The sequence below is a fragment of the Sinohyriopsis cumingii genome, chromosome 2, assembly GCF_028554795.1.
Source record: "Sinohyriopsis cumingii isolate HCF-2022 chromosome 2, ASM2855479v2, whole genome shotgun sequence".
In the NCBI taxonomy this organism is placed as follows: Eukaryota; Metazoa; Mollusca; class Bivalvia; order Unionida; family Unionidae; genus Sinohyriopsis; species Sinohyriopsis cumingii.
The window spans coordinates 107829006-107901094 of NC_142962.1; the positions used below are offsets into that span (position 1 = coordinate 107829006).

At 35.2% G+C, this 72089-nt stretch overlaps 1 protein-coding gene across 1 annotated transcript; it reads left to right on the plus strand.

Moving 5' to 3' along the window:
* Positions 1 to 6934: 6934 nt before the first annotated feature.
* LOC149805586 (putative ATP-dependent RNA helicase DDX52) lies at positions 6935 to 55362 on the plus strand. The gene is made up of 16 exons (XM_089950220.1): positions 6935 to 7033; positions 12105 to 12234; positions 13427 to 13674; positions 15395 to 15580; positions 18519 to 18662; positions 19253 to 19364; positions 26719 to 26791; positions 28270 to 28339; positions 32181 to 32314; positions 39263 to 39353; positions 44749 to 44871; positions 45919 to 46069; positions 47120 to 47195; positions 50386 to 50457; positions 51903 to 51995; positions 54503 to 55362. The coding sequence occupies exons 1-16, from the start codon at positions 6947 to 6949 to the stop codon at positions 54636 to 54638; spliced, it is 1926 nt and encodes a 641-aa protein (XP_089806346.1). The 5' UTR covers positions 6935 to 6946; the 3' UTR covers positions 54639 to 55362.
* The last annotated feature ends 16727 nt before the right edge of the window (positions 55363 to 72089 follow it).

The following is a 72089-nucleotide window of genomic DNA, read 5'->3' on the forward strand; positions in this document are numbered from 1 at the left end:
AATTCCTCTCTCATTGTACGGATGAGGTCTGAGACTTCCCAGGACACTTCAATAGATGCAAAACGTCTCCTTCCTATGTCCAATTTTGATTTACATGATTCTGATAAACAATTAAAAAGTCAAAAACTTCAGAGGTGTTATAATGCGTGATCAATTACCAAAAACAACCAAACAATGTTGAAAACGGTATCATTAATCTCGATGGAAGACTTGGAAAACGTACTCATTGGGTTGCAACCGCGATTGATCCATGTGGAATTGTTTATTTTGATTTGTATGGGTTGGCTCAACCAAAAGAATTTTTAAAATATGTAAGCACAGTACGAAGTAATGAAGTACGAAGTACCAGGGATGGTCCTGGCTTTTAAAAAGCTGTCGCCAAAAAAATCGCCAACCTCAATATTTTGTCGCCAATTTTCAAAAAGTGTCGCCAAAAAAAGTAGTGTACATTTTTCCAAGTGTTAATTTAGTCTATTAATGTAACACGCAATGAAAATTACAAAAGATGGATTAGTTAATACTTTAATTACAAGAAGCATTAACAAAATGTTACAAAGTCTTACATGAAGATCCGTCGCGATTTTAGGGCTGCCCACTTGTTGAATGCAGTTTCAAAGTCTAATTTTTCACATCTGTACATGTTGATTCTCATTAAATTCTCGAGAGATGAGATGCAGAGCTTATTTCTGATGTCAGTTTTTATGAAGTTCATCTTACTGAATCCACGTTCACAGTATACAGTGCTGACAGGTGACACCAGTACTCTCTCAGCAGCCCCCCCCCCCTTTATGGCTAGCTTCACAAAGCTTGTAGCGAATTGCTTCCTAAATCCCAAGAATGATCACTGAATGCTGTATAAATTTTCTCGACAAGAAAAATAGGATCTCCATTCCCACGAATGAAACTTACACGAGTCAACACCTGGCAATATTGGACCGTATATATAAGCATAAATTCACACCCAACTTAGGGATTCTTTCACTCCTGTATTTTGAGAAATAAATAATTATTATTAATTATGCAAAACTGTTCTCTTTTTTTTGCTATTTCTTGTTGCGGAGTTTAAGTCTCTGCAGCCGTAACACAGGACTGATGGCAAAAGGAAAAGATCAATGAGTAAAATGCTGCACTGGCGACAGATGTAATTGTGATTTAGATTGTTTCCATTTGCTTTGTAGTTATACACAGTTGTCGGTACTTCAAAGCTTATCAGTTTTCTGTGAAGGTTCAGCAAAACTATTGTATTCGTATATGTATAAAAAAACAGAAGGATTAGCCATTCAATTAATTGTATCTGTTCTATTCGCGTCTTCAGAAGTCGGTCAGTTGTAGGTATAGTGCGGTAGCATGATTGACTGTATCGCAGCATACAGTACTCAGCCCAGATGTCAGCATAAGCAGATTATGATGTAACAATGCACTGTAAAGATGGGGTTGTCAATAAGAACAAAGGATTGTTTGTGTAACAGATTGATACCAATGCATTGCTTAGTCAAGTTTGTGGCTTCCTTTCGTTCTGCCTTTTAATTTATCCAGTCCAAATCCGTGATTGTATGTACAAATTAAATAACTAAAAAGTATGTCGCCAAAAAAATCACCAGATGGGATATTTTTGTCGCCAATAAGGAAAAAAAATCGCAATTTGCGACATTGGCGAAGCCCAGGACGATCCCTGAAGTACTCTGCTCTGGTATTCAACATTACCAATACAGACAATAACTGATCCGCCAATATGTGGCCGTTAAGTAATTGTTGTGCTTGACACTCTATCAAAATCTTCCTTCGCGCCTCATAAAGTTCTTCATGAGTACACAAGTTATGTTTTAAATAATTACTAATCATACAATGGTTGATATTTATGGAATATCATCTATCAAAGACATGAAAAAAGAAGATTAAATTGACTTATCGAATTACGCGACTAAAGATGATCTTGCTGATCTTATGAACCTCTCTGGAGTTGACTGGGATGAGTTGTTATTTTTCAGGATAATTACGGTGTTTTCAAGACAAGTAACATTAACTGGCTCGACATAGTTCGACGAGTTCTCGGTGCTAAAAAGAATAAGATTCCAGTATTTACTGACGGCGGTAGAATCAGAGACTCAAATGTATCAATCGCAACTATAAGAAATGAAATTATAAAAAGTGCTGCTGATCGTTTACGATCCACCGGTGATACAATGACAGTGTAACTCAACATGAATGGAAACAAAATAGTTGTTTTAAGAGAAACAACATCCAATGAAGATGCCATAACAAAAGGTGTGTAGATGATAACTATACTACAGTAGATAACAAATTAACCATTCTGTGATTTCAGTATGACGTTCACGTAAACATGTTGTCAAATCTTCATAGAAATTTTCAAAAACTGAGTAAAATCACAGATGCATTCTTTGGAAGTCCGTTGTTTGTTGATATGAAACTCTCTGAAATTAACACAAAACTCGATGATATTAAAACAGCTGTGACAGACATTAAAACAATTAATCAACGATTAGGTGTTATCAGAGATCCTAAATCATTTTCGTATCTAATCACAATAGCGTAGAGTAATATCAATGATATTAGAAGAAAAAAAACTAGAAGCTATTATCAGTGGAATTCCTGGTATCGTTAAAAAATTAATCTCATTAAAATTCCTCACAAGCAGATCATCAACGTGGTATACACATTATCATAAGGAACATCAACATAGTCACAGCAATATAACACTATCAAACATACCGCGGAAGTCACTGGCATGTATAGGCTGTCCGTGTTCAGTGGTGCAAAATTTAGTACATTTGCCACGTATCTATGGCATCATACAACTGATATTTTTTTCTGGAACCGTGTCTATTGTGTTAAATAAAGCAGACGAAGAAACGTTTATGCTGGAACCATCTGATAAAAAAATTAACCACAGCGTCTTAGTGGTGGTGTCTGGAATTTGTCGCTGAAACACCTCAATATGTGTAGTTGTCGTTGACATAATTGTGTATTTGTCATCTGCTGTTATCACTGGAACCGGTGTATTGTTATCAACAATAATAATGACATCATATCAGTTACAACAATTTGTGTGTTCAGCTGCAACAACAATTGCTGGTATTCTTAATATATCGCTAAAAGAAATATCTACATGTACAAATACAAACCTGCATGAGTATATAATAAAATTGTATACAGCGTTGCTAGCATACTCAAAATTATCTTGGTTAATATCATTAGGCCTTACCGATGGCATAACATCAGCTAGCTAGTTCACAGCAATGATTAAGATTTACAACAAAGTTATAAATGTACCTTTGGAGACTGTATCAGAATCTACGTCCGATTTAGAAAATAATAATAATAATAATAATGTCAGCGTCAAATGAATTACTACAACAGATCGTCGCTAATACAACTCGGTTGAAAACCACAATGATATCAGAAGCTTAGCCAATCCTGAATTTAGCATTAACTTTCCAAATGCAATTCCAGTGAAAGAAATGCCATTAGCACAATTACGAGTACATCACAGCTGTCCAAATATTAGATCAAATGCATTCAGTGGGTTGCAAGCAAATAATTTTTTGGTATTTTCATATAAACATATACCAGATGGAACACAAGGTTAGCAAGTTGTTCATAATTCCACAGGTTGATATCAAATCCAAGAAATCAACAATGAATTCCAATGCAGAATCAAATCTATTACAGGAAAAGAATATAAAATTGATATCACTGTTCACAAACCATCATTATCAGCCGTGACGGAAATAAACTCTCTAGATTATATATATACCGTCAATCCAGACAGCATTTGGATGACCAGAAGTACCACCTGTATCTCAAGGACCATTAGACCCTAAACGCGTTGACTTTGTCACAGATAAAAAAACAATATTTATAATAACTCCAAAATATCAAAAAGAATATTCATGGGATGATACATATTATTTCGTTGATAATGGTAAAGAAATTCATAGCCCACCAGAAAACTTATTTACTGTTGAAGATTTAATTGAAATTCCTAATGAAGAGTTTATTATTTAATGTGTGAATAAAATTAAAAATGAATATCGAACTATATTTGCAACTCTACAAAATTTATTTTCTAGTGTCACACAATACTACAATTACGACATAAAACAATAGATCATTAAAAACGATACAATATCTAAATCAAGTTGCATCAAACTTTGCACATGTCAATTTAGTTATTGTTGAATCTGTAATCTTAGGACAATTATATATGTATAGAAAAGTACACCTTAAACAATTGTTTCTCGAATACTATAAAATAACCCAGGCAGATCTATCAAAATTTGCACTGCCAGGATTTAATGTCGACGAACTAAAAAAATCAGTCAACGATTTATTTTATCGACGAATATTTTCTGAAAGTTGTGGATGCATGGAGAAAAACAGCCCCACCCACAGCTATTCTCAAATATAACAATGATCAATACGGTCTAGGTCGTCATATTTCACCAGGAATTGTAAATATAACATCAACAATAGCAGTTAATCTTGTATGTGATGCAATTATCAAATACATCTTGAAAAATCCAGTCAGGCTCAACATGCATATATTTTATATACATTTACACTTCAAGAACCCCTTGGATATTTGATCTTACAAAAACCCATTAGCCCGGTTTATCTGCGATGTCATAACCCGCTATTATCAGGGATACATTTTAAGCTTACTGACCAGAATGGGCGCCTTCTTGACTTGCGTACAAACTGTTGAAAGAAAATATGTATTCAAGACCATAGATCTTTTTGTAGATCTTCCCGCTCATGACAGAGTCAAGGAAAGTAAAAGAATATTTTTTCTGAGTCGAAGTTGTCGTTTTACAAAATAATTATTTCTTGATTTAATCAAAGGATATTATATAACGTACCAACACGTGAGAGTTTTTGTATACAGCAAAGAGATATTTGAAAGTGCAGTCAGAACAATATTGACACTATCCACCTCTGACAAAGTCAAGGCGGAAAAATTTAGTGTCAATATAATTATTGGTGAGTACGGCGATGAAGATTTTTTTGTAAATGCAGGAACAATTAAATAAACTGTGTCAAGAACATATTATTACTATATTATGCGATAGAGATCAGATTCTGAATTATGCACATTCGTGTATTGAATTTAATCAGCTTAAAAAATATTACCTGATTCTGAATAAATATTATCCTTGATAAAGTCAAAGCAGAATAAAAATAAAAATCATTGATAAAATCATTGAATCTGATACAGAATAAAAATCAATTTTTAATCAAATTGATGGGTATATTACTCATAGTTGTTCAGTTTCTGAAGCAATTTCATCAAATTGATGGGTATATTACCCATAATTTTTCAGATTATCAAACAATTTCATCAAATTGATGGGTATATTACCCAAATTGTATCAGATTATTAGTCAAAATCATTAACAATTTTATATTCAAAGATGTTATCATTGATTCTAGAATGATTTTATCGTTATTAATGTTTCAGATTAATCGTTTATTTCACAGATTTGACGGATATATTACCCAAATTAAATCAGATTATCAAACAATTTCAGGCTGCTATGCATAGTGTACTTTAGACTAATTCAGGCCGATTTTTTAGCACAAGGGAGCAGTCATTTTAGTTAGTAGTGTGCTTAGAGCATGTACAATTTCCAAAAGTACAATAACCAAAGAAATATCATCCACCTTACATTAATGTAACATAGAGGTATGCCAACATTCTCTCCATTGTGCATGCTTTAAATGCAAACAATTTCACCTTACATACGTCACTCTCTCAAAAGTACATAATAACTGGTGAGCGTTCTAGTCTGTTCTTAGAACATTTTTTCCACTCTCATTTTGATTAAGATAGAAGAGTTATATTTACATTTCTTTTAGGGATTTAAAGGTAATTGTTTATTCTTGAGAATATGAGCTCAGGGTCTTGTTTTCCATGTGTATTTCGGCGAGAGTGCACATTGAGTAATTAGGCCTTGGTGATGATCCGGAAGTGAAAACTTTGTTCTGTTTACATGCTGCTCTGTTGACAGTCCAGCCTCTCTAAAAAAATGCAGGTCAACCTTTGACAAGAACTTCACCGTGAAGTCATCTATGAAGGTATTTTTGATTAACATATGATTTGTATTGATTGTCACACAGTGGAAAGGTCAGTATTGAGAAACAAATGTAGAGAACATGTAGTAAAATGAATTGTGTTCTATGTCCTATTAGGTCTCACTGGATAGTTTCGTATTTAGACAACCCTAATTTTTAAGGTAGAAGGCATGAACCTAATTATCACAAGCCTAGCAATTTATAAATTCACACATAAGCTAAATCTATAATGTGGTTTAAATTTACTTTGAGTTAGGCTTGGAAATAGGTTGGTTTGTTGGTGACTGCCTGTCACAGATGAGCACTGGAGATCAAATGCGTAACTGGGGCTGAAAATGACCTGCCGACTTGGCTTACGTATTTATGTGTCTGCTACAGTGGTAAATATCTAAAAATCTAGATGGTTGAGGGGTGATGAAAAGTATGCTAATTTGTTATAGTAATAGTGAACTTTATTCATGCATAAGGCACATACTGATTCTTTTAGCTGCCTTGTCACCGAAAAATATTCAAAATAGCTATTTCTTGTCAAAAATGAATGTAAAATTTAGGGGTTGGTGGCAGTGTTGGTTCAGTATAAAAACCACCAGTTGCATCAGGAATTAACCTGATTACTGCAGTCAATATCTCACATGTATGCTTTCTACAAAAATCATTAGTTTGTTTTTACTGGTATCTTCAGTGTAAAATTATTCTCATTTTTCTGTAACTGGTCATTGTCGGATGAAAATTCACCAGATAAACTGTACAGTGTGACCTTATACCTGCAGGTATATTTCTCGACGTTCCGGAAATGACTGAACGATGATCCGAATAGCTTTACTCGCTTCAAATACTACTGTACGGAACAAGCATGGACGGTTATGATTTCTTTCGCATGTTGGGTGCAGGAGCAAGATTTGATTTTAAACGTTTCCAAAGGGATGCAGAAGTTCTTAAGGTGGCACATATTCACATATAAGTACAGAAATCGTTCAACACGATATAAAGATCCGTTGTACGACAGAAAGCAAGAAATATGTTTCAAGTGACCGAGATCGAGAGAGAGTAACCTTTTTCAGTCATAGAGTAGTCAGTCCTACATGTAAGACCTTGACGCTGATATTTATGTTTTGGGCGTCAGGGTCTTACTGCCTAACTAACAGCGCTGTGTAGGTATAACAGGCCAAATTAAAAATTTCATCTCGGGTTAATATGGTAGTTTTGAGAAGGTCAAAGCATCAGAAATAACAAATTAGCAAATATAATATATGGTTTTTGCTTATAGCAAGTGCAAACAACTTATATTTTTGCATGCAAAAAAAGAATTCTTCAAAAAGTAAGCATTTTTTGTACAGTGTATATATTAAAAACAAATCCAGTAATGGAAAATTTTTGGGGGTTAATGAAGCAGTCACTTGAGAATATAACCAGACTGTCTTGAGGCATAGTTTACAAATTAAGTGGTATATAAAAGGAAATTTTGGGGAAATATGCCTCAGCCAATCCAGAATTTGCAGCTTTAAGTACTCAGAATTTACAGTTATGAGTGTATGTCGAATCCAAAAGCCTTATTATGTTAAAGCTTGTTTTGTTTTTTTCATGTGAAAGTGAAAAAAGGGGATTGTTAACATCTGCCTCCTTACTTTTCAAAAGAAATCTATATGGACAATGTGACAAGAAAATTCAGTTATTTATTCCTTTTAAATATCTACTTATATTATAATTTGTTTAGACTTATTCATCTAAAACTATTGTTTTTATGACTGAAAGTTTACATAAAATATTTATTTTTCTCTAATATTTCCTGTGGAAAGTTAAATACAGCACCGTATATACTTTTTATTTATATTTATTTTTTTATTTTGCATTTGCTTTATTGCATAGTTGGATTTTTCTGGCATTTTTTGTCATAATAATATTAACTTATATTTTAAACAATGTAAAATTACAATAACTCACAGACAACAGCCTGAACTGTGAATAACTTTAAAAACTTAAAACGTTTCTTTTAAATCTCTGCAGGAGGGTGGGGTCTTATTCTTCAAACAGAAAACAATCACATATCATCTGTGAAGATACAAGTATAAATTTGTATTAATCTTTTTTACTACTATATTCATTTCATATCCAAAGGTATCAAACAGGTTTTATACTATTTTGTAGCAGTAATAATAAAAACAAACTGCTGGTTACCGATAGCGGTAGCAACGATATTTATATTCATAGAGTATATAGTTGCTACCGAAGGAGTCTGACTTTTTGTCAGTAAAGTACCTTACAATAAATCACCTGAATGTACTACAAATATATTTATATTTATTATACTGATAAGGTGATTTTATTGATTAAACGTCAGACTGGTTGAGACCTCTACCAGGTGCTCAAGGGAGATGAGCTGGAGGGTATGTTATAATACAACCCTATTCCCACGAAACAAAGATAAGTACCACTTTATATTTAGATGCATAAACAAATCTCTCCTGTGTGAAACCCTCCATGATCCACACGTTTTGTGGATTTGTCATGAAAATATTCTTTGAGCCATATCAAATTCTTACCAATAACGTGCAGTTTTTAAAAAAAGCCCTAAAAATTGGTTTCCGCTGCGCAGGTTATCACGTAAAATTTTCCCGCTATTCATGAAATTATCCAATGAAAATTAAAAGAATAGTAAAATGGTGGCACTTGGTCTGACTGAAGCGCCCTCTAGTTGTGTTGTTATCGCTACACTGTGTAGTGTGTTTTGATGTCGACTAACATCATAACGAAAGTAAAATTTTCAGGAATATCTCACACAGCTGACAATAAAATAATGCCGCTTTTCTACAAAGTAAAGTCATAATGTTTTAGCCAGACTTTGCTTGCTCTGATGTCTTTTCTCTAATAAATTCAAATTCTCACATAAGAAATGGACCAATTTTCAAGTTTTGTTGGCCTACATTAAAATTGACTGGAAAGCGAGGAATACATCCATTTGCTAATGTCATATTTTCATTCTGCCAGGATAAAGACAGCACAGTAAGTATATTAATTACACATAAATTAGTGGAAGAGTGTCGATATATGCTGCCAAATGCGAGATATTCCTGAAATGTTGACTACTTATTCCAATGTCAATGACACTGGAACACGCTATACAAGGTCATTATTTGGATTGTAATACATAGCACTTAAACAAAACCAACATGTGCTATGTCTTACATTGTAGGACTAGGAGAATATGAAATCAATTTTAACAATTTGTTTGGACCCACAGCTGTGTTCCATAAGGAACAGGTATGGGGAAATGAACAAAGTAGCTTCAGTAATTATAATATATCAGGAGAATGAAAATGTGCTTTTAATATATTTTGCATGAACCAGCACATTTGCCCACAGGGGCTCATATCGCTGCTTACAATTTACGTGTCATACATGTACTATGCAATAACTACAAGGGAGGACACTTCTCTCCTTTCTCATGCGACCTGTTTAAGAACAAATGCTGATATTTCAAGCTACATTTCGTGTAGTGTAATACATTTGGTACTAATGTTTAGCTCAGAAAGTCACCTTTTAATACGTATCTGAAGTTTGGCATACTATGATACTTTTAAATAATGCCAGACCATTTTTCCAAGCTACTGCTCGACATGGCCATGATCATGCCTGCTTAATATGCAAGAACAAAGTGATGAATACTGCCTTCTCATTGGCCAACTGAAATAAGTTATAAATATATGTAGGACATCATTTTCTTTTAACCAATGAGAGGACAATATTACATTCAGCATGATTACTTGCATATTAAGCAGGTGCAATCAGGGCCATGTGGAGCAGTGGCATGGGGAAATGGTCTAGCATTCCTTAAAGGTGTGATAATAAGTCAAACCTTATATAGGGATACACATTCAAATGCCTGAGCTAAGTATGGGTACCAATTTTATTAAGCTTTGCAAAGCATAGCTTGAAATATCAGCGTTTATTCTTAAATAGGTCACACAAGAAGGGAAAGAAGTGTCCTCCCTTGTAGTTATTATATAGTAGATATATGACAGGTAAATTGTAAGCAATGATACAAGCTCCTGTGCATTTGCCTTCATTAGTATAAAACACAGGTGCTCAATGCGAATCTGAATGAAAAAAATCATAGAGAGTGACAAAAATACCTTAGATGACGCCCGTGACCCATTTTGACATAGAACCCTCTCTTTCATACTATATAAGAGAAAAGGTATGTAACTTCCAAATACTTGGTTTTACCCATGACCCTCAATTTCCTTCTGCTATTTCTCTCTTTGAAGGCACATGATCATATTCTAATGCTTGTTTTACTTCTGAGATATTTTGCTATTCATCAAGCCATCATTGACTTTTCTCAGTTGTACCAAACTGAAAGGGGCCCCCAGTGGTCTAAAGCGCTCTCTTACGAATCACTGCCATTACACCTCTGTCTGCATGGGTTCAAGTCTCAGATTCAGCCAATGTGGGTATGTGAGAAAGCTTGCCAGTAGCTTCTCATGGGTCGGTGGTTCTTTCCAGGGTTTTTCTGGATTCTTCCTCCAACATTAATACTGGCCTCCATGTATAGCCTATTGTGTGCTGAAAATTGGCGTTAAACCCTACAGCAACAACATCATTTCAATTATCTTGTAAAATGGACAGCCCTTCAGAATGCTACTCTGACATACTTCAAAGAAACAGTGTTCCATTGAGTATTATTTAAGCACCTGCAATGAATTGGACAAGTAATGATGCCCTATTTTGTTGTAATGGTGTTTATATTAAATTGGTGACAGCATGAATATAAATTATTATTGTAATCAGCGTTTTCTCAAATTGATTCACTTTCTTGAGTCAGAATGATCCTATGCAATTTGATATATAAATTTGTGGTTTCTTTAAAATATCACTTTTTGTTTAAAAGAAATTATTGACTTGACTAGAGATATTTATTCTCTCTCTCTCTCATATCACTTTCTGTTTAAAAGAAGTTATTGACTTGACTAGAGATGTTTATTCTCTCTCTCTCTCTCTCTCATATATTAATTTCTGTTTAAAAGAAATTATTAACTTGACTAGAGATGTTTATTCTCTCTCTCTCTCATATCTTTAACTGCAAGCACTCTTCTACATGCTTGGGGCCCCATGTACCTGTAGGGTTCACCTTTATCGATCACTTCCATTTCATCCCTCTTCACCTGGGTTTGAGTCATGGGATTTGCTAGGATGGGTAAGTGAGAATCTTGCCCGTGGCTCAGTGGTTCTTGCTGGGACTTTCCCAAGTTCTTCACCAGTTATACTAACTATATTGTTCTTAAAAATGGCCTAAAACCCACAATGACAATTACTACATGCTTCAACCAGCACCACTGAAATCATAAATGAATATTCTCCTTGGTGATATCCATCTGCGGAATATCATTTACTGTTACCCCTCAGATGATAAAGCTACAGTCATACCTTAAGTGGTCAAAGTTATCATTTTTGCCTGTCAATGCAACATATCACTACACAAACATGCTTTATTTCAGAACTGCATATTGCCAGTCAGAAGAACAGGAGCATCATGAAATGGTTGACATTTTGAAGACCATGTTACAGAAACTATACTTTCAGTAGCTGTAGCCAAAGAAATTTGAAAGGCAAACATTTTTTGTGCAAATATGCACAGTATGTTTATTAACTGAAATAATATCATACAATATTAGACTGACTGTTATGACCCAAAACTTTAATGAGGAAGATGATTATTCAAAGCATTGACTTATTCTGCAAACATCAGCAGCATAATAGAAGTAATCATATATCTATCTTTCCAGATAAATGAAGATTGAATAAGAGGATCATCAGATGTTCAAAATAATAAGAATTTTTGTTCATTTATTGTGCAACATATATATATATATATATATATATATATATATATATATATATATATATATATATATATATATATATATATATATACGTTTTTCAGATCAGAAGACCAACACCAGTTGTTGTAAATGTGTAAATGGTGCAATAACGTATATATATTCATTTTTCAGATCAAAAGACCAACACCAGTTGTTGTAAATGACACTAAAGAAAATCAAGAGAAGCCAACACCGTTATTTCAGCCATCTAGAAAGAGAAAAGGTGAACATCATCAAATAGATAAGCCAAAGAAAAACAGAGGTAATTATATTTCTTTAAATGAACAAAATAATCGCTTTATCATCGCAGATTTTTATAATAATTTTCGTTTCTACAAAGTTTCTTGATTTTCTCAAAATGATAAGAACTATCTCTCTTGAAGAAATATGATTATTTTCAAGATTGTTCAAGTCCACATCTCTTTAAAATACATCTTACCTAACATTTTGGATGCATTGCTTGGTTGAAAACTGTTTGGTTTGCAAATAAGTGACATTTTTGTTGATGCATACATTTTTAAATTCGGATGGTATCCTGATGTTTATACAGGTGTCAATGACTTTTTGAAGGCTTATCACCTAAAGGTCATCTTTAAATTGTGGTTTTGTGACAGGTTCCAACTTGCTCTTTATAAGTCTGTTAGTCTTTTTAAAAGTTTCAAGACAAAAAAAGATAATTATATGTTCCATTACAGTGGCCCCATTTTCTTAGGTCACCTTAACTGAAGTTGGAAAGTGGCTTTATTAGAGACTTGGCCTTTCTAGATGGGGATCACACAGATGTGAATAACAATTGTTGATAAAGATCGAAAGGCATAACCAATTTTTATATTGAAAATTCTTGAGACCTTATTTCTGATGAAAGTATGATTAAATTTGGTATATAAACTTATATCAGTACAAATATCAGTTATTAACAACAGCCATCCATATTAGTTAACTATCTTGCATCAGATTGGCTGAGCTTGTTAAGATTTTGATCATATTTGGTATGTAAGTTATTTCATTAATAATAATTTCTTGTGAGTTCAGTTATGAGTTAGTTCCACGCATATTAGTGAGGTGATCTTGCTAAGATTTGGCTGACCTTGTAAACATGGAATTTCACAAAATAAACTTTATAAAAAAACATTCAGCATCAAGGCTGACTTGTTATTCCATCCCTGTCAAGGAACAAATTGACAAATTGCCAAAAATTCCATGTGCCTGATTTATGCAGCTTAATTAAATTTCCAACCATCTTTCTGTGTAACAATGCCATTATAAAACTGTTTGATTTTGACACTGATCTTTTGAATGGGCACAGTATGTGTCAGGTTAAATGAGACAAGGCTGTAAATATTCACTATTTACATTGAAATCTCATTGGTGTAATCATTTTAATCGAATTCATGCATTTTTTCGGTATAGAAAATCTCTGCCAATGTGACCAATAACTGTGCTCATACTTCCAGTGTCTGATGATGAATCCAGTGATTCAGACAATGACTATGGTGATGAGTCAGAAGAATCAAGTCATGAATCTGGCTCCAGGCAATCAGATATGGAAAATGGATTGAATCAAGACTCGGATAATGAGCTACAAATCCTAGGCAATATATGTGACAAGGGAGATGACTCTGTGCAGACAGCTACCAGAGTCGAAAAGAAAAAAAACAAGAAAATGACTGCTGAAAAACTAGCAACAATAAAACAAGAAGAGGTAAAGTGACCCAGTCTGCTTTTATAATTTCACATTGTCAGTAACTAGGTTCAGAATTTTTTTCTGAATCACTCATACTTTTCATTTTGTAGCACTTCTGGTAATAGACCAGAAGATCTTATGGAATAGTCTGTTCTCTGAATTTTTCTGTTTGGGTGTTAATATTAATTTACATAAATGCAAGATGTAAGTCAAATAGGTGTAAATCGAGTGTTTACTGTACAAAAATTTGCTTCATAAGTGGACATTCTATGCTATTATTTATAGAGAAATGCAAACTATATTTAGTAAACATAATGCATAAACAGTTCCTGCACCTCAGAAGAGTGAACTTAGTTTGATGAAGAATGATGAACCAACTTTTTTATAACTATAAAGTCTTTGAAATAAGAGATATGCCTGCTAAATGGAATATTGCAAATAAAAGAAAGAATATTTTATTATTTATTGTATTTTCATTCCTATGTGTATGGTTGTGTTTACCAAAAGTAATGTAAGACTTTTTACACAAAGCATCATACTCACTTATAACTGCAAACTGCACAGACCCAGATCTGCCATTGCATAATGCATTAGAAGATATAGGTCTCAGCAGTTTGTTAGGAGTAGTGTGTAGAACAAACGACATAGACCCTGATCTGTTAGGGTATTATGTGATGGCCGTGATTGGTCTATGTTGCTTGCAGTTGGAATTGACTTATAAGTGAGTATATATGGTAATTTTAATGTATTCAGTTTTCTCTTCAATATTTGACTGGCTTTCACTGACAAAAACTTATTCACAAACAGTGGTGTAGGTAAGCTATGGTGTCTTTTCTGCCTGTTGTTGTTGTACACATGGACTAGTTTTGTTGGCCATAAATATGGGCAGACAGGTCTCCAAAGTCTGACTTTATTAACATTTAAAATTTATTTTCATTATTTTCAGTGGCATACTTAAGGAAATAAATTCTGCACTAATGGTACTAATGAGCACTTACAGTTATTTGAGAAATTTCCTCTGATCTTAAAATCTCACACAAGTTCCCATTTTTAGGAAATCATTACATTAAATTTTGATATTTTGTAATTATGGCCATTATTTATTCTTTCTTTAGTTTTTACTTTTCACCATTTGTTCACAGGTTTAAGAATTTTTTTTAAAGTCTTGGCAAAATGTGAGTGAGGCTAGAATGCACTATCAAATCTCTGCTAAATACATTCTGTATGATTTGACCATCTGACTTAAAAGACTTCCCAAAATTGATAGAATATACTTGATAGATCCTTTTAGAAATGAAAACCTGTGAGTAAATTTGAGAAGCATTCAAATTCAATTCAATTCAATTCAGTTCAGATGGCTTCTTCATCAGAATGTGACCTTTATGCTTCACAAATACAACCATACCTAACTTTGGTTTTTTGTGCTGCTAATGTTTATTTAATTTTATGCATCTGTTCCTTTGTATTAAAAAAAGAATCATGCAAGTATTAAAATTCATTATCGTTCAACACTGTTATTTATTTAACTTTATAAATTTAAAATGCATTCAGTTTGATTGTACATTTTTTTTGCGTAATTCAATCAAAAAGTTAAAAAAAAATTAAAATTGTTGATTTTACTGTATCATGTCGTTTGATCTCTACCTGTAATTAAGAACCATTTGTCTTTATAGTCAGTATATTTCACTTCTCAGATAGTGTTGTGGGTTCTATGATATATAGTTGTTTTTTTCTTCAGATTAACCACATCAGGAATCAGCATCGGATCCATGTTCATGGAACAGACATCCCCGCTCCAATAGTAACTTTTGAAGAGTTAACCTCACAGTACAAGCTCCACCCACAAATCATCAAGAATATAAAGGCTGTGGGCTATCAGATACCCACACCAATACAGATGCAAGCCATACCAGCCATGTTACATGTATGTGAAAATATAATTTATCAACATTCTTAACATTTACCCACACCCCTCCCCCCAACCTATTCACTACCTCACCCACCTATTTTGACCTAAAAGTGACATTTACCTTGTTTATCGAGACTCCTGTTATATGAATGTCACAATATCTGAATTACATTTTACATTATTGTTTGAAACTATTTATATTGATATCTCAAGAATTTAAATTAAATTGATGTAACAAAAGTGCCTGGATGAAAGATTTTTCACTCCCATCTTGAGAAGGAAGTATTCTCCAACTGCAAATCATTTTGTTCATAGTTTAGAATAATACTTTCATGTTACTTTGATTTGAAAAAGTTATAACTTCCATTTGTTGCATTTGTATTTCTCTGACAGAACTGTAATTTGCTCTCTACCATTATAACATGATTCCAGATACAATGTGGTAACACTATGGACCCAAAAACCCACATTATGAAAATTATGTAATAAAAAAAAATTTAAAATCTATGAACTGAAAACTTTAATTAAAAACTACTGCACATGATTTGCATATCACAAATGCATGTTTTTGCAGTCACTGTTTGACTCTAATTAGCCACTATTTAGGCAGTGTTGAATATTAAATTCCTAACAGGCTATTGCACACACAAAATTGCCCATCTCAAATAAGCCGCAGATGTAATTGGTCCTTGTCAACTATTGTATTTGGTTACAGTACACAGGATTGTTTAATTTGTCTTAAGCACTAAAGCACACCAGCAAATCAGTGACTTAATCACCATAAACACAGGTAACCAATCATTCAAAGGACCAGGGTATCGTTGATCATTGTTTGTTGACACCAGGACAGAAACATCACAGACAAAATTAGTGGAGGCATGCTATAGGCTGCCACTTTCTTTGATCTGTTGCACTGTGGTCCAGAATTTATTATCCAGTGATCATTGAAATAGTGATATTCAATAATAGATGCTCATCTGCACTATATGTAGCTTATGTCACTTTCAGTTAGATTCAAAAGGAATTCTATATTATCATTATTTGTTAGTGAATTAAGACAGAGCACTGTTCACTTAAATCATTTGGATAAGCAGTTAATTGAGACATTTAATCTTTCAATGGAGACATTCAGTAAAAAAGAAAGGTTTATTCTGTGACTGGTATGTTGGGTATCATCAAGAAAGTTCATTCTGGCAAATTTGCAGTTACATTTATTTATGGTCTAATCTATCGTGTATGACAATATGGGTTGAAATAAAACATCGTGAATCTCGGTATTAAATTTTTATTTCCTTTTTAAATAATATTACTGGACAAAATTAAATATATAAATACCATGAAGTGAAAAAGCTTCACTAATTTACATAAACTAATGGTATTGCTATACATTTTACTAGCATTTTTTTTAACACACCACTCACCACCACCCCATACAAATACACTCATTCTTATAATTTTTGATCGTTTTTCACATGATCTGCATTTATAGACCACATCTACTGTTGTATAACAGGGGCTAGCTGTATTTTCTTCTACTGGAATGTCATCATTTACTATATATGGGTAATTATTATATACTCATTTTCGTTAACTTTACATTGTCAGAATCATGTAATATTTTATGATATTGAACACCTTCATATTGTATGCATGTGTGCCCAATATTAGTATAGTGTATTATGAACTACTTTGTAAACAAATCATGTACACCCATGTAGTAGATGCTTTAGGTTTTGGTTGATTATATTTGTTTCTGAATGAACTAAAGCAGCTGTTTTGTGGACTGCCATTTGCAATATTCTGCATTCATATTTTATACAATGTTTTGGATTTAGGCTAGCGATAGAAGCAGTAATAAAATTGCAAAGAGCATGCATGTGACAAGGCATGAACATGTCTTCTTTAGCTGGTAATAAGAATGGCAAAAATATACTTACACTTTTACATCCTGAATTTCTTCAGAATGTGCTTTCTTAGTTCTGCAAGTTCAAATCACATGAGTTATGTCATGGGTTCAAAAGCTTGATTACACATTTCAAAATTGAACGTCTATTTTGGCTACATTCCAAGTGTAATAACATCCTGCTTACTGCACTCAAAATGAAACAAACATTCTATTCCATAACAACTTTTGAATAATGACAATTGAAAGACTTCATATTTTCCCCACATTATGATTCCAAACATTCAATGACAGAACAGAGACACACATGCTGATGAGTGAAGACACATCCTCACTGCTTAAATCAGTTGTATTTCATGTAGGCTTGACACAGAAAAATTTAGGTCAATCAACAAAAATACCAAAGTCCATTCATTCCAGACCAAATGGAAAAATTATTGTATTTGCATTCATTCACAATATGACTCTAAATTTCAATTTTAAGTACACTAAAACGACAATTTCTTTTCAAAATGATGTCAAGCGCATGACTAATTTCAAATTTTTATGGGCAGAGTTATGTGTGCATTAATATTGCTGTTATGTACTGATGAATCTATGCTTGTATATTTCATTTGGAATACAGAATAAATTCATTTACTTTGTTTCTTGTAGTGTATTTTTGTTTATATAACTATGCCTTAAGTAGAATAAGAGAATGATTATATACTAAAAAGGTTACTGCATTTGTAAGGGAAAATATGAATTAATTTTGTCAGATGGATATAATGCACTCCCAAGGTCGTGCAGTATCCATCCAAGAAAACTCATTTAGATTTTCCCATACAAATGCAGTAACCTATAAGTATGGTCTTTATTGTTTTCTACAAGAGCACCTACACCCAAATGCATTGATATGATGCAAAGATAGTTTATTTTTCCTTTATAAAACATTTCAGGGTGAACAGTGAAGTTTTAAAATACTGGAAGAACTAGGTTTACTATGCAACATATTTCACACTGCTTTCTTTGGGAATTGATTTATTATATTTTTTTCTGGTAAAATTTTAGAGGCATGAAGTGATGGCATGTGCCCCAACAGGTTCAGGAAAGACAGCAGCTTTCATACTACCTATACTTCATCACCTCCAAGAACCCAGGAAGGAAGGGTTGAGGGCCCTTGTTCTGGCACCAACAAGGGAACTGGCCAAACAGGTACAGTAGACATATTGTTACAGACACTGATAATTATTTTCACAAGGATTTCCAAAATGTACTCATGTTTACCTGTATATACTTTATCAAGGTCTAATTTATTGAGTGCATGTTTAGGATGTAATTTTGACGTCAGTTGATTGACTTTGTCAGAAAGATAACTGAATATCATGAGTCCGATTGCTGTAGGACAGTATATATCATCTGTGAATACTTAAATGAATCAAGATTTTCTTTGTTGTGTGTTCATGCAAGGGAAAGGAAAAACTACAACATGTAACTGGAGAGAAATAAATTTCTGAATACTGTAATGTGAACAATTTCTTCAGTATGTGCTAATTCTTTCATGAAAACAATATTACTTTGCTCTCATTATTCAGATCAGATATTGCATGAATGTACATCCGTTGCGCATGCATTAAACAATTATAACAAACAAAATAATTGTGAGAGTTGAAAAACCCTCAGCAACCTGGAAGAGATTCAGTTTTTAATCAAATAATGACATAAAAAGAAGTTTGAGGATTGGCCTGCCTGTTTGACATCTTTTAACATGAATGATTGATATTGTAGCGTACTTTTCATTCCAGACCTATCTCGAATTTCAAAGACTATCAGATGGATTGGGTTTTAGGATCCTGTACATTAACAAGACCTCCAGCTTTGTAAACAAGTTGGGTGCTAAGGCATCGAAAAAGTTTGGTGAGAATGTGATGATATAATTTATGTTCTCCGTCAAGTTAGTGTCATTAATAAGTGAAAACATTACCTGACCAAAAAAAATAGATTGCTTTTAAGCATAGTATTTGACACAGTTTCATTGGTTTATGGAATAGTTTTGGTGAAATGTGGTGATTTTGTTTTATCTTTAATGTCTACTAAATCACGTCCTCAACACGATTAATTGTACTCTATATAACAGCACATTTTAATCTGGCCTTGTTATGGTAATGTATGGGTGATGTCACAGGAATTATACAAAAATAGAGAACATGAGAAGAATTCCTAAGGTTCTGAGTCACTTACCATAAAATTAAAAAATTAAGAATGCTGTCAGATATTAAGAACATTTTTATAAAAACTGCAGACCTCAAACAATGTGATAATGGAACTGGAAGAGGTGTAATCTTCACATTTCCATAAAATCTTCACATTCTTTTCATAATTTCACCAATAAATTTGAAATGATGCACACAAAAAGAATATATGTTTAAAAAAATAAATAGTTTAATTTTTTCAGGACAATTTTTATATACATCTGTTCAATCAAATCATGACAAAGCCTAAGGGAGCAAAAGCAGTTATTTGCATTCTTTAATTCACCTCAAAAACAAATATGATTAAGGTATTAAGTAAGTTGGGTGTTTTAACATTATTTAGAAAATTACTTGGTTAAAACTAAGAAACATAGTTTTATAAGAAATTCTTGGGTTAAAGATTACTTTGATGTTATTTTCTTTAAAAATTCAAATCATTATTTATATATACACACAGTTAACAATTATTTAAAAAATGGTTTACCTTGAAAACATTCCAGTTTACAACCAAATTGTGCACTGGTGGTATGTTTTCCTTAAGTTTATTACCACGTGTTATTCTGCTGATGAGTTCATCAGGCCCAAAGGCTAAAATGCAGTATATGCTGAATTTTGATAGTGAGGAAATTGAGTCTTTAAAAGGTCCCTTTCATTAGCAGCCACTACCTAATCATTACCAGTTTGCATGACAGCAAAGGACCCTTTCAATTGCAGCCACTGCCTAATCAATACTAATTAGCATGACAACAAAGGACCCTTTCAATAGCAGCCACTACCTAATCATTACCAATTTGCATGACAACAAAGGACCCTTTCAATTGCAGCCACTACCTAATCAATACCAATTAGCATGACAACAAAGGACCCTTTCAACAGCAGCCACTACCTAATCATTACCAATTTGCATGACAACAAAGGACCCTTTCAATAGCAGCCACTACCTAATCATTACCAATTAGCATGACAACAAAGGACCCTTTCAATAGCAGCCACTACCTAATCAAAACCAATTAGCATGACAACAAAAGACCGTTTCAATTGCAGCCACTACCTAATCAATACCAGTTAGCATGACAACAAAGGACCCTTTCAATTGCAGCCACTACCTAATCAATACCAATTAGCATGACAACAAAGGACCCTTTCAATTGCAGCCACTATCTAATTAATACCAATTAACATGACAACAAAGTTATGTGATTAAGAGAATCATTCCTGCAACAATGAAAGTACATGTCTTTGAGAGGCCACTTTCAAAAGAGGTCACCACCAGTTCAGGGCTGATTTACATGAAAACCAAAGTTATATATTTTAACTATATTAGCCCACTCATGATTGTCTAATACTTCCATTAGACCACCTTTTCATGCAGAATGGGGTGGCATCATAAGAGGAAGACCACCATAGTTCAAAGCCAATTATTAATTATAGAACAAACATTTGATAAAAACCACTAGTATCTAGAGCTGGGGCAACAGTGAAAATTGTACTGTTAGAACACCTGAGGCATTAGCCAAAAGTGTTTATTAGTTATGGCTTCCCAGTTTATAGAAATTTGATAAATGATTTTCATAGTAGTTTCTAGAGATTTTACTCATTTTCCAAATTTCTCCTTAACCATTTTTCAAAATGTTTAGTTTTAAACAACAATGATATAGAATCCGATAAAATAATATGCGCCAAAATAATTGTCTTGGTAAGGAAATAAATTATTATTAAGACATAGCCTTGCAACTATAGATGACTCCTGAGTACCATATCAGTTGGTGTGAAATGTATCCTACACTCTCAAATATACTATATTACAGGGTACTTTAGGGTAACCATTAGTGATTTAGCATTTTCAGATTTGGATCACAATAATGAATCCTGTCAACTTTTTTTATCTTCTAAAGTAATTGTAGCCAAAAGTTTTATCACTTAATACAGGGGCCCCGACTGGCCAAGTGGTCTAAAGTGCTCTCCGTTTTGGATCACTGCCATCTCACCTCTGTCTGCATGGGTTTGAGTCTCGGATTCGGCCAATGTGGGTATGTGAGAAAGCTTGCCAGTAGCTTCTTGTGGGTCAGTGGTTCTTTCCGGGGTTTTCCCTGGTTCTTCCTCCACCATTAATACTGGCCGCCATGTATAGCCTATCATGTGCTGAAAAATGGCGTTAAACCCTACAACAACAACAACAACACTTAATACAATTTTGGGAAAACACTCAACAAAATAGCTCCCATTTCATGCCACGAGGATGCTTTAGATGTCTCTGTTCTAAACCACTATGGTAATATCACTTTTGGAACTAATTTATTCCATTTTGGAAATATATGTGTGCATATGTATGCCCGTATGTGTTTTCTTTAAACCTGTATTTCCACATTTAGACTTGCTACCTCTCTCTTAGGATGAATAGATCTTAAAATGTGAAAGACTGGTAACCCTGTAGCACAGATTTATGAAATCAGTGAAAGTTACCTTCAAGAATGCCTAAAAATGAACCCCCAACAACAAATGCAGGCTTCGAGTATTATTTTTTGTATAATTATATTTCCATGTGCAAATTGTCAGTGACTGAACTTATAAGATCGGTTCTATTTAATATCACTGGACAACAAATTTTTACAAAAGTCATGTTACTGAAATAAAATTAGTCAATTCTTATCAATTTTTATGTGCTGAACACGAATATGACAGTCAAATTGCAAAATTGGCTCTAGTTTTTTTGTAATCTGCAAGAAATTAATGTTTACATAACGAAATGCATTCCAATAGTAAAAGGTCAACTGTAATAGCCTACCTATAAAAAATCAAGTCATTGACTACATCTTAGATTTCTTTGCCTGTCTCTTGTATAGCTGTTCGGGAGCATCTCTGAGGAGTGTCCAGCAGTAGTCAGCCAGCATTGTAGTGGACCATTTTCCCTGGTATCTTTGTTCCATTGTTGCGATATCTTGATGAAAACGTTCGCCGTGTTCATCACTAACAATACCACAGTTGCTAGGAAAGAAATCCAAATGGGAATGAAGGAAGTGAATCTTTAGAGACATATTGCAGCCAAGTTTCTTATACTTCATCAACATGTCTTCTACTGGTTCCTTATAGTTTTCTGCCCTAACATTTCCGAGGAAGTTTGTAGAAACTAGGCGAAAAGCATTCCATGCTTGTTTCGCGTCACCTTCCAGCAAGTTGTTGAACCGGTCATCTTTGAAAAGCTCTCGAATCTGAGGACCCACAAAAACTCCCTCTTTAATCTTTGCTTCGCTGAGTCGAGGGAATTTTTCATGCAGGTATCGGAATGCTGGCAAAGTCCGGTCAATGGCTTTCACGAAGTTCTTCATCAAACCTAGTTTGATGTGAAGGGGTGGTAGCAAGATTTTCTGAGCCTCAACCAGAGCTGGGTGTTGGATATTCTTCTCTCCAATGGCTACATTCTGCCTGTGAGTCCATTCCTTCCTCATGTAGTGCATTTCCCTTGCTCGGCTATCCCACTCGCATAAGAAACACATGTATTTTGTATATCCTTGCTGCAGTCCCATTAAAAGGGCAACTACCTTCAAATCACCACAGAGGTGCCAGCTGTACTTGTTATACTCAATGGAATTCAGTAGCTGCCTTAAGTTATCGTATGTCTCTTTCATGTGGACAGCATATGCTACTGGAATAGATGGAAGAATGTTTCCATTGTGCAAAAGCACAGCCTTGAGACTCAGTTTCGAAGAGTCCACAAATAGTCTCCATTCTTGTGGGTCATGAGTGATTTTTAAAGCATTCATGAGGTCCTCAATATCGGAACAGAATATCAGATTACTTTCCTTTCTGAAGAAAGGCTCCAATTGCTGGTGGCGCTTTCGATATGCAGTAATTGTGACATCTTCTTCTAGAAGATTCCATTGTTGGAGTCTTGATCCTAGCAATTCTGCCTTGTTCTTTGATAAGTCCAAATCACGAATCAGGTCATTTAGTTCTTCCTGTGTTATTCTGTGTGGGGTTGATGATGCACCACAGTGAAAATCTGGATCACTGCATGCTGATGGACCAGGAGAAGAACAGGTCGACTCACCTTTGTCTTCGTCAGATGAATCAAGAGAATATTCTGCTGGAGGTTCTGGAATAGGAAGTCCCTCACCATGTGGAACTGGTCTCAATGCAGACGGAATGTTTGGGTAGACTATTCTCGACTTCTTTCGCTTTGTTATTCCGCCGGAAAGAGGAGGAACCAAGCAGAAGTAACAGTCATTTAGGTGGTTGCTTGGCTCTCTCCACACCATTGGGACTGCAAACGGCATTGATGACCTTTTGCAATTCAACCACTGTGAAAGCTGTGTTGTACATGTAGCACAGCATATATGCGGAGCCCAAGGCTTGTCTTGGTCACCAACCTTGCATCCGAAGTAAAGATGATATGCCTTCTTCACTTGAGAATTGATACTTTTCTTCTGGTTGGCAAATGTCACTTCCCCACAAATATAGCAAAAATTGTCCGCGGTATTAACACACTTTCGAGGCATTACTGTTCTTTATTGTACGTAAATGGATAAAATAATAAGTTTTATGTAACAGTAGCTTGAACTGTCTCGCACAACGTCTAAAATATTTTAAATGCTGAACCTATCTGATTGGGCTTTATATAGTACACTGCTTACGTCAGCTTCAGCAGCCGCCTGGCATTAGTATAATAGGCCTACACATGTATAGTACACTGCTGACGTCAACTTACTTCAGCAGCCGCATGGCATTAGTATTGCATTGCATCAGAAAATGATGCAATCAACTGTGGATGATGTGAGCATGATGGTATTATGCAATGTTACATCATTATTCCGGATGTTGCTGCAGTCCTACTGGAGAAATTTACACAGTGAAACATAGAAAATGAGGTATATGAATATCTTCAAAACGAGAGCCAATACAAATTTTTCACGGTTATATTCGTGTTCGGCACACCAAAATACTACAGATTAGGGCCTTTTCAAGTCAGTAATGATTTCACTGTTGACCAGTGTATTCATTGTCACCCATGAAGTGCCATATACCTGTTACATGCAACAATAAACAGTACACATTTGCAAAAATACTCATGATTTCATATAGCAATACAATTGTTTCAGCAGTGATTTTAAATTTCATTGCAATTAATCATGTCTGAAAACAATAGAAAGATGCAGGCATTGGTTAGTGTCCATTGCAGAACAAAATTAAGTGACAAGTGAAATTTGGGTGCTGCATCTGTTACTGAATTCAAGCTTAACATAACACAAAAATTCACATCTAAATGCATAAATAAACAAAAATTGAGGACAAAATCCTTACAAGAAAATACACAATCATTAAAATTTGTTGTTTAATGATTTTACACTCTGAAGTCTGTTGGACTGTTCACATTTGTACAGTATTGTTCACTGTATCAAACTCTGCAAGAAATTTGTTAACACAAATAAATGTACCTTAAGGTCCATTGAAAACATTTATTAATTTGACAAAATACAGAAACTGTAACATTTTGTATGTAGAATCTAAATTTGTCAAAGATTGCTGTGCAAAAATTATTGTAAAATTTCTGAACCTTTTTAATGGTGTATATTTGTAGCTGTTAATCAGAATGACACAGAACAGAGAAACAAATCCATGTAAATTGAAGGTTTTGCCTTTAAAATATATAATAAAAAAGAATAAACTTTTTTCAGTAGATGAAAGGAAATACTTCACTCATGAAATAAAACCATTTTTTATTGTCGCTTGTGGCTTTGCCACTCTTGAAATTACAATCTTTTCACTTCACTAATGAAATATTTCCTTAAATCTGCTCAGGAAACAGAGATGTGTTATTGTTGATTAAGAACAAAACTAGATTCTTGTTTTCAGTGTCCATTTATTTAAACATAAATAGTTTACATTTTTATTCTTCAATCAGTAAAATTTTGCAGCTGTGATTACATTGCAGGTAATCATGATATTGCTTCAAATCCTTGAGCAAACCTTGTGATGCCAATTCAGGATTTTTTTATTCACTAAAAACTTTGGAACTTGCTTCTCCATAGTGAACATTATCTGTGAAACCATGCTTTTATTGCACCTAGTAATCCTTTCACTTTCATCCCTTACTACCTCAGATCACAGTTACAAATGAGTATGATAATGTTAGATACATTCGTTATGTTACATAATAATATTTAAAATGTTTTTGTTTGATTGGTCACTTGATACAAGTTGAAATGTGACTCAACTATGGCTGCTAGTATATTTGCAGGTAGGATTGATATGCTTTTTTAAATTTCCACCTCCGTGATTTGAAACAAAAGATGTAATTAATGTGAAAGTACAAAAACAGGCTGCTTTTCATTGATTTTAACAATACAAAAAACACTCCTACAAGTTGGAGATAAAAAGACAATCGGCACTTAATCGGATTAAGACTTGAAAATTTCATGATGCTATTTAAAATTTCTGGGCACTTTCTGCTGTTTTCAGTGTTCTTTGTGATTTTTCCCAGTCCGAACAGTATTTACATCATTTTAAACTGTACTCGGTCTTGTGTTGTAAAGTAAGATGAAATATAGGCTACACTAAAGTGACAACTTTGCTATGGGGAACAAATATTACTAGTTCTCTCAGCTAAAATAACCCCCTCAATATCAGCAATTGCTGAAATCTCACCCAAAACATAAAGCCCCTCTTTTTTAGAGAAAATTACAAAATTATACATCCACAAAAATAATCTACTATGAATTTTATAGCTGATAATTTTTCAGTAGAGATTTTCTTTGTGTGAAGAATGTATTTGTGATATATAAAGTAATTGTTTGTGAAGTAAACATTGTTTGATAAAATATAGTTCAGTTAGGAATAAATCATTACATTTTTCATTAAATCCCTCAGAACTCTGTGTACACAAAAGAATATGGTGATTAGATCATAGTGAAAATATTTATATGAGTATGTGACAAATTATCTCATCATCTTGAAAGGCAAATACATGTCACGTATAGTTTGGAAAGAGACTGATGCTTATCTTTGAACTTTTTTATTTTCAGATATACTAGTGTCCACACCAAATAGACTTGTTTACTTGTTGAAACCGAATCCTCCTTTGATCAAACTCAGCAGGTAAGTTACATGGATGAAAAATTAATGCCTACTGACATGATTATATTATAATGTTATATGTATGCCGTCTTATTGTGTATTGTCAGGATGACTGGCTCTAGGGGGGATATTAGGTCCTTAACTCTGAACTCTCACAGGATCAAGTCTGGCTTATGAAGATTCAGGTTCACAAAATGTAAGCGATTTCCACGAGCCTAGCCTTTGAACATAATGTCTCAGTTTAAGATATAGTGGAGTCCATTGACTGGTATGCACAGTCTGCTTTCTTCTGCTTTTATTTGCATGATGGGACCATGCAAAGAGAAAGCTGAATCTTGTTGAGCCACTGGTAGATGCCAGTCATATCTCAAGTAATGGTCAGGAAAGCACAACCTCAGCCTTGCAACTTTTGCTAGCTTGTTTGGGAAACTTCAAATGTAAAGCCGTGGCAAGTGGTGAGATCCCACAGGGATCACCTTTGCATATGTATAAAGACATATTTGGTTCAGCTAAACTCATGTTAGGAGAAGTTAACCCTTTCAATAGAGCAATCATTGTGCTTCTGCAGGGTGACATGGGTAGAGGTTGAATGATCAAGTATTTCCTCTTTCCTATTCACCTGATGTTAATGTGGTTGTGTAATGTATTTGACAGAGAAAAGGATTTTCTTAAAGGAAATTTTGCTTCTCTGAAAATACTTTTTGATCATATTATTATCAGTGACTCACACCCTTCCCCACCAGTGCAAGTGTCCAGTTGCAAGTTTCACTCAAACTTAAGCTAGTAAACAGCCAGAACATGGGAGACCACTTAGCAGGTACAAGGGAAATTAATCTCAAAGAGTTACTTCCTTTCACCTAGAAACTATACTGCCAGAAAGCATTTTTTCATTTTATCTTTCAGATTCAAAGATGGTGGAGAGTAATTTCCTAAAATTAATGTGATTGGATAAGTATTTTTGGAGAAACATAGTTTACAAAAAAAATATTACTTTCTTTTTCAAATTACTTTTCACATTTGTATTTTACACCTGCTTTATCCATAATGGTCTGTTTTCCAGAATAAAAATCTTTAAATATTAGTTTGTGTCTGACTTTAGCAAAATCATTTTTTTTAAGTATAATTTTGAATCTTCCATTAAATAACTGGCATTTTTCCTGCCAACAGGACCATAGTGGCTTAGTCATTAGCTTGCCTGACGGTTCAAATTCCCGTCCTGTTCGGCGGACAAGGCCAGGTCAACTGTCATTTTTATATCCCTGTGGAAAATACTTAACTCCAATTGTCTCGATATGATAAAACCTTTAACATGTTGATGTGCAGTTAAACACTTTAAACAAGCAAAACCTATTCCATTCTTTGGGTAGCTTGTACAGACCATGACAAATTTTGGTCCTATTAGTCCTGGACCAGTGAGTCGAGAACATAATTTTCAGGCCCTGATATTGTAAGATTATGTTGATACATTATATTTATTTGTTTGTGGCTTTTCTTTGCAGTGTGCAGTGGTTAGTTGTAGATGAATCTGACAAGCTTTTTGAGGAGGGAAAGACAGGATTCCGTGATCAGGTTAGTACAGTATGTAGGTCTAAATGATTTCAGTTTTCAGGCTTTATTCACAAATTAATAAATCTTTAAGACCCTATCTCAAATGTGGGACTTCATTAGGTACAGACTGGAAAAATTCAACCTATAATTTCAAGTCATATGGTTTGAAATTGTAAGATAGTGGCCAGCAGTAATGCAAACAATTATAGTTACCGGATGAATTCATGTAAATACTATGTTAACTTCTTGCAAGAGATATCCAGTATTTTAGTTTGGTACAGTTATTTACAGTTATGAATGCAGATGCAATGCAGACTTTAAATAGAATATATGTACAATATTTTGATACTTAGAGTAGAAAGTCATCTATTCATGTGCTAAAAATAAAGTCATTTAGATAATATATACCAAAACATGACTGTACAGACAAGCAGTTCATTGGTATAATGACATATTTTATTTACAGGGATACATGTGTCTGTTTGATAGGATAGTGTAATATTTATGTCCACGATTTATTTACAGGGATACATATGTCTCTTTGATAGGATAGTGTAATATTTATGTCCACGATTTATTTACAGGGATACATGTGTCTCTTTGATAGAATAGTGTAATGTTAATGTCCACGATTTATTTACAGGGATACATGTGTCTGTTTGATAGGATAGTGTAATATTTATGTCCACGATTTATTTACAGGGATACATGTGTCTGTTTGATAGGATAGTGTAATATTTATGTCCACGATTTATTTACAGGGATACATATGTCTCTTTGATAGGATAGTGTAATATTTATGTCCACGATTTATTTACAGGGATACATATGTCTCTTTGATAGGATAGTGTAATATTTATGTCCATGATTTATTTCCAGGGATACATGTGTCTCTTTGATAGAATAGTGTAATGTTAATGTCCACGATTTATTTACAGGGATACATGTGTCTGTTTGATAGGATAGTGTAATATTTATGTCCATGATTTATTTACAGGGATACATGTGTCTCTTTGATAGAGTAGTGTAATATTAATGTCCACGATTTATTTACAGGGATACATGTGTCTCTTTGATAGAATAGTGTAATATTAATGTCCACGATTTATTTACAGGGATACATGTGTCTCTTTGATAGAGTAGTGTAATATTAATGTCCACGATTTATTTACAGGGTTACATGTGTCTCTTTGATAGAATAGTGTAATATTAATGTCCACAATTTATTTACAGGGATACATGTGTCCCTTTGATAGGATAGTGTAATATTTATGTCCACGATTTATTTACAGGGTTACATGTGTCTCTTTGATAGAATAGTGTAATATTAATGTCCACGATTTATTTACAGGGATACATGTGTCTCTTTGATAGGATAGTGTAGTATTAATGCTTATGATTTATATACAGGAATACATGTGTCTGTTTCATAGGACATTGTAAAGTTAACAACCATGATGAAGTGCAGAGGAGTACGTGTGTTTTCATAGGATAATGTAAAGTTATGGTTTATATACAGGAGTTCATGTGTCTTTTTCACAGGATAACGTAATGTTAATTACCATGATGAAGAGATATATATATATATATATATATATATATATATCTTGCGCAAGGCTAAACTGATGTATATAATAAGTATTAAAGATTGGTTTCAGTTTTAAGACACTGATAGAATAGATTTGAGTCAGAACATTGATTATCTTGAATGTGATGAAGTTGTGAGAGCAAAATGAGGTAACTATTTCTCAGACATTTGATGCCATAAACTTTCTTGCATAATCTAAGTCCCATGCTCAGACTAAAATGCTTGGTTACATTAACAGTACCAACATACCAGTAGTAAGTAATGCTAGTATTACTGATTAGTATCTAAATTTCTTACTGTTTTAAAATAAATAGGATTTACTAATGAAAACTACAATTCTGTGTCTGTAAAACACATATCCCCACTCTTCCCTATAGTTTTGATCCCTTGAGAAGGTCCCTGATGATAATTGTCGTGGGGGTAAGTAGGTCAGTTGAGTATATGCATTTGTCTTTTCATGCACAGTAAGATACATGGTTATTGAGTGAGAATCTGCAAGGTATAACTCTAGGGCTAAGTCCCATGGAGGGTAAAGATAAACCCTGAGGCAAATGACTTGTATAAATTTATCTTTCATACCCAGTAACATTCAGATTGATTATAGAGCTGTTATAGATTTAACAGCTGGATGGACACTGGAGCTGATGTCATTTGCCCTGCAAATGTATATATTGGTTATAAGGTCGGGATCTCAGTAGCTTCTAAGCTATAAACCTTGGGCTAAGTATTTCATGTTAGTTACTTGCAATAAAATTGTCTTTTCATGACCTGTGTGTGTGTGAGTGTTCGCATGCATGCACATGTATGTGTATCCATGCTAGATTACTGGGAGGTTGACTTATGGAAAGATATTCAATCATGTCCTAAAGGTCCGGATCTGACTTGTCCGGGCATTTGAGTCTTTGATCATATATACCAGTTCTCTAACATACTACTCTTTAGGTATTGAAATTTATGTAAAGTCACCCCACCCAGCCCCACCTCAAGGGAGTATATCTAAATTCCAAATGTTTTGGCACAATCCACAACCATAAAACTCTTATAGGTCATGTTATATTTGTCTAGCTTTAGGAGGGATTTAGAAATATAGATACATAGTCCCTTAAATTATATTCAGCCTTGTAAATTCATTACACAACTGGGTAGCAGACATGAGCGACTTAAGGGCAAAAATTGCAGACAGCAGCACAACCTCCTAAAGTTCCAGTCACCAAATATATTTTGTTTTTCTCAAATGAATCACCTCAGAACATTATTGATTGCCACCAGCAAATTTGGGAATCGAAAGCTCCAGCATAGATTATATTAGATTCTGGTTGAAGTAGTGCAGGTGATTTAGGAAAATGACTGTCACTTGGTGAGAATAAAAGGAGTGGGGGGTCAAGAGAAGCAACTGGGAACATCATGACATTGGTGAAGTCACAGACAGATGAAGACCCTTGCATTAAAAACATTCAAATTTGTCCAGATTTGGATCATTGATATGGAGTAGCCTGTAGAGTCTTGAAGGAGGAAATTTAGTAGAGTTCTTAGAGTAATCTAAAGACAGTTTAACAATTTCATGGCATGACTAATTGCTAATTAACTAATAATTACTAATTAATTAGTCAAGTTTCCTTACCAGATCAAAAGCAGTTTTAATCCTGGTTTATTATTTAGTGGTAGTATTCTTATAAAATTTTGCATATATGTTCAGTAATGGTGTGCATAAAATATGCAGAAGTTTTACTTCTGTAGGGTGGTTTAATTTATTCCTATATTGCAGTCCATGAACCTTTGAATCAAGTCACGTATATCTATCATTCAAACTGAGATCATAATGTTTTTCATGTTGATATCATTCAGGGCTTGACAATTTTACTTGTTCCTTCATATTTACGAGTGGTAGCTGGGAAAGGACAAATCACTTTTTCCAGCATGCGTATCTAATTGTACAAGAGTCATTCTAAGCAGACACTATTATGTACAGTGTAGGATGAGTGAAGTTTATGCTGAACAAGTTAAAAGTCCAAATCACTTGCTCAGCAAGATAAGTTACCAACTGAAAATTGTTCCAGCCCTGATCTTCGATAGCACAGTAACTCCAAACAATATCAATAAATATTTGTAACCTTTGCTTTAGATTACAGTATTGTTGTTTACATACAGTACTATGTCCATTTACATACTATTTTGTATTGATCTTGATAAGCTTGTAATACTTCAAAGTAAATATTGAATCAGAATCTAAATGGTGAGGTCAGACTTTTAAATATATCCATCTTGTATGCCCAGCTTGCAGTGATCTACAAGGCATGTGATGGCCCCAGTGTAAGGAGAGCTGTGTTCAGTGCCACATTTGCCTATGATGTGGAGGAATGGTGTAAGCTCCACCTGGACAATGTACTTCAGGTTTACATTGGGGCAAGGTAAGGGTACAGATAACTATTCCATGTTTTCATACTATGCTAAATATGTCGTATTTTAACACTTTTTTCTGCTCCCCTGGCTGATGGCCAAGTGCATGAGCATATGGCATGACCTTGCATACTCCATGTGTTGTTTGCTAATTGTAAATGCTGCCTAAAGCCAGTTTGGATCAGGGCCCCAAGTGGCCGAGTGGTCTAAAATGCTCTCCATTACGGATCACTGCCATCTCACCTCTGTCTGCGTGGGTTCTAGTCTAGGATTCAGCCAATGTGAGAAAGCTTGCCATTAACTTCTCGTGGGTTGGTGGTTCTTCCCTGGGTATTCCCTGGTTCTTCCTCCACCATTAATACTGTCCACCATGTTAAGCCTATCATGCTGAAAAATAGCATTAAACCCCACAACAACAACCAATTTGGATCAAACTTGGCAGAAATGTTCCTTAGGAGTGTTGTGACTTCCACAGCATCCATATGGAAAACCTATTTTCAGCTTTTCTCAAATGGCAGCACCAGTCTTGATACTTAATAGGTTTTGTTTAGGATATGCTGTATCAAAATTATGTTGGGGATGTCTCACCAGTTAGTGGCGTGTAACTAGGTGGAAAAGCTGTTTTCAAATTTTTTAGAATGGATACGATGTTTTGCCAGATGTCTTGCATGTCTTCTTTGCTAACTAGAAGGAAAACTTTATTTCAACTTATTTTCTTAAACAGCTGAGCGATCTAATGGGGTGGCAATGTTTCACAGGACATGCTATCTTGGGATTGGTTTAGGGATGGTTCTTCTGTTGGTGCAGCTTCCATAACAATTACATGGAAAACTTATCTGTAATGTTTACTACAGAATGGCTGACACAAATTTGATCAAACCTGATAGACATGTTTCTTGTTTTATGCTCTGTTTGGATTTATGTGGAAAGAAGGTACATAGCAGCCATGTTGAAAACTTCTTTTCACCATATTCTCTACATTGACTGATTCAATGTTAATTCAGCTTGCTATTTTCTTGTGACATTTGTTTCCAAGGTGGCTTCCTAGAAATGGTGTTGTTTACATAGCGACTAAGTGGAAACCTATTTTGATCAAACTTGGCAGAATTGTTTCATTGGATGTGTTCTGACAGAATTATTTTTTAGATGATTCCCCTATCAGTGATGCAGCTTCTGTAATTTTATCTTGAGAATGGCTGAGCCAGTTGTGTTCATTTCTTAGGATATGCTGTGCTAGAATTTGTCACTTCTAGAGCTACCAGGTAGAAATCTTATTTTTTTATTTCTTTAGATAAGTTCAGCCACTTGATTAAACTTGTAGGAATGTTCCTTGGGATAAGTTGCTAGTATTTGTTTGGTTTGGCTCCAAGTAACAATATGGTTTCCACAGCAACCAGGCTAAAATACATAAAAAATTATACTTATCTTCCATCAGTTAGTAATATATTTAGTTCAGCTGAAGTTATTCAAAACAGAACCACAGTTAAACTTTATATCAAATATTAGATGTGTGCTGTATTACTGGTGTACCATTTAGCTGGTACTTTGTTCCTGTGGTACATACTATTTTACTTTTTACAGTACAGCTGCTTCAGTAATTTCCATCAGTATTGAAGATACAGAAATGCTAGAGTAATTTTGTTAGGAATTTAATTTTCGTTAAATATAACTCCTTTTTCTTTGCAAAACAGTTAAACTAATTTTGAATATTCCAAATATACCATCATGTTGGGCAATTCTATGCGTTGAGTAATTCTGCGCAACAATATATCATTTCTGTAAACATTGGATCACGTGTTACTTTGGGTCAGAAATCCATTTTATATCAAGAAAGATCGTACTTTAATTCAGAAAAGTGATATTCATAAAGTGTACAAAAAATATCTCACATTTCGACTCGAAAGGCATATGAAAATATGATTTCTATAACATGAAGACCCACTCCATGACCTTCTTAAACCTGTAACCCAGAAAATCCTATTTACTATGTATCTTTTAGAATCATACAAATAAATACATTCTATAAAAGATGGAAATGTATACCTTACAAAATTTCTGCACCTTAATCCGAGTTTCCAAGTTTGCAAGAAGTTGTCCCACCCGTACAGTATCATCTGCTACCCAATGTGTGAACTTGCCACTAGAATGGCATTCTCAAGAAATTCACCAGTGTATAGTCTGTTTATAAAATCTTTAGTAATTCTTCTCCATTAACAAGACTTTGTTAACACATTACATCCTATTCATTGTTGTTTCTCTGAAATATAATAGCTTAGTTTTTGTAAAACATTGAACTTTACTAATTTTTTTACAAGATCTGTTTAGTTTGCTTAATATCTCTTGCCATTTATTGGCATTGTTACGTTAAATTTTGTAAAACTAGCTATAAACCTGACCAAATTACTCGACTGAACTGTTGACAGAAACAATCCTAAGTAATGTATTTCATTTCTATAGACCAATGGACAAACATTACATCTTTTCAAAGCTGTGTGCAGAATATGCCGACATATCGCAAGACATGAAAACATGGGGGTGGTATCCTGTGTGTCAAAAAATATATTATTATTTTGATGACTACCTATTTTCAAACGGGAAGCATTGCAGTATTATATTTTCATCATTTGGTCGAATTCGGTATGCATTTTGCTTTAATATTGGAGACGGAAACCTTAGGTGCACAGAAATGCCCAACAGCTTGTAATTATATTTATGAATATGTAATCACATGTTTGATCCTTGTCACATATGCCGATGTGGTGGCTAAATCAAATGTAGTGAAAGATATTCAGGTGAAATCCATCTGTTGGCAAAATTTCACATTAAACAAAGAGTCATTTTTTTATTTAATTATTTACTAGCATATATTAACATGTTGAGTACAAATATTCCTTTGTAAGATGGAGAATAGTCCCACACTTTACAGTTGTTTTCTGAGTCAGATTTACATAATTTCACATGTCCACTAAATATTTTCACATTTGTTTAGTGTTTTATGTTTACTGGCCCTCTCTGATAAATATCTTGCCCAGGTGTTGGCATCCGACCCAGTTTTCTCCTGATTATATTGGTAATGTAGCTAATGAATTGTAGGCTTCATTGTCATCCGTTTCTATTTTTATCAACAACCTCTTTAATGTCAGCATCATGTCTTTCACATGGTGTCAAATGTAGTGTAAGCAAAATAATCATCCCACTTTAGTTACAGTGTTAGATTAGAATGTACACTACAATTAACATGCTCATAGCAAATTCATCTACTATAAGGTACTGACTATTTAATTTTTTGGTGGGGGCTCAGACTTTTTTTGGAGATATTTTATGTTATTTTATCAAGATAATCAAACAATACAATGGATATATTATGTTATTTTTGTATAAATCATATCAAGATATATTTTTAGCTATTTACAGATGGAAATTTTAAAAAACCTTGTCAGGCATTGCTTTAAAATGTTAAATTAGTGTTTGTCCCAAATATAATCATGGTGTACCATGGTATGTAGTGCAAAATATTTTGGGTTTTTTATCAGATACCATTAATTTCATCCAGATACCTGGAAATTATCCTGGCATGGGTGTCGTTCACCCCAGGTTATATGCCTTATTACAGTAGTCCCCCTCTTATAAGGCCACCCCTAATGCAGCAGGGAAGTGGCCTTATAATGCAGTGGCCTTTCTAGAGGGGGATGACAAATGCGAATAGTAAATACATATGAAGAAAGTCACAAGTACATTTAATTTTAAATATTTAATATTTTCATTAAAAAATCACATGCATGATGTGAAATAAATGTAAAACAAACTGTGTCATAATTTTCAAAAGAATGCTATAAATAACCATTGATATAGTTTTAAAACTGTCTTTATAATTATGTTACAGATCACATCATCTGTCACTTTGTTGGTAACAGTCTAAAAAACAAACCAGTCTCGTCACATTGAAAATATCCTTGCTGTCATATCCCCTGCATATATCGTTTAGTCTTTTGTTCCAATCTTCGACAACTTCATTATTAACATCAGCTGATTCTCCACTAAGGACAGAAGACTTAATATTGTGTCGCACTTGAAATCTTTGCAACCATCCGTTACTTGCGGTAAAGTCATCATATCCCATTTCAACTGACAAAATTGTTGCTTTTTCTTGTCATTCAAATCAGGATTCAAACGTCTCCTGGCTCAAACAATCTTCCTTTCTCTGTCCATTTCACTTTCCCACTTCTGCAGAATTGTTTCGTTATCTTTCACGATATTGTTTATGATTCTTCCCGACATTAGTTTTCTGCAAGGATCCTCTACGACACACACACACACACACACACACACACACACACACAGTCAGTTGAATTACTTTCACTTTCTCTTCTAAACTGAGAATTTTTCTTTTCCTCGATGACATGTTGATCTTTTTGCAGTAAGTTATTCATGTTGCCAACTACAATACTGATAAAACAATTTTGTATGCATCTAAACAAATTGACGTGTTTTTAATGGAAGTGATCTTGTCACGTGATTCGCTAGTCGCAGTCTGGTACCCTATTGTTTTTATACATTTCTTTACACTAAGTGAGAGAAGCCAAAACGGCTTCGATATGTACCATTAACATCACGCAGATTTGACCTCGCGGCCGTTAGGATTCATAATTTTGACAATTATTGTCATTAGTAATAGCCACTGATTATCAAAGTGAACAAGCTCAACATCTTACTAAGGGAAGCCATAAAGGCTATCAAACCATTTTCCTGCTGACTTGGGTATTGTACATCGATACTGCCACTTATCAGCTGTTACTACTGTTCAATAATTGTAATCTTAACAATTATCAGCGACTAGACTGGACATATTATGATAACACAGCAGTAAGGCTAATTGGATTACATGTACGTACCCTTTTGTATGGATTAAAATTTGAGTCTTTCTCGGTTTTTATGGAATAAATTTGGCTTCCCATGAGGCGTAAATGATATAATGTAAACCTTAGTGGTAAATGTACTTTACTCAACACTTCTTTCAGTAACAAAAACCTGACATCGGGGAAACAGAAACCGGATTACTTAACACATGTTATGAATAAAATACTGGTTCTGGATACATATTCAAATAAAATGTGGCCGCTTGTGAGGGGTAAATTTTATATTATTGCACTGATATGCTGGCCGCTAGTCCAATTAGCCGGGTTTCCTTTCGCAAGGGGTACTTTTGAACACAAACTCGTCGGTGTCAACAGATTCTGGCCATAAGGAGCAGGTGGCCGCTGGTCAAAGGGGCCGTTCAAGAGGGGGACTACTGAACTGCTATGTTGGCCTTTTAGATCAACCTTGTTTAAGGTAATCTATGTCAGGGCTGAGCACATTTTTTTAACCACTAGTCCAGGACAAGTTGTTTCCGAAAATTCACTAGTCCCACCTTACTCTTCACTAGTCCCACCTTACTCTTCACTAGTCCCACCTTACTTTTCACTGGTCTTAAAATGGTTATCACTTGCCGAGATTTGATGAGACGTATATACTTAATCCATAGAAGAAGAAAAAAACGAAATAATGTACAACACATTTATTTCTTAAAAGAATTTAATTTGTCAAAACATAGGTTGTTATACATTTGGCTTCTTCAGGTTCATGTATATATGTTTTAGCTGATGGATTTGAAAATATGTCCATGTATATGTCTGCCACCTTCACCATCACTAAGCCAGCAGTTGATAGCTGTCTCTGGGTTAAAGTCCTCAAGCTGTGGTCCATTTGCAGAAATGTTCATTAGCATTTGTAAACTCTTTTGGTTTAAGGAATTCCTTAAAGAAGTCTTGATTAAGTTCATTGAACTAAATCCTCGTTCACACTCAGAAATAGGTACCGCACACTCCGTCTTTCATTTTATCCTTCCATTTTCTAACATATTTACCTTCTCCAAATCGCCGTTAATACCTTCCTTGCGAAAATAATTTAGCAAACTCATTTTATCCACATAGTAACTATCAGCATGCTTGACAACTACTTCAAATGTGATCATAACATCAATTTTCTCTTTTAAATATGAACTGAAACAGCTCATTAATTAGTGTAATTGTTTCGCTTTAAATACAATATCGCACGTGCAAGTTAATCATCTGTATAATCAATTATAAATTAAAGAATCATTACTGTCATTAATCAGTTCATAAAGGAAACCAACACTGGTGTCGGTAAAGTACCTTTCATTAATTTAATTACACTGACTCGCTGGATTAAAATGATAGTGAGCTGCTCGTTATGATGTAGATTGAGTAAACTCATTGCAACAAAACCACTTACAACACTGCTAATTGATCATACTGGCTTTCTTTTGTTTGACATGTTTTGATTTGCCTATAATTTGGTCGCTTAGCCCAATATAGCAGTCAAGCGGTAACAGGATGTAAATGTATACACAAGGGTAGAATCAAGTATTCAGTATGCCCAGAGGGCATGATTGGCCAAATAAAGGTAGATATAGTGATTAAAGCATGAAAATAAGGACTAGCCCGACTTTTTTTAAAAGCACTTGTCCCGGACTAGCGACTTGGAAAATTTTACTTGATCGACTTCAAAAATGACTAGTCCGGGATGTCATGCTATGGGATTTGCTCAGCCCTGTATGTGAAAGTAAGACAAGCTAGCTAAACTTCAAACAGTATAACCATCATTACATCCTGAAATCCTCTCCATTACAGATTTTTTAGATTCTAATTTTAGTAGACTTTTTTCTAGATTTATGTTAGAAATAGAGATTGACAGTTGGGGAAAAAGAAAGACTATTTTTTTTATATTGATAGTACATATTTACAACATTTAATCAGAGTCGTGCAATTTAAGATTTTTTAGATTCACACAAAATAGAATGTTATTTACAATCTTTTTTTGTCTGTGAACTTTGTATCCATGTGTATTTAAAATAGCTGATGTTCTAATATATAATCATTTTATTTCATGTCTTACAGGAACACGGCCACATCAACAATAGAACAGAAACTTTTATTTGTTGGGTCAGAATCAGGAAAGTTGTTAGCCATAAGGGACATCATTAGACAGGTATTGTTGCCTTTATAAAGGACATCATTAGACAGGTATTATTGCCTTTATAAGGGACATCAATAGACAGGTGATTTTGCCTTAATAAGGGACATCATTAGACAGGTGATTTTGCCTTAATAAGGGACATCATTAGACAGGTATTATTGCCTTTATAAGGGACATCATTAGACAGGTATTATTGCCTTAATAAGGGACATCATTAGACAGGTATTATTGCCTTTATAAGGGACATCATTAGACAGGTGATTTTGCCTTAATAAGGGACATCATTAGACAGGTATTATTGCCTTTATAAGGGACATCGTTAGACAGGTATTATTGCCTTTGTAAGGGACATCGTTAGACAGGTATTATTGCCTTTATAAGAGACATCGTTAGGCAGGTATTATTGCCTTTATAAGGGACATCGTTAGACAGGTATTATTGCCTTTATAAGGGACATCGTTAGGCAGGTATTATTGTCTCATTAGACAGGTAGTATTGCCATTATAAAGGACATCATTAGACAGGTATTGCTGTTTTTAAAAGGGACATCATTAGACATGTGATTTTGCCTTAATAAGGGATATCATTAGACCGGTATTGCCTTTATAAGGGACTGCATTAGACAGGTGTTATTGCCTTTATAAGGGACATCAGTAGACAGGTATTATTGCCTTTATAAGAGACATCAGTAGACAGGTATTATTGCCTTTATAAGGGACATCATTAGACAGGTATTACTGTCTTTAAAAGAGACATTGTTAGACTGGTATTATTGCCTTTATAAGGGACTGCATTAGACAGGTGTTATTGCCTTTATAAGGGACATCATTAGACAGGTGATTTTGCCTTTAAAGGGGATATCATTAAATAGGTGTAATTGCCTCTAACCACCACTTCTCCTTTTTACTAAATATTGATATAATACTTTATTTTCAAAAATATTTAGATTTCCATTTCCACACCTATAAAACAATGCAAATTAAGTGTTTTCTAAATTCATATACAATTGAAACTTTATCAAATACACAAGGTACCAGCTTTTAACCTGAAATTATGGATGATCTGTTTATATATGTAAACATAATTTATGAATAAATAGGTCTTTGTGCATCTCTCAATAATACATGGATGCTTGTTATATGCAGTTTGTTGCTGTGGTAACTTTGTTTTTTCAGTCCTATATTTTATTCACTTTTTGCCACAATGTTAGGATTCTTTCAAATGTTTTCATACACATCAAGATAAGATTTCAGGATTGCAACTGGGATGCGCAATCATGCAAATCCCCCCCCCCCACCTCAAATTTAAGATCTCCAGCAAGATTTTTAATCCTGTGTGGGCAAAATCACACCAAAAACAAAAAGAATTGTGCACAATTTTTGTTTGTTAAGAATGCATTATTTTATTATTTTTTGGCTGTAAAATTCCCAGTTGTCACTCTCGGCGAATATGTTGTGCTTGTATAGTTGTAAATATGTCATGTATTTCTCTGTGTCATGTGCTCAATTCTGATTGGTTAACAACAACGGTCAGAAGAGAATGTTAGATACAGAGGCTGGGCTGACTTGGCGGGACATGTTAAATGGCTAAATCAGTTAAAACTCTTGACACTTTTTCATTATTTTAGCAGTAATACCTCTAATAGCATCATGATCGGCCAATGAAATCGCATGCGGTAGCTAGTTGTCATAACTTCCTGTCAACGTTTAATGGTGGATAATGTTTTTCTTTTTTAATCAATCTGGATTATTGGTACCTGTTTCTTTTGTCATGAAATTCTTTCTTGCCAGACAGGTCACATTTTAGTATCACTGTAGTGAGTTTTTGTGTTTGAAATGATGATACAGTCGCTGTTGTTTGAATAGTTTCCTGAGCATGCAAGGAGTTGCTGTTGACATCATGATACAGTACAGTAGTCAAACAAATCTCACCGCCTGAAACTTATATAATGCTTTTAGTAAATAAGTTATTATTATTATTTGTTCTGATAATCACTGCAGCAAATGACATTGATCCTGATCTGCTTATATCACAATTGTGCATATGTAGGGACCCATCAAAGATGTATATAAAACCAACGTGTTTTGTTTTTAAAATTGTGGTATACAGACAGGCATAATCTAAGGATGGAGACAAAACTAAAATCACTTACAATGGTGTTACACAAGAGCACACTGAAAAAAGTTTCAGATGAGGTGTCTAACCTTCGCCATAAGTTTGTTACAGATTTGCAGGTGGAGATGGCTGCAATATTTCCAAAGAGCAGCACACAGGTGGCAACAGCATATGAGGTTCTTGGTCTATGTAACCTCACATTCCTATCTTCTGAAGAACAAGAAATGTATGGTTATGACCAGATACAAATTCTCTGTGATCATTTTGGTCAGGAGAAGAAATCAAAAGAAGCTATCAGTCCCCCTTTGTGACCCAAAGCATGTTTTGACAGAGTGGTCTCTTGCTAAGACTATCATTAAAAGAGAAATGTACCATAGAGACACAATGTGCGGACTCATGGCAGATTGTACATCAACATCATGCAGACACATTTTCAAATCTTCTTCATTTGTCATCAGTGGTCATGGTTATGCCATACCAAACTGCTGACTGTAAGAGAGGATTCAGCAATCAAAATCAAACCAGAAAAGTCATCTAGAAGAAAGGGTTCTCAACAGACTCATGATGATTTCAATTGAAGGACCTTCTCAGAGAGACTTCAATTTTAACAAGGCATTGTTAGAGTGGAGGATGAGGAAGAACAGGAGGCTGCAGAATAATGCAGTCACAATTACCACCTGTCTGGATGCAGTTGTATATATGTTCCAGTAAAGAGCTAACTGTTCCAGAAACTTTCCTAATTCATTTTGAGCTTTGGACTTTTCTTTAAAAATTATTTTTTGTCATCCATGAAAGGAAATTATGTGCTCTTCTGATTTTTTCTTAGCATGGATTTGTAACCAATCAGAATTGAGCGTGTGACATGCAGGAAGTACATGACACTTTTTTAAGATTGGCCAGAGGAGTGACACTATTTGCAGTCGATGGTTTGATTCTTTGATAGTTAGTGTGTGGATAGAATGTTAGTAGACAACATAAGACTTTGATTTCAGTTTTAAGTGTTATACTATAATATACAGAAGATATGAGATGCATGTAAGGCACTTATTATACTTGCTATTGATCTTTTTGAATACATTGAGGTTTCTTTACACTGTGTTGGAAGGCCCGCTGCCCTTACCTTATGGCTAAGTTGTCTCCCCTTTTTTTCAGATTCAGTGGTTGCAAGTGTCTACATTTATCAGATGCAAACCTGAGATGTATACTATGATGTCATATATCAAATTCAGTTTCCAAAGATCTAGTGCTTTATTTCAAACCTGTGTAAAGCATAGAAATGTTTTAAGATTCCACAGTGTATCCCCTAGGGGTGCAAGATTGGGAGTCAAAATTCCCCTCAGTGTCAGAACTGGGGGTCAGACTACATAAATAACAAATTTTGGTATTAAAACTGGGGGTCAAATTAAAAATTAGCAGGTCTCTGAAACACAAACGAGGGTAAAGGGGAAAATGTTCCATATGACATACATAGTTCAGTAGACAAACTTGACCTTTACTTCATACCTCATGCAATATTCAGTTGGTCATCAAAACTTTCGATCAGTTGGATAGCTTGAAAATACATATATTTTATTTTTAATTCCATTGATTCTTAAAAGTCATCGCATTTAAATTCCACTTGTAAGTCAAGCTGCAGTAATAGATAGCATGTTGGACTAGCAACCAGAACAGGGGAGGGTAAAATTATGGTATGAGATTAGCCCATGCAAGCTGCCATGGCAAGTCCCTGGACAAGACTGTTTACCTCAGTCAAACATATGCATAGATGAAAATTGTAATCTTCTTTGTCCTATGCAAATATTTGGATTATTAATAAATTTTAATATTAATGGATGCAAGATGTTTAGAAGTTAATGAATCAGTGACAGACATTTCCATTAAACATTGTTGATATGTTCTTGGACACTACATTTTGTGTTAGAGCCAAAATTCCTAATTACTTTGCATTCCAAGGGCTTTGCTCTACATTCCTCTGTTAACAACATATAATTGGTTCTAGAATTTGATTTGTGTGGTCTGCCTAAGTAAGTTTTGTCACCTGACACACTGTTGCCAGATAAACATTGGAAGTCATTTAAATAAGAAAGGTGAAATAACATAGGCGCTGGATAACAGAAGCTTGATAATTATACATCATTTATAATCTGTAAATAACAAAGACCTAACAAGGGTGCCAGGTAACAAAAGTATGATAATCACACTTCATTCATAATCGTTACTTTAGAATTATGTATTTCTGGTGCAGTGCAGTTAAAACTTGAAAAGAAATTGTGGTTTTTTGTATAAAAAGATTGACTTAATAATTTAGAAATATCCTTTAGCCATCATTCTCTTCCTGTCTGTTGACTAATTGAAGACAACTTGAAGTAAATCTTTCAAATGTCCATTTTGGATTATGACTTGACAATACTTCTTTCATTTGTATTTTGTTTCATACAGTATTACCACCATTAAACAATTACCAAAATTTAATTGTTCTGTATTTTGTCATTATTCTTGTTATTTTATGTGAACATTTTTGTTAAAGAAAGCATTAAAAATCTATGATTTCGTATTAAAAGTTTGACAATTTTATGATGACATTGTGAATTTTTGCACACTACTGCTGTTTTGATGATAAACAATACATGAAGTTTTAAGTGAACCATTTTTGAATTTTTAATAGAAGAATATTTTTGACCTTTTCTATAAGAAATTATCAGGATCCACATTTGTTTGATTTGACCAGCCTTGCTAAAATGAAGGCACAATTATTTTAGGTTATGCTACTTCATATTAAAACAAAACTTTTATTGCTGAGTATTTATGGTGTGTCTCACTTAATTTGATATCATGTCTCTATCCCCCAAAAATTAGAAATTTTCAGATTTGATGTAGATTAAATTATTTTTCAGATGCTCCCACTACTTGTTGTCAACATGTGTCTGTCATGAAAATCTTGTTAGCAGAAGATTGGGTAAAGAAAAAAACACCCAGTGTAAACAATGCTATATTTGTATCTAAATGTAGATGCTATGATTAGATTGTCAGGTCATTTCAGCAGTTACTTTGTGGACTTTTGACAAAAACCTTGTTAGCACAATTATGCCAAAACAATTTTATATAGACAAATGAAAATTGGTATTTGATTGTCATGCTATTATGTTATTCTATTATACCAGTTGTTCCAATTTTTTATAATGTAATGGGATGTGCATGGTTTGGTCTGCACTTGGGGTATGTGTGTTTTGCAAACACAAACCTAGTGTTGAAATTAATTTGACATTTACTTTAAATTATCCATTTTTTGCAGGGTATCCAACCACCGGTTTTGGTGTTTGTGCAATCCAAAGAACGAGCCAAAGAGCTATTTCATGAACTGATTTATGATGGAATCAATGTGGATGTAATCCACTCAGACAGGACTCAGTTGCAGGTTTGATATGTTCACTTAATTTCCTCTTAATCATGTCATGTACAGCAGCAGGAGTGATTTGAATGTGGACAGAGACCTTAAGATGTACATGATTCTAAGATTTTTGCAGCTCTACTAGTCATAGACCAGAAGAGCTTATTGGATGGCCTTTCCATTAGCAAAACTTTGTTATCGCTTCTCCCCCTAAGTTATTTGGAGCAGTGCCATGTATCTTAACACACACCTTTATCCCATGGGAAAGAAACGAAATGATTGCACATTGAGTCAAAAAAGTCAGTCAAAAAAGAAGGCTGAAGAAATCTTTGCCAAAGCCACAAAAAGAACTCAACTGGCTTATCAACAGGTTGTGTCCATTGGAGAAAAAGACAAGTGAATAGATGGGATTGTTTGTATATAGTTTGTATGTACTTGGGTGTTTATTTTAGAGATTTGTTATGAAAAGAGAGAAGTATAATATATTTACTGCAAAAATTGAGAAATTATTGTGACTTAATTACGATGTGAACACTGACATGCACATGAAATAACTTAAGCACTAATAGTATTGGAGAACAAATTCATGTGACAATAAATATTGAAAATTTTTGGTAAGTTTGTTTCTTTTTCAAATGATTATTTTATTATATATTATGATCATAAGTTGCACGAGGAGAAGTTTTTTATGATTGTAAAATGCAAGAGAATCCACGACTATGTTTTGCACAGTTTTCTGTTGCAGATAGAAATTTGGTAAGACATGGTTCCCTTTTGAAAGGAGAGACCTGACATGAAAATGTTTTGCATCATTCTCAGGCACAACAAGAGTTTGGTTTTGTGGGGTTTAATGCCATTTTTTTCAGAACCTGATATACATGGCAGCCAGTGTATTTGGCAGAGGAACAGTGTTCAGTGTTTTTCCTGGTTGACTGTTGCGAGCAAGGACCTGGTTTTTTGTCAAAAGAAGAATTGAGGCATAACTTTTTGCTTCTTTACCGATACTGATTTTGACATTTTGGCTAATTGTTTGCTAGAGTATAGTTTTCTTATTTTAATCTTTATAATTGACAGAGAGACAATGTCGTGAAGAGCTTTAGGGCTGGCAAGATCTGGATCTTGATATGTACGGATATGATGGGAAGAGGAATTGATTTCAAGGGAGTTAATCTCGTCATCAACTATGACTTCCCAAACAGTGCCATCAGTTACATTCACAGAATAGGTAAGTAGAGGTATCTGAACTGGCTGCAGAAGGGGAATAAAAATTAAAGTTTGTTTACTTGGTGACATTTGATCAACAAGGCCTGTCACCTAATATTGAGAACTTATAACTGATCAAGGGACAGTATTATGTTACCCTTAGGCGGAGGAAACCTGAGAACCCAGAAGAAAACCATCAACACTAGATGGGCAGCTGTTTCCCTTGCTATTAATGGCAGTGAAGATCAAACCTAGGACTGCAGAAGTGCAAAACAAATATGCTACCAGTTTGTTATCTATGCCCTGGAAGTTTTAAGAATAATGGTACGCATTCATTGTAAAGCAATTTAAAGAGTAATGGTTATGCTCATACCAAGTGCTTTGATCTACATAGAAAATAAAATGACAGAAACGAGAATATAAAAGCCAATGTTTCAGGTGGCTAATAGGTCAGATACAAACCCAGAAATGGGTAATTTTACCAGTGAAATGAAAATGGAATGCAAACAAAATACATAATGAATGCAGATAGAATGCAGAAAGATAACACAAATACAAATTGACAAATGCAGAACAATGAATTTATAAGTAAAGCTTATCCAGACATGAATGCATTTCATGAATGCATATGAAAATAAGTTATTTCCTAGCTGCTGCTAAATTTCCTTGGTCACGATGCCTTTAGCATGATTGAAAATCATTTGTCTTACTGATAGTTTTTCACCCATTTTAGTCAAGACATTGTTCTTATCCAGGCAAACATAAAAATGAAACTGCCATTGATTTAATGGCTTCAGCATCAGAAATTGCATCTGTACAATATTTATTTTTACCCTTTTTTCAGTTGTGATGCCATTTAAATTTTTGTCATAAAATTTCTTTTTGCTCGTTATTCATTGATATTTCATTAAAGGAGTACTAAATTTTTTGCCCAGATTGTTTTTACAAACTGTAATGCATAAACATTTGCAGCAGTAAAAACCACCCATTATCTGATGGTTAAATATCTTTTTAATCAGATTTAACACATTGTGTACATTGTCCTTTATTTGTAGTTCACTCTGCCTTTCAGGTAGAACTGGACGAGCAGGAAGACCAGGACAGGCAACAACGTTCTTCACAGAAAATGATGTCACAAATCTAAGAAGGTACATTATTTCTTTAATCAGATTTTCATTATTAACTCTCTTTTGTTCTGACCAAGATTTTTATGTAGATAAGGTGGTCAGTTTCTAGATGGTGCATGTAGGTGTCAGTTTGTGACTTTGAACAATTTAAATCTGGATAAGATTTATGTAATGTTCTATGACTGTATATCATGTTGGACCGAATTGGGTTCCCTCAAGTATCTTAGGCACCAATTTTGTTTGCAGATACAAAATGCAATTAAAAGTTGTAATTCTCTTGTTTTTTAGTCATTATTGACACTTTCACATCATGATGTATGCCCATTTATATCATATATAAATATATTTTTTGTTATCGTGGAAATATTGTCATTCAGGTTAAATCAGGGGCCCCGGGATAGGATGTGTAGGAATCACCCTTGAATGTTTCAGGTTCTCATAATGTAAATGTTCGGTATCCAAAAAGCGCAGCCAGAGGTTGGTGTGACCCTTGAGAGGTTGTTGGCCTTAACAACCACATGCTACAGTCATATCAATTGTTTTTGGCAATCATTATTTCTTTTTCCAAAATAAAATTCATGGTATAAAAGTTTTAAAATTATCTAAGACAAATTGCTGAAAGAGTCAGTGACCACAAGTAACTTTAAAGTTGGAGCCTGCGCAAGAAGAAACCATGGGATAAACCTGGTGGCAGTTTTAACATTAAAAGCACCTTGGTCATTAGAGAATGAGTTGAATCCATATTGTCAGCAACAACAGTGGAAATAATTGCATGGAAGTATTTAGCCTATACAAATAAATGTATTTATCCATTTTTCAGGCAGTTTGCATTAACACATTTTTAGATGTAGTACCTGATAGCATCTGCTATGCCAATTTAAAACCAAGTACAATTCCTGCTATGTAGTTTGTTCGCTTTCACCAATATTTTTATTAGTGCCATTATTCAGTTAATGTCAATAATTATACCACCTTCATATACCAAAATATATCATGTAAAATTGGAATATTTTATTACTTTCACCTTTATTTTTTCTCAGGTAAACAGCTGTAATTTTACAAAAATGAGCTGTCACTGTACTTATAATACGGTGTGTTACATTTGTTTTGGTGGTTCGTGTCAGTTAATTTTTCATATTACATAATGGTAACTTTCTTTGCTAGCCCTGAATCCAGCTCTCCAGGAAAGAGAAATAAGTCTTTCTATAGTAGCTAGACAAAGGGAAACAACTCTCCCCATCTTCCCACTGAGGTTATCCGATTTAAACCAGATTTTTCATATTTACTGCTATGTGCATGGATAACTATCCAGTTAAATTCTACAAATTATGTTATTTAAATTTAATCATCCACTTTTTCAGTGGTACATGAAGTTAAAATGTTTTATGTGATGTGGCATTTTTTATAAATCCTATGAATTTATTCATATTTTTTAAATTATCATACTGTTGCTCCAGTGATAGATCTTTCCATCAAGAGATGGAGCAACAAATTCCACCTTTGTCTCCCCTTTTCTGGACCCAGAAGAATAGGCCATGGATGCTCTGTCAGTCACCGTTGAGGGAATGTGGGACTATGCCTTCCCTCCATTGGTTTTGATAAGTAGTTCAGAAAGTGAGGAACATGAACTGCCAGATAGTTCTGTTCACCAGTCCAAGATGTCACAAATCCTGGATCAACTATCTGATCTCCTGGTGACAGATGTACCCAGGAAAGTTACGGCAATTTCTACCCAGCTCAAGCAGCTCAGACTGCTACTGTTCCATCCGTGTCCAGAGAAACTCCTCCTTCATATCTGGCTTTTGTCAGGAATGCCTTGCCTGACAAGGAATTTGGAACTTCACTTGTAGAGATCTCTGACAACTTGTATTGACACAACAATGACTTTTCAGACTTAATGTCCATTTTTGTTCTATCCAGACCATGCTTACTCAAGCCTTCCCAATATGGAGTCTCCCCAGGATGTTGACATAGCTTAACTCATCCAAGTTCGAGCCCCTTTAAGCCACATCAGTCAGTCAGCGATCATATAAGACTTGCTTTCTGATGGCGCTTGCCTTGGCATGCAGTCAGTAAGCTACCTTACCTCTCCTTGTCTCCCAAATACATGCAGTTCCATCTGGACAGATCAGTTGCCCTAATGACACAACTTGGTTTCATTACCCAAAACTGGTTGCCCTCACTATTCAATCAACAAATAACTATGTGCCCCCTCTTCTCGGTTGATACATTGAAAGAGGGAAAGCTCCAAACTGCACTCTAAGCTCTAAGATGTTATCTGAAGCATACGAAGAATAATTGCCTAAACAGACTTTTTCTGCCTCTCATATTCAGAAAGTAAGACAATACCACAAGCACAAGAAGCCTCTTGGTTAAAGGGAGTTGTAAAATCGATGTACACTGACCTCTCTCAGGAACAGGTATGCCTCATGAAAACTTTGCTCTTGAAATGCATGCACTTTTCATGGGCCAGGCATTTGAGATACAGCTGAAGTAAGTTGGATGGCAAGCCTAGACTACTTTCTCCAAATTCTGTCGGCAGGACATGGCTTCACAGAGGAGAGGACTGAACCTCATTTGGCTAGTGTTTCTGCACAGACAATAAAACCCAACCCCCATTTATGACATCACAACCTCGTAACCAGGTGTTTTTTTTGCCTAGAAAAACTTTAAAGGTGAGACCAGATAAGAACAGAATCTCATTGGGATCCATTGTATTTGTATAACTAGGAGAATTTCATGCATTAGTTGAGGAAGCATGCTCCTTTTGGGTGACACATGTAGAGGTAGAATGGATGGTCATCATTTCTTTCTGCCCTACCTGTTCTCTTAATGTAATGTGTTCAGGTAATATATTTGCCAGAGAGAGCAAATTTTGGGGGTAAATTGTTTCTTCTATAATACTTACCTGATTACATTACAAATAATCCCACCTTTCCCCAAAATGTGGCATCCTTTAAGGTGAAGTTCAAGTAAAACACTGGTTTAAACTTGATATATCATTAGCCACCTAGTGGGTAGAAAGGGAGGGAATAGCCTATTTCTTTCCTTTGTCTATATGAGACATAGACAAAGAGACATATTTCTGTCTTTCCAGGAGGGCTGGATTCATCTGTAGCAAAGAAAGATATCATAATGTAAAGTTGTTTATAAGTATTATAGGAGAAACATAATTTACTAAAACATTTTCTTTTTCATGAATCTTTTTCAGCATTGCCAATGTGATGAAGGAAGCTGGATGTCCAGTACCAGAATACATGCTAGCCATCAAGAAACCAACCAAGTATGTCAAACAGACTAGTTTATTTATCAGTTATGTCATTTTCATTTTGATGAAAAGATTCTCAGCTCCAAGTTAAGTTAATGATCATGCCTTCAGAAGGTGCTTGGAGAATATCGCCATTTTTTTGTATTCACTGATAACTATAATGCATGTAAGATCATTGCTGATTCTTGTAGAAATTATAAGAGACCCTTGATGGATTACTTTTCAGTCATGGATGTTCTTATGACAATTATCAGTCATTATCTTCCATGTTAAAATATTATATCATTCCAGAAATATTTTTTGTATTGCTTTTTGTAACTTAATTTCAACTGTCTCTGTCAGTTTCAGACAAGTCAAGTTTTCTTGCTTCATTTTTCTTTGCCTGTCTCATGGCATATCATTATATGACATCCATCCATCCATCAGTCCATTTGTTCCTTAGTTTGTTTCTGCACAATAACTCCAGTCCAGTTTCCCCATTTTTGTCAAACTTTGTAAATATATTGCATTTATAGTATGGTAGAAGCCAACTGAGTTTAGAATCAGAAGACCAGTGGTCAAGGTCACTATGACTGCAGGAAGATAAATTGATTTTGGCAGAATAATATTGGTTCTACATCACATTGGTACCTGGAGAAGGCAGATTTTAACAGTATACATGGTACCTAGAGAAGGCAGATTTTAACAGCATACATGCTACATAGTAAAGACAGATTTTTAAAATACATGGTACCTAGAGAAGACAGATTTTAACAATACACATGGTACCTAGAGAAGGCAGATTTTAACGGCATACATGCTACATAGTAAAGGCAGATTTTAAAAATACATGTTACCCAAAGAAGGCAGATTTTAACATCATATGTGCTTCCTGGAGAAGGCCGATTTTAACAACATACATGGTTAACTAGAGAAGGCCGATTTTAACAACATACATGGTTAACTAGAGAAGGCAGATTTTAACAACATACATGGTTAACTAGAGAAGGCAGATTTTAACATCATACATGCTACATAGTAAAGGCAGATTTTAACAAATATCTATCATGATCCTCTGGTTACTTGATATTCTAAGGAAATGCCTCCCAAATCCACATTGAATCTATGGATAACATATGAAATTTAAATACAACTTCCCTGAATCTCATGTCTTGCTAGAAACGGCCCTTGGGTGTGTATGACATATGTAAAAAAAACAGTATTGGTTTTATTTTACATCTTTTGGAGTCAAAAAAAACAGTATTGGTTTTAATTTACATCTTTTGGAGCACCTAATTGCAGCTTATACAGAGCACCATTTGTGGTGACTGTTAGGTAGTTTTTGAGGTAGTCAAAATGAACAAAACAGAAGGTACCAGAACCAGAAATGAACCAAGAACTGCAAAGATGGCTGTTGGTTGCTCTGTCCAGGTGCAAGGAATCAGTTAATATTTAACTAATCCACATTTGTCTGCTTTCAGGAAAGCTCGCAAGAAATTGGCTAAGCGTGCACCACAGAGAGATAGGATTTCAACTGTTTCACTGTATGATCTGGAGAAAGCAAAGAAAAGAAGGTAGGTTCAGTTAAATGCACTAGTTGTTATTGCAACCAAACCAAGAGGAATCATTTCACAGTAAAAGAAACTGGATCTTTGCAGCATTTGTTCTATACATCTATACTCGGTTCATTTTGATGCAGATCTTTTATAACATGTGGTATTATAGCTAATATTGTTTTCAAAGCAGCCAACCAAATAAGGATACTCCTTTACCATTTTTACCATTTTTAGTCTGATTTAGATTGAGTTCGTTACAATAAACAAGTTTTCTTGCATAGCTTATTATCAAATTCGTAGCGACAAATTTAAAATTTAAAATTTCACACATTTTGAAAAAATTTACCTTTCAATGATTATCAGTTCTATCATCCATGACATGTCAAATGCTTGTTTAATCTTTTGAATGATTTTGTATTTCATATTTTACAAAGTCATTGTTTTACATTGGTAACACACACATTATTAAACTTACAGTAACAGTCCTGTTGGACTAGATACAAATCGTCAGAGGACTTGGTCAGTCTATACCATTGGACTAGTTATAAATCATTAGAGAACTTTGACCATCTGTACTGTTGGAATAGTTACAAATCATTAGAGGACTTGGTCAGTCTATACCATTGGACTAGTTAAAATCATTAGAGAACTTTGACCATCTGTACTGTTGGAATAGTTACAAATCGTCAAAGGACTTGGTCAGTCTATACCATTGGACTAGTTATAAATCATTAGAGAACTTTGACCATCTGTCCTGTTGGAATAGTTACAAATCATTAGAGGACTTGGTCAGTCTATACCATTGGACTAGTTAAAATCATTAGAAAACTTGGACCATTTGTACTGTTGGACTTGTTACAAATCATTAGAGGACTTGGACAGTCTGTACTGTTGGGCTTGTTACAAATCATTAAAGGACTTGGACAATCTATAATGTTGGACTAGTTATAAATCATCAGAGAACTTGGACCATCTGTACTGTTGGACTAGTTATAAATCATTAGAGGACTTGGACAGTCTGTACTGTTGGAATAGTTATAAATCATTAGAGGACTTGGACAGTCTGTACTGTTGGAATAGTTATAAATCATTAGAGGACTTGAACAGTCTGTACTGTTGGACTAGTTATAAATCATCAGAGAACTTGGACAGTCTGTACTGTTGGACTTGTTACAAATCATGAGAGGACTTGGACAATCTGTACTGTTGGACTAGTTACAAATCATGAGAGGACTTGAACAGTATATAATGTTGGATTAGTTACACATCATCAGAGCACTTAGATGATCTCTGTTGTTGGACTAGTCACGAATCATCAAAGGACTTGGACAGTCTATAATGTTGGAATAGTTATAAATCATCAGAGAACTTGGACCATCTGTACTGATGAACTAGTTATAAATCATTAGAGGACTTGGACAGTCTGTACTGTTGGACCTGTTATAAATCATTAGAGGACTTGGACAGTCTGTACTGTTGGACTAGTTATAAATCATTAGAGGACTTGGACAGTCTGTACTGTTGGACTAGTTATAAATCATGAGAGGACTTGAACAGTATATAATGTTGGATTAGTTACACATCATCAGAGCACTTAGATGATCTCTGTTGTTGGACTAGTCACAAATCATCAAAGGACTTGGACAGTCTATAATGTTGGAATAGTTATAAATCATTAGAGGACTTGTACAGTCTACACTGTTGGACTAGTTATAAATCATCAGAGAAATTGGACAATCTATAATGATGGACTAGTTATAAATCATGAGAGGACTTGGACAGTCTGTACTGTTGGACTAGTTACAAATCATCAGAGGACTTGGACAATCTAGTTGCAAATCATCAGAGGAACTTAGATGACCTCTGATGTTGGACTAGTTACAAATCATCAGATAACTTAGAAGATCTGTACTGTTGGATGCTTTATAAATCATTAGAACACATAAAAGATCTGTATTGTTGGACTAGTTAAAAATCATTCATGGTGGAACAGTATTAGATTTATTTTTCGTGTAGTTCAACTACCATTGTCGTGCATAAGTGCTCTCTCACCAACCACAATACAGAAGAAATTACATAATTTGGCCAGGTTTGTTTTCTTTAAATTATAGACATTTTTTCATGTCAATTGAACATGGAATGTGTTTTGCTTGCAGTTTGTAAAAACAATTGATGGTTTTTTACCCTGATCTACCAGTGTATATTGCATCAGCAAACCTGGGTCTGTGTTTGCTGCAATGATTACTCCTAACAAACTGCATAGACACAGATCTGCCAGTGAATTATGTGATGGCAGATTTGGGTCTGTGCAGTTTGCAGTTGGACTTGTGAGTTCATATTGTTACTCTAATAAACAATTTGCTATGTTCAAATATTGCATGAAACACTCATTAACACTTTAGAGTCATGATCTTTCTTTATTTTACAACAAACATTTTTAACCTTGGAAACTTGCATGATCCTGTTAATAATAACACTAACATGGCACTCATCTCTTTTTCATGGAATCGTTATCTCTGTGGAAGGAAAATGATACAGAATCAGAAGCAGAGGCAGAAGATATTACAAGAACAGAAAGAGAATCCTCAATCTAAAGCAGCTAATAGTTCAGTTACCATAACAACATCCAAACAAGAAGGAAATTTAGTAACTGATGGGTAGTCCACTGTCTCACCACTGATGAATATCAATTCTACACCAGTCAAATCCAAGAAAAACAAAAAAAGCAATCAGGCCATACTCTCACCAAAACAAAAGTTGAAAATATTTCATGACATAAATCCAGTCAGTGAAAATGGACAAATCTGTGTCATGTCAAAATTTAAGTTAACTTGAAATTTGTAGAAAAAGTAAGAAGGAATCAGATTTCAAGATGGTGAAAGGGAAAGCTTAAAAAGTAGGTGCAATATGGTATAGAAATGACGGAAGATGTTATTTATAGATGAATGAAACTTTAGATTTTAAAACTTAAATTCTCAGAATTGTTCTATTTAGAATATTTCATCTGTTTTGTGTGTGTGTGTGTGTGTGTGTGTGTGTGTGTGTGTGTGTGTGATAAATAAATTTAATAGCCTCTGTTTTGTTTGTTTCATGTTAAAAATCTGTTCACAATACTATTTGTAATAAAATGCTTGTAGCAATGTGAGAACCTCTATTGTTAAGGTGACAACTGTATGTGCATGTGTGTGTTTGAGGGATGAATAAAAGCGATTTACAGAGTAAGTCTGTCTCTTCACATGAACATCATTCAACAATTTTTTTATTATTTCACTTTAAGAGCAGGAACAGCTTGTGACAGGTCTTTTCGAATTCAACATTTTTATGATCACAGTTTTCTCTATGATAATGAGACAGAATTATTTCATATTAAACTTTCTTACAGGAACATGCCTTCAAAGGTTGTTTAAGCTGCATTTAATCCAAATGCTTTATCTTCTCAGTCCCTAATAAACTGCTTTATATTGCAAATCTAGCCACCCAACTGAAGTTGATGCTACCATCCAAGGTGTAGAGAGGTGCATTTCTGATGTGAAATCATGGATGACTTGTAACAAGCTGCAGATGAATGATGATAAAACTGAGGCCATTCTGATCACAACTAAAAGACTTTCTCATTCACATCCTTTACCTCAACAATAAATATCAGCAACGCCAACATTAAATTCACACAATCAGTACAAAACCTAGGTGTTACTCTGGACAGTACTCTCACATTGCACCAACATGTCATGAACATATGCAAGACTGCGTATCTTAAGCTGAGACACATCAGCTCAATTCGCAAATATCTTTCAGCTGATGCCACTAAAACACTTGTGTGTTCATTAGTACTTTCGAGACTTGGACTATTGTAACTCAATTCTGTCTGGTTCATCTCAATATCTACTCCAGAAACTTCAAAAAGTTCAAAACACAGCTGCTTGGATCATACTTAGAGTACCATGATCAGAGCACACCTCCCCGCTGCTCTGTACCCTACACTGGCTATCCATTCGATCCAGAATCAAACACAAAATTTGTTCTCTGTGCTACATTTCACTGTCGGACTCCAGTCCAACATACCTATCTGACCTCACCCATGTGTACATACCAGCAAGATACTTATGCTCCTCTTCTGACAATCATATACTCATTATTCCCACTATGAAAACAAAGTCATATGGACAGCGTTCTTTTGCATACCAGGGCCCAGCAACGTGGAATGAATTGCCCACTGTACTTAGACACAGACACAGTGATCACATTCAAGAGGGCTCTCAAAACTCACTTATTTCGACTGCAAGAACAAACTTAAAGACCTAATGTTTCCTACCTGAAATATTCTCAGCATGTTTTTTTATTTTTTAATGTTTTTCTAATTTCGTGTTGTTTGTTTTTGTAATAATATGATTATGTTTCTTATCTTATAGGTGTTGTCTAATGTTGTAAAGCGCTTAGAGCTTCTAAAGATTAGGCGCTATACAAAGTCCTCATTATTATTATTATTATTATATTGACTTCAGAACTGCAAAAATACATTTTCTCACATTCCTGTATGATTGTGTGTTACAGTGTGGAACACCTATTAAGGATAGCTCTGTTCTGACTCTTGGACTATTTTGGCATGTCAATGCACAGAAAGTAGCAAACACTTCATGATTTTCATCTTCAATTAAACATTCTTTCACAGTAATCAAAAATAATTGCAACACATTCATGTACTAAAATGAGTAATGGCTGGCGTTATGTGTCCTGCCATTTTGCAGTTTTACATAACTATGTGTACAGCATCTTTAGTCCAATTTCAGGCCAAAATAGTTCTTGTAATTATTATATATTCACATTATTATTTGTGAAGGGTATGTCAGTTTAATTTCTAGATCAAAATTTAATCAAGGACTATTTCGTTATCAGTTCATGTCTAAATAATCATATAGATAAGAGTGAATTTTGTTGTGGTTTTTAGGGGGGCATGCTTGCATTTGTATCATTACACATGTTATCTACAGTATACAATTATGACACATTGTATTGACATTACCGTGGGTGTTTCAACCACTGTGCTTTGAAACCTCGCATTTGTTTAAACATCATTTAACCATCTTACTGAATTTTTCAGTATAATCCTAACTTTGTGAACTCTGTCTTAAGGACATTTTCATTTGAGTGACAATTTCATTGAGTGTTTTGATGATTGCAAGTTACTTCATTTTTCAGAATATGCATATTTTGATTCTGACCATCACTTTTCATTCAGAAATGTGAGAAAAAGAATCCTTCATTATACAGAGTGTATGATGTAAAAATTCCACTGTCAGGTTTATGTGTCAGACACTTAGCAAAGCCTCATGTCAGATGCAAACTTCTGATACTCTGATGGAATTTTCCTATCCAAAACCGATGTATACGAACAATTTTATAAGTCATTGATAATACTGAATACCTTCTTCAGAAAGTGCCCAAATCAGAGAAAACTGCCAAAACTACAGTACGGTACCGGTATTCATTATTGAACATGCAGAGTTTGCTGGTTCTATTCACAGTCTCCACAGCTTCATGGACTCAGATCATAAGGAAGAGTTTTCTGTAACAGCACAGTAACATAGTCTCCTTGGAGTTTTACTGCTAAATACTTTCAGTTTTGTGGTATTATACCAAGATGTCTCAGTGATGAAACAATTTCTGCCAGGGATGCTGTGGTCTTACGTAAAAAAAATAGGGTATATATGTAAGTATGTAGATGATCCTCCAGTAAAGTAAAATTTATCATCTATGACATATCGATATAAGGGACACATGCTAATAAAGGACAGAATTAAGTCCCTTTTTTAATTATAATGTCATTTCAACCTACTGATTAACCACCCGCTTTTCACAAAAAAAACACAACAGGAAACAGGATCCACGTTTCTGTCTTTCCATCGATGACACTTTTGTTAATGCTTTTGGAAAACTGTTACCACAGGTCGATTTATATAATTGATTAATAAAGAGGTGACAGAAAGGTAATGAAGGTCAGCAATAAACAACCAAAAAATATCACATAGATTGACTGACTAAAAGTAGCTTGATTCTTGATAGTCCACTGGGTACTGCTGTTGAAGAGTTTTGATGGGGGTTGGTGTTTTTGTTGGTTTTTAATGGCAATGAGTTGAACAAAATATTGATTCTATCAGACTGAGGAAATGGGAGACAAGTCAGTTTCCCAAGAAAACACTCACTCAACCAACCCATGCTAAAACACTCAGTCAACCAACCCATGCTGGCTCAAGATCCCATTATGGTGTCTGCTTCGTATGCAGGAGGTCGTGGGTTCGATCCTTGGCAGAGTCATACCAAAGACTTACACAAATGATACTAACAGCTGCCTTGCTTGGCGCTCAGCATTAAGAGGTTAGTGTTAGGACTGGTTGGCCTGGTGTCAGGATAATGTGACTGAGTGGGATATCATGCTACATGCCTGCAGCATAATGCCATAGTGCTAGACATCACTATAAACTGCCACACTGCAGACTTTGTAGTGATATGACTGAAAAATTGTTAAAGCTATGTTAAAAATCCAAATCACACACACAGATCCCATTATGCTAATATGCATAGGTGAAGGATGCAAAGTGGAATAACCCAATTGCTTTGAATTAGGTAAATCAAAAGAAATGCCTATTGAACATTCTTACACTTTCTTGTCTTGAATGAGAATGTTTAAGCCATCTTTATTAAAGATGCAGAAAGAGCATCATTTTGCTCTGGAAATTTTTTTAAAATCTCTTGGGATGTTTCAAAAACACTCCCATTGTAAGGGCCAGACAAGTTACAAGATGGGAGTGGGGAGCTCAAACCAAGATATTTATTTTTCTTTTTATCACAAGATAAAATTTTCAGCTAATAAAATGGATAAAATCAATTATTTCAACCACATATCATAGCAAGAGTTGTTGTTGTGGGATTTAACGCCATTTTTCAGCACACGATAGGCTATGCATGACGGCCAGTATTAATGGTGGAAGAAGAACCCGGGAAAACCCTGGGAAGAACCAACGACCCACGAGAAGCTACTGGCAAGCTTTCTCAATACCCACATTGGCCGAATCCTAGACTCGAACCCATGCAGACAGAGGTGAGATGGCAGTGATCCGTAACGGAGAGCGCTTTAGACCACTCGGCCATTCTGGGCCCCCATAGCAAGAGTAAGTATACCAAAACATGTAATGTCTAATAATAGTTTCATCACCTGTAGATTGGATTTTAAAATATGACCACAAAAATTATAACCATTGAAATACGCAAAAGCATGACAGTTAAGAAACAGTGGAGGAAGTAATGGTAATTTTAAAGATGTTGACTGAAAAACAAAACTTATTAATACAATATATTGAAAAATATAATTGAACTAATACAGTGGGATCAATGACTGTCTGATCCCTTACTAATAGTGATTTATATTTTATGGAAAAATATAGTTCAACCAGCACAATGGGATCCATGACTATAGTGGTCCCTTACTATAATAATATTTATTTGATTCCTGACTATAATGGTCCCTTACTATAATACCATTTATGGGATCCATGACTATAGTGGTCCCTTAATATAATATTATTTATTTGATTCCTGACTATAGTAGTTCCTTACTATAATACTATTTATGGGATCCATGACTATAGTCATCCCTTACTATAATACTATTTATGGGATCCATGACTGGTGGTCCCTTGCTATAATACCGTTTATGGGTTCCATGATTATAGTGGTCCCTTACCATAATACCATTTATGGGATCCATGACTATAGTGGTCCCTTACTATAATACCATTTATGGGATCCATGACTATAGTGGTCCCTTACTATAATACCATTTATGGGATCTGTGACAATAGTGGTCTCTTACTATAATAATATTTATTTGATTCCTGACTATAGTGGTCCCATACTATAATACTGTTTGTAGGATCCTTGACTATAGTGGTCCCTTACTATAATACCATTTTTGGAATCCATGACTATAGTGGTCCCTTACTATATAATACCATTTATGGGATCCGTGACTATAATGAACCCTCACTATAAAAACTCTTAAGGGAAGCCATGAAAGTTACTATCATTTAGATGAGGTCCACTTATACTGGCATGCTTTTTATGGAAAAATATGTTTCAAAACATACAATTGTTTAATTGAATATCTCTGTGTTTTATTATGAACCATGTTATGCAGAATGTGTTATATCAGGGACCATCTTGTACTGAGGTGCTTTATAGTGAGGTAGCACTGTACTTTAGGACTTTGACCAATGTCAGACTTATTATGGAATGAAAATCAACAAGAAGTTCCAAATGAGTGTGTAAGCTATGGATGTGCTAAGAATTTTTAAATCTGCACTGCAGGGGGATACTTTCAAACCATACAGTTGTTCAAATTATTGTTGATGACTTTGTTGAACTTACTTTTCAGAAGCATATAACTTTGTACTCAACTCGATTGTGCTCAAGTAAATTATCTTGTTATTGGAATGTAAATGTAATATATATTCATCTTTTGCCCACCTTTTTTGTATGAATATGAGTTACCTGACACTTGAGTACACCTTATACTGCTTACTGTCTGACCTAAAGGATTGTTTAAAAACAGGTCCTTTTTTTTAGGATCTGTAACCTTCCTTTGTAGATATGTCCCTAATTGAATCCCCTGTCCCAAATACATGGAAAGATTGTAAAGATTTGAGATCAAGAAACTTAGTTATACCTATAGATTTAGAAGACAAGATGGAGATTACATTTTCCTGCCCATGACGATGTGCATGCATGTTTAATCTTCCTACATTGCTTAAGAAAAACTTTAAGATATGATAGGGGATAGTCTGTACTTGATAGTTTTGGAATGGATTAATGCAATGGGGCTAGCAACTGTATAAGTGTGCATGCATGTATGTGTGTTGTGGGAGTAGTGATAACATAAAAGCATAAGGAAATGGCTGCTTTGTTGTTGACATTTAGTTTATTTAATTTTTTTTTGTTGAATGAAATACATTAGGCATTGGATGCTTTTACTGTCCAGTATTATCTTTCAAAAAGATGTTGTTTTTTTTAAAGTTTTATTTTTTTATATTTTACACTGTTTACAATGTTAAAGTGGTGTTTATACATACAGCCATCATGCATTATAATTTTATTTGGTCTCATAGTTTTCTTAACTTTAAGAGAAATTTGACACATGTTGCGTATAGGTTACTGCACTGACCATACTTCTGCAGGATTTTGTAATTGTTGACATTATCTCATAACATAATGTGGGTGGTATTGTAAAATTCGTGTAGCATGAATGCTTTGCATTCGGTTTTTATGACTCTTCATTCCTCAGTCTTAACTTAGAAATGGACGATAAATATGTAAATTACCTTACCTTTAAAATAATTAACAATGTTATTTTAATTTTAAATGCCCACCATAAGGATTATTATGTTATGTTTCAATCCATCTGTTAGTAGTAGCATCTGGCACCCAGGTGCAGAAAATGACACTATGAGGCCAAAGGGGAATGCGCTCTACTGCATAATGGGAATTAAACATTAGACCACCATGCTGTGGATTTATAGGGACAATGAGAAATGTGATGTTAAAGATGTCCACAGGTTTAGCACAATGGGTACTTATACTCAGAGTGGAAATTGAACATTTGGCTGCTCATGTTGTGGGTTTATAGGGACAACGGGATTTGTTAGGTAAAAAATGTCCATAGGTGTAGAATGACAATGCAATCTGGAGACAAGATGGGAAATCCCATGCTAAAAATGTCCATAGGTTTAACAGGTTTGGGTCTCTATGTGACAGAAGGGGAATTTACCATCATAATGGCACATGGGAGCTAAGAGGATGTAACATGGAGATGTAACTCTGGAACATACAGGGAATTTAAAATGGGATTGACACTATGAGGAATAAGAGAAATTTTGTAGAGGAATGAAAGCCTTGACACAGCCTTACGTTCGACTATCCAACATCCTCAGTGCTTACCATCCTGTATCCCAGATTTGTTATCCAACACTTTATTTACAGTGGCTGTACCATACATTTACTGTTTAAGGATATATTTGGAGTGACCAGCATCCACTCATCTACTGACCACACAGGATAGGATTTAAAAGAAGCAGTATTAAATAGAATTTAATTCACTTGTAAACAAAACTAATTTCCCTATCCTCCATAACATAAAAATTTAACCCCTATCCCCTTTACTTGACTATCATCCTCATTCTGACAAAACGTACACCTCCTGATGCTTATCATTCCTATAAACCTACGAGTGAAGTGCAAACAGAGGGACAAGAACAGGAAAATAAACAACCAAAATTATATTTATATGCTGTCATGGTTAAAGTAAAAGAAAAGAAAATGTTTTCTGCTACCCAGCATGCTGTAATCTAATACAAAATGCTGTTTGTAGCGGGCTTGCAGTATTTGTAATTTGTTTAAAACTATACAGTTTAGAGTGGGCCTAGTGGTCTAAAAAGAGCATGCCTTTACCGATCACTACAATCTCACATCCGGGTTCAAGTCTTGGGTATGTGAGAACGCTTGCATTCAGCTTCCTGTCGGTCGGTGGTTCTTCGGGGGAGGGGGTCTCTGGTTCTTCTTCCACCAGATATACCGGTCATTATGTATAGCCTTATCATGTGCTGACAAATGGCGCTAAACCCTAACAACAACATCTACTGTTGACTAAGTATTAGAGGCTACATGTTGTAAGAATGTTTTATAAGACTGTAAAATATCTCTTCTATTGACCCACCCCCCCTTTTGAGCAGTTGTGGCAATTATCACTACCACTAGAGCTGATGTCAAGTTCTTGTTTTTCTTTCTTTAAAGCAAGCGACCCCTTTCAGTCTGCCTAGCTCTATTAGAAAGGAGATATTACTCGACTAGTTTCCAAATGAAATAAAACCAAAATCCCTTTGTTATAAAATGTGTGTGCGTGTGTGTGTGTGTGTGTGTTATTCATGCTAAAAACAAAATCCCTCCGTTATAAAATGTGTGTGTGTGTGTTATTCATACGAAAACTAAAATCCCTCCATTATAAAATGTGTGTGTGTGTGTGTGTGTGTGTTATTCATGCTAAAACCAAAATTCCTCCATTATAAAATGTGTGTGTGTGTGTGTTTGTGTTATTCATGCTAAAACCAAACGAAGACAAAGACACCTGAGTGTGTTTGGTTTGGAGGGGAGGGGGGTATATTCTTGTGAGCAAAAAGCATAATGAAATTTCAAAGTACATCACAAAAGTCCTTTTTTCTTTAATTTTTTTTTACTGGCTTTCTTTTTGAATTTCCACACTAGGATCGGTTCTTCTGCTTCCTTCTCCATATTATCGTTTCCACTGGGGGCACTGTGTAGACCAGTTGATTTCTTTTTTGTGACATTGATAATTTATATCTTTAATTTTTTTTCTCTTTTCACCTGTCTCTACGCCTGTGAACAGGAATGTATACCACGATAATTGATCAACTATGACGTAGACTTTGAGTAGCATTGATAGATAACGTCCTGTGACAGCTATTAACCTTTTGTTTCAGTTTTTATCACAGGCACATAACAAACTGTCGACTTGTTTCAAATTTGTCACAGCTTTGCTGTTATGCCATTGCCACTTCGTAGAGCGATTCTCAGTTGTGTTAAAGACCCATATATTAAAAATTAGTTTACAAGCTCGTACTATGGATTGCCTCGACAGTATAAGCACATCAGCACAAATAGATTATTTAGGTGTTGAGTAAATCGTCCTGCCCATTACTTCACCACAGTTTCCGACTCAGACCGATTCATCGATGAGAATCAGCACCATGTAGGTCACGAGTCTGTCATGCTCATTACCCCTCCATATGCGGGCAAATTTACAATCTGCTGATCCACGAATTACTCATCCCACCACTGGCTGTATCAGCATAGTCTTTGATAAACGCGACCGACACACCGCTATCTCTGATTTCACCGTTGTTACTAGAGCGCATTTTTGCCGAACCTACCACTATTTGGGGCTACTTTTCCCCCACTTGCAGCATGTTTTTAACAAACTAGTTTTCCGACACCGAAAACCAAACACCGACACAAACACTGAAAACAAACAAATCAAATACAGATACCAAAAGACAAACACAAACACCGAAACCAATCGACAACATAATGATAAAATATATCAGGGTAGTTCATTTGGAAGTTTAATACGACTGTGCAATATTTATGCAAATGTGTGTGTGTGATTTGGACTTTTAACGTGGCTTTAATAATTTTCAGTCATATCGCTACATTGTCTGCAGTGTGGCAATTTATAGTGATTGTCTAGCACTGGGGCATCATGCCGCAGACATGTAGCATGATGTCCAACCCAGTCACATTATCCTGACACTACGCCGACCAGTCCTAACTCAAACCTCTTAATGCTGAGCACCAAGCGAGGCAGATGTTAGTACCGTTTTTATGTCTTTGATATGACTCGGCCAGGGATCAAACTCACGACCACCCGCGTCCGAGGCGGACGCTCTAACCACAAGGCCACCGGAACAGTCATATTTATGCAAATAACTTTACTGTAGAATAGATGAAAGCAACATTGTAAAAGCGTCGTACACGACATTAACGCAGTCATTATCGGAAGGTTTCAGGAAACATCTTTCTGAAAGGGTTTAAAAAAATGGTTTTATTAGCTCCAAGTTTTCGATACAATTCGTGATAAAATCACGAAAACAACGTTCTGAGTGCCGGTTGTTCGTACAACATACGTTTCAGCAGGAAATCTGTAAATCGAAACAACAGTAAGACTAAGTGATGGAATCTCATCGATTCCGTTTGATTTCGTTCGATTCCGTTTGATTCCGTTTACATTTTGTGCATTTCATGAGAATGCAGAATTTCCCAGAATTAAGTTTTCTAATTTACTATGTTATGTATTCTAATTTACCATGTATGTACTTACGTACGTACGTACGTACGTATGTATGTATGTATGTATGTATGTATGTATGTATGCATGTAAATATGTATGTATGTTAAATGTATAATATGAAACTATTTCAATATCCAGGCCTCTCCTTAGGTTTAAAAATATTTTATTCTCTTCATGCGCACATTTAATCTTATCCAGTGCCGGATTAAGGATTCCCAGGGCAATAAGGACTGAAAATATTGTGGTGCCTCCTCCTATTCCAGCAAAATGTGAAACTTAAAACAAAAATAAATATTACAATCTAAAAATGGTGGGAAAATACCAGTGTTGTCATCATTCCAAATCAAAATATTCGTACATGCAGATCGAAATGGTCATATATAATTCATTAACTTTTATCATCAACAAGTGTAAAAATAATTCTGGGCTCTGTTGGGCCTGTGCCCTAAGCACGTACTTAGTGTGCTTAATGGGTAATATGGCACTTGTCTTATCCAATAGTGTATTATCGTTATATGGTTTTAAGATGAACAGAAATGGCTTGATAAACACGGGCAATTTGCTCTGTATGTGATACATCTTCGGTCGAATTGTACCTGGTTATTCGAGGCTTTTAATGTGCTGCAGTATCTGCAACGTGTACATTGTTTAATTAGTGGCCGCAATTTGAAACGTGAATATATATATATATATATATATATATATATATATATATATATATATATATATATATATATATATATATATATATCTTTTTGTATTAGTGGCCTCAATTTGAAACCTTTCTTTATTAGTGGCCTCAGTTTGAAACCTTTCTTTATTAGTGGCCTCAATTTGAAATGTGAATATCGATATACTTTGTGTAGTAGTGGCCTCAATTTGAAATGTGAATCTCGATATACCATTTTTTTTTTATCAGTGGCCTCAATCTGAAATGTAACTCTCGATATACCATTTTTTTTATCAGTGGCCTCAATCTAAAATGTAACTCTCGATATACCATTTTTTTAAATCAGTGGCCTCAATCTGAAATGTAACTCTCGATATACCTTGCGATGCCAAAGCACAACGTTATTCATTTAGAAAGTGACGCCACAAAAAAGCACATGGACATAAAGAAGTCCTTTATTTGTTAACTTTAATAAAAGCTTTCGTTGAATCAATAAATTTACCCCAGCATGAACTGAAATAAGCTGAAGCGCAGATTTACATCTGTTGTTTGCTTTTGAGTGGCAATATTTAAATACAAGATGAAAGCGTATTTGTTACACGTACACTATGAAAGGAATGTTATCTAATATCAATGAAACCAAAATCAGATACAAATAAATGTATATTTACATAGATGTTTGCTTAATTAGTTTTCTTATTAGTACAATGAGATGTTCGATTAAAAAGACAGTGGTCGATACAAGATGATCACATTACATATGTGCTGAGTAGTTAATAGGGACGATTCAGCGTCAATGGGACTTACCATTAAAAACATCCCTGGGACTGTTTAGCGTCAATGGAAATTTAACATTAACCACCCTGGTACTGTTTAGCGTCTATGTAAATTTAACATGGACGAAAAACCCTGGGACTGTTTAGCGTCAAGGGAAATTAACATGGGAATATGGAAATTTAACATGGACGAAAAATCGTGGGACTGTTGAGCGTCAAGGGGAATTGAACAATGGAAATTGAACATGGGACTGTATAGCGTCAAAGGAATTTAAACAGGGTGGGACTGTATAGCCTCAAGGGAAATTGAACATGGGATTTTTTTTAAAAAACAAATAAAAATAAAAATAAAAAATGGGGTAGGCAATGGAAAGTCAAGCTCTTTTCGAGAAATGTGGGTGGCCCTGAAAAGGGCCTTTGGGTTTCTTCTTCTTCTAATTTCTTCTATTTCTCCACCAACTTCTTATTTTCTGTCCTACACTCTTTCTCTTCTTCTCTTCCTTTTTTCTCTTCTTTCTTCTGCTCCTCTTCTTTCTTCCTCTTCTCATTTTCTTCTTCTTTTTCAATTTTTTCATTCCATGCTCTTATCCTTATCCTTTCCTCTTCATCCTCCTTCTCCTTCTTTATTTCTTTCATCACAGCACTTATCATTTCCTTTACTTTTCTTAAGTTGTTAATCTCCATCTTCACTCGATGTGGGCTATAAGAATAGTGATCCTCGTTTAACCTCACTAACATTTGCTCCATCATACCCAAATTGTCCAGGACGTCTTGCAATGCTTTCATTTTATCAAGCTGGTTCGAAGCCATCTTTTTTTATTCTTTGTAGAATGGTTTGAACGACGAATACTGTGGGTTTTTATAGTGAAAGCGCGGACGTGATGGAAAACATCCCCCTAAGACATAAAATTGATATTACCTAGATCATGACCAAACAACGCGCGGACGTGAAGGAAAACATCCCCTACTTTTCTCATTTCATATGATCTACTATCCACATACGTGAAGCAGCAATAAACTAACCAAAATCTACCATTCACACAAACCAAGCATCAAAATCAAATCCTATTCAAACCCCTAATCTACTATCCACACACGCAAAGCATTGAAATGAAACCCTAATCTACTATTCACACTAACCTATGCTAGCGCTTATTAACACACAATCATATACATTAACTTATACACTCACACTATGAAAAAGAGTCAGTGTTTATATTCACACTACTCTACATACACACATTGGCAAATCGATTGTTATTTCTTTTCTAAAGTATTGGGTAGCCCTGAAAAGGGCTGTTTGTTTTTGAACTCCAGTGACACCTGGTTAATGGTAGCACCTTCCAGGCCTGGCACCACACACACATCTTCCCCAGTCTCCTTTTACTTTTTTTCTTGAAAGCGCAGAGGGAGGATGATTGGCTTCAGCACCCCAATCCTCTGTCTCTGGTATCTTGTAAGCCATCCTCTCTCCTATTTTCTTTTCCTCCTCTTCCCTCTGTCTTCTCTCCTCCTCTTCCTTCTTTATTCTTTCCTCTTCTACTATGGCCTCCGCGGCCAGTTCATTTAACAGGCGCCTGACATATTCCAGATGTATCTGGAGTTCAAGAAGTTTGCTTATTCTGGTATTCATTGTCTTGTTAACGAATGAACAGGGTAGCTAGACTGCCCAGCGAGTTTCAATTTATACTGAAAGCGCGGACGTGATGGAAAACATCCCCTAAAACAAAATTGATCTTACCTAGATCATGACCAAACAACACGCGGACCTAAAAGAAACACTGACTCACTTTTTTATACTACCCATTACTAATTTAAAAATTTTCATTAATCACTTCAATATACTATCCACATACGCAAAGCAATGAAACCCCAAATCTACTCTCCCCACACGTCAAACAGCAAAAAAAAAAACAAAAAAAACGATCTTAATCTACTATCCACACAAACGTACGTGAGCACTTACAAATACACAATCCTATACAAACACATACACTCACACTATAAAAAAGAGTTAGTGTTTATATTCACACTACCTACACATATTGGCAAATCGATTGTTATTTCTTTTCTAGAGTTTGGGGTAGCCCTGAAAAGGGCTGTTTTTTTTTTTTGTTTGCTATGGCAATCTTTTAGTTTCTAAGAATGCGACGTCCTCTGAGGATAGACTTTCTGACGATAGGTCTGCTTCTTCGGAAAGAGAAGAAGAACTCTTTGGTGTCGATGCGACAATCGACAAAGCCTCTGTCAGGTTCAGGTTCCTGCTGCTGCTGCTGTTGTTGTTGCTGCTGCTGCTGTCTCTGAAGTCTGTACTTCTCTGTCCATTCTTCTTTCTCCCTGTTCACTTCTTCTCTGAAGAGCTCTTCTATCAGGTCTTCGGTGACTTTTAACATTCTCACATTCTCTATCTCTTCTGGCTTCGGTATCAGACTGTGTCTGACCCTATGCAAATTCACATAGGCTTCGTTTAGCTTAGCTAGTTTGGAGCACATCTTCGTAGGAGGATGAGTCGACAATGGATGGTTTGACTGGAAACTGCCCCGGTTCTTAAAGTCAAAGCGCGGACGTGAAGGAAAACATCCCTCCACGGTTTTCGAGCCGGAACGTTCAATGAGTGTCATGAGAGGGATAGAGAGAAGTCAAAGAGCATGAATCAACATTCTTATAGCCAAACAAAAGACAAAGGCATTTTTTTCAAAACACAACATTTTTTTATTCAAAATCACTTAACACTAACCAACAACTCTAACATTTTTAACAATAATCCAACAATATAACATCAAACATTTTTTTCAAATCTCAAACATTTTTTTCAATTCACACTCTACTTTAAACAGGGCTGACAACGTTGTGAATGAAATTGTGATTTCCATTGTTGGAAGTCATTAGGCCATTGATGGACACTACGTTTCCTAGCTTGAGACAAAAGATAAGCATAATGGTCAAAAAACCATTGATCTACTTTCACATTATTTCTAGAAGAAGAACGAGGATCAAAATGAGTCACTAAATGTTCTAAGGAATAGCCCAGGCTGCGATGATGCAGAAAATACACACAATATTGTCCACACACCAAGGAATCTGTGCCTTGTAATTTCACATTATTGAATCGGGTGGCCTGAGCATTTCTTCTCATAAAGTCAATGATATCGTCTTCCAAAGGAGGAAATCCATACGAATCGAAATATTCCACACATCCTTCTTGAGGAAAGTAGACGGCTACCCAGTGGGGTCCTGGGAGATGACTGTCGTCCGTGTTGATCACGTAAGCTAGATGGTCTTGAGGTTTGCGATGAGGGAGTTCATCTTTAGCACAGACGACAGGATTCCAAGAAGCCGTGTACGAACTGTGGTTCAAAAGGTAATAAAGTTCCCAAGTATCCATTTTTGTGTGGTTTTTTTCTTCACAGGTAATGATAAGTCATCAATTCGATCCTGACTTTTTGCTTGAAAATGTCTGACAAATAACCGTTTCTTCGTTTCGTTTCCTCACTCTGATTCAGAAGAGCTTCGATACGATGGATCTCTTGAGTGGTTAATGGTGGACAAGAATGTTCACGTAAGTCTTTATACCACTGATGCAACACGACTTCGTCCGAGATGAGACTCCAAGCTTCGTCCAGATACTCGTCCAATTTTTCTTCTTGACTCAGCATCAGGCATTTATCGTGTTAAATTTGACTGGGATGATCGTTTTGACATCCATAGCACTCTTTTTTGATCAATTCTGTCATTTTTTCGACCAAGTGTTTGGCAAAACAGGAGACTAAATGGGGTTCTTGTTCTGGCCATCTTGACTTCATCATAACTTCATCGTCTTTATCTTGGGATTCTTCTTTTTCCACGGTCTCCTCACATTCCATTTCCAAAGTTTCTCCACTAGGTAAAGAGGGATAACAGTCTTCCATGGCTTCTAATAGTCTAGAATGACTTCTCTCAAACTGTTGATTTCTATGGTATTATCGAATTCTGCATACAGGAGGACGTTCACCGTCTGTGTTAGATTTGTAGTAAACTGAATTTCCACACGAATCTGGCCAGATTTTATAGGGTGGAAATGTCTCTCGTCGCTGCCTTGGTCTGGAGTGAAATCGAAAGCCCACAAAGCGTAGCCTCCTGCGTAATCCTCGTACGTAATGCCGTGACTGGTGTTGGTCCCTAATTGTCCGGTAGCTTCGTACAGGGACAAGTACGACCTCAAGTAATTCATCTTTGTGTTACCAAAGTTAGGTTCGAAAGGTCGGGTACACAAGGTTTTGCCATCGCGACTGACTTCAATTTTGGACACGTCAAAGGGTTGAAAGTTGAAAGGATTTTGTTCGTAGGCTCCGTTGAAGGCTGCACTGCTTACGATGCCAAGGATTAAACGCTTGGGTAGCTGGCCTTGGAACAGATGATCTTCGATCATGGATCGCAGTCCAGTAGAAATGGTGAAGGTTTTCACTTCTCCGCGTCGTATCGGATACTTGACGGTCGTTCTGATCAACGTCTGACTGATGTCGTTTCCCACTTTAGGTGACACTTCCACACGACGCACGTAGAGTCTGGCTTCTTGGATGATGGTTTTGTAAGTGGAATTTTCTGCAGGCATCAAATGGAAAGAGGCACTGCTGCGATTCAGTCTCAGACGGATGTCCACCCCGTTCAGCAAATACTTTTCTTGCAAACACATGTCCAAATGTAAACGATCCATCAGTTCTAAAGTGCGACTTTGCTTGATTTTCAGTCGTCGAGCTATATATCCCGCATTGTGAGGATTGTCATCTTCTGGTGCAATAGCTAGGTCGTTAAACGTGGTTGTACCCGCTGTGTCAGGTTTCCATACCACGCAAGCATCCAAATGAGTATTCTTGGCCTCTTTTCCGTACGTCAAGAGATTTTCCAGGTACGCTTGGTAAGGGTAAGTATCCATGCTGCTGTTGACTAGTTTGTTATTCAAGTACAAGTCCACTCCACTGAACAAGGAATGCATGAAATTATTGACGGGAGCTACTGCTTCATCAGCGTCCAGGTTAGCGTTGGGTGGTTCGATCACTTTCACTTTCAAGTACAGGTAACTGCTATTCAGATCGATGTAATCTTCGGGCTGACCTTTGATTTCAAACTCGATGGGAGCGGAATCCGTCAAAGAGGAGACGGGATGAAATTCGACCCACTGGGATTTTTGCATGGTCATCATGGTGGGGGACATGGCAAACAGATCCAGTTCCGACTTGGAACAAGCGCAAGATTCTCGGTGCATCATTTTTTTCTATGTCTCAATAATCGAAAACGTCTAAGTCTCGAACGGTTCTTCTTTTCTTTGTCTTTCTAGCTTTAGTTGTGTGAAGTCTGGTGAAAGGGTCTTTTCTTCGTCGTCTCTTTCTGCCTTGTCCTTGCTGAATGCTTGACTCGGTAGCGCGCAGGGCATTTATAGGTGTTTCTCGTCGACCCAAAAGGTCTTTGCCCGTTTGCAGCAAGACATTTTTGCCTGCCCTCATGAAGGCTTCTTTAGGGTTTTGTTTGTCGATGATGACATTTTGGAGAAATTCTTTGCCTTGCGTCAGTGCCGCATCTTTCAAGGCGTGCAATCCGCGTGTCACCATCGGTTTCAACACCGGGGCCACCGAACGAAAGGCCGATTTTAACATATCTCCTAAACCGTATCCTCGCTGTCGAGCAACCCCTCGGTACACTGGATACATGACTTACGAATCGTGAGAGAATCGTTTTCGAAAATGGAGTTTCACCGTGACTTTTCCTTTGGTGAATGCAAT

What these genes read in the sequence shown, in the direction of transcription:
- LOC149805586 (XM_089950220.1), top strand. Translation starts at nt 6,947, where the DNA reads ATGGACGGTTATGATTTCTTTCGCATGTTGGGTGCAGGAGCAAGATTT. An exon ending in AGACAGGATTCCGTGATCAG is followed by an intron (nt 28,340 to 32,180) that starts GTTAGTACAGTA and finishes TTGTATGCCCAG; the next exon opens with CTTGCAGTGATCTACAAGGC. An exon ending in CAGGTTTACATTGGGGCAAG is followed by an intron (nt 32,315 to 39,262) that starts GTAAGGGTACAG and finishes CATGTCTTACAG; the next exon opens with GAACACGGCCACATCAACAA.